General features: G+C 36.7%; 2 protein-coding genes across 2 annotated transcripts; one reads left to right on the top strand and one right to left on the bottom strand.

Annotated features, from left to right (window-relative positions):
• Positions 1-33,585: 33,585 nt before the first annotated feature.
• Positions 33,586-37,235, top strand: LOC123909977 (proline-, glutamic acid- and leucine-rich protein 1-like). The gene is made up of 4 exons (XM_045960952.1): positions 33,586-33,667; positions 35,523-36,185; positions 36,582-37,045; positions 37,152-37,235. The coding sequence occupies exons 3-4, from the start codon at positions 36,584-36,586 to the stop codon at positions 37,209-37,211; spliced, it is 522 nt and encodes a 173-aa protein (XP_045816908.1). The 5' UTR covers positions 33,586-33,667; positions 35,523-36,185; positions 36,582-36,583; the 3' UTR covers positions 37,212-37,235.
• Positions 37,236-45,466: 8,231 nt separating this feature from the next.
• LOC123890567 lies at positions 45,467-57,447 on the bottom strand. Its single transcript, XM_045940205.1, has 3 exons — positions 57,118-57,447; positions 56,432-57,019; positions 45,467-45,790 (listed from the first exon to the last, which is right to left on the bottom strand). Exons 1-3 carry the CDS (start codon positions 57,445-57,447, stop codon positions 45,467-45,469), a joined length of 1,242 nt encoding a protein of 413 aa, XP_045796161.1.
• Between the last annotated feature and the right edge of the window lie 14,642 nt (positions 57,448-72,089).

Genomic DNA, 72,089 nt, shown 5'->3' with positions numbered 1-72,089 from the left:
TTAAAAAAAAATAGTTCCACATTTTCTAACTAAATAATATTTTTAAGAAATATCTTGGATAAAAATCCGGGATGTTACAGTTGGTATCAGAGCAATAATCCTCGGACAAATATTTTTGGGTGGGAGCGATGTTTTATTTTTATGACGCATGCTTTGATTGTTGTGTGGTCTATGTTTGACTTTGTTAATATTGATGTTTTATCTCATTCTTAAACTCTATTATCTTATTGAATTTTTTTAAAGAAGTCCGAGTTTTTGAAAATTTTACCTCAAATTTTTTCTATTGTCTAGTTTCGGGGACGAAACTAAATTTTGGTGGATAGAATGTAAGACCCGGAAAATTTATTTTAATATATAGGCAATTATTTTATTTACGAGTCAAAATACTTTAACTTCATCTTTTACAACAAACTGTTTTATACTTTGATTTTATTTGATGAAAGGACCTTATGCAAATATTTCAATTTTATAGTTTCGAGGACGAAACTCTTTTAAGGGGGTAATAATGTAACGCCCCAATATTTTATATATGCGTTTTATTGATTTATTATTTGATAAATAAATTCTATAGTAATAGTAATTATTTTACACATTCTATTTATTTTATTATTTGGCGAGATAATGATTGTTTTAAGGTGAGACAATGATTGTCTTAATTATTATATTATTATTTAACTAATTGCTGAATTTTAAAATCAATTATATATTAGTCTTAATTTCAACTTAGCCAAAATTGAATTTATTTTTGGTGTTGCAAGTGTATCACACGTTGATTGTCATGAGTAAACATGAAATACCCTTTTAATATTCTTGAAAACCATTATTTCTATTTAGTAGCATTATTCGGCTAATCTTTCCCATTTACTCACATAGTCAAAATTATTGACCATTTCATTTCTCTCACATGTTCTCCATGATCAACATCATTATAGCTAAAACCGTTAACTCTTTTATGTAATTGTCCACCGTGACATCTGTAATATTTTCCTAATATAAAGTTTTATATTTGAATTACTTACTCACAATTACTACAAGAAAGTCTATTTCATTTAATCCTTTGATTTCCTCCTGATTTATACCCATGATTCCTTTCTTGTACCACTTGTGACTCACGCCCAACTATGAGTCTAGATTCTTAGTCAAACTTGCTTCTCATATTAATTCCTCTTAATTTGAAATTGATGAGCAGTTATCACTCTTAATATACCTTGAATGAGATTATAGCAATATTAGTATCTCTCCCTCTTGCTTGCTTTCACGTACATCTCTTCCTTTTCTTCACAATTCATTCTTTGTTTGCTTCGTATCACACTTTCAATTCCAAAAATTACCTCATGTCACTTTGTGGCATCACCTTCTAAATTATCCCAACTCCACCGATCAATCTTAAGCATCCACATCTATATTTTGTAATTGTGATTGCGCCTTTGTTCACCGTTGGATCACTCTCGTTTCGTACGGTCAATTCATGACATGTGGTTCTTCATATTTAGCAGTGGATTGTACATAAAAACGGTCTCTAGGACGAGAGATATGGTGTGTGCACTGTAGCTGTGAATTTAGGATAATACTTTGCTTGGAATGAAAGCGCCTAAGGTAAGGGCTTTTTCCCCATACATTCATGCTACATAGGAACTGTGTTGTGAGATGATAGTAGAACCTTTGTCTATCGAAAGAAACTAATAAAAAGTATTTTTGATTAATTAAAAGGAAAATGTTACTTATATGTATGTAATTATACGGTGTTATACTTTCATGAATTTGTTTATATATGCTGTTATGGTTGTGAAATATATTATTAGCTTTGCTTGCAATTTGTTTGGTATATGTATTGATAAATTTATTTGCTCGTCCTCACTTTGCCTCGGATATTAAAAGAAAATATACAAATAAAAAGACGGTATGGTCAGTTACTTGTTTCGGTCGGTAACACGTCAGGTTGGTTTTGAAGAAAAATGATCTATTATAGAGACATGCATCATATAGAATGTGTATATAAGAGAGTTCATTTAGAGCCTGTGTGGCATGTTTTAGGGCCTGTGTGGCAGAACTTACTTTTAGCCTGTGTGGCAGAACTTATTTTTAGCCTGTGTGGCAGAACTTTTTTTTTAGCCTGTGTGGCAGAACTTTTTTTTTAGCCTGTGTGGCAGAACTTATATTTTTAGCCTGTGTGGCAGGAGCCTGTGTGGCAGATTTTCCCCATTGGTATGGGATGTATTATCCGGATCATGTGTCTCGCATAGCATGTAGTATTTGGGGTCACATTGCATTGCATCGCGAATCATTTGACCAAGAAGTTTTGAATAATAAAATAATTATATTTTTTTGAAAATCTTTTGATTGGTGAAGAGTTTTGTTATTGTTTTATGGCATTTTTCTTGTGGTGAGTATGATTCAATATGGATAAGGAAATTGACCCTTTACACCCAACATTTTAGGTACTCAAGGAGAAAGCTTTGATTGAATGTGATGTGATGCTTGAAGAGCGTACGAACGGGAAAGATTGGGTTTTGTAAATTGAGAATTTTATGTAATAAATAGTTCTTTGTTGTATTTTCTTCCGCTGAAATTTTCAAACTATTGTTCAAATTAATTAAGTTTATATTTCTATGAATTCTATTTCAATTATCTCCGTAACCATTTTATTTAAAAAAAAATAGTTCCACATTTTCTAACTAAATAATATTTTTAAGAAATATCTTGGATAAAAATCCGGGATGTTACACTGTCAGATAGAGTAAAGAACCAATCATACCTCTGTAGACCTTTTGATCTACTTTTCCTTCATCATCTGACTTGCTCATGTTGGTAGTTGAGTGCATAGGAGTGTTCATTATTTTGCAGTCATCTAGATTGAATTTCTTCAGAAGTTCTTTAGTGTATTTTGATTGATGAACATAAGTTCCTTCCTTCTTCTGATTGATTTGAATTCCAAGAAAGAACTTCAACTCTCCCATCATGCTCATTTCAAATTCATCTTGCATTATCTTAGAAAAATTCTTGCACAAAGCAGCATTAGTTGAACCAAAAATAATATCATCAACATAGATTTGAATGATTAAAATGTCTTCTTTGGTTGTTTTTCTAAAGAGTGTGCAGTCAACTTTCCCTTTCTCAAAACCCTTTTCAAGAAGGAAATTACTGAGTCTATCATACCAAGCTCTTGGAGCTTGTTTCAGACCATACAGTGATTTCTTTAGTTTAAAAACATGTTCTGGGTTTGAGACATCTTCAAAACCAGGAGGTTGCTTAACATACACTTCTTCAGAAATGAAACCATTTAAGAAGGCACTCTTCACATCCATCTGATATAAGGTTATTCCATGATTAACAGCATAAGATAGAAGTAACCTGATTGCTTCAAGCCTAGCAACTGGTGCAAAGGTTTCAGTATAGTCAATCCCCTCTTGTTGACTATAACCTTGTGCAACCAATCTAGCCTTGTTTCTTACCACTTCACCTTGTTCATTCAGCTTGTTTCTGAAAACCCATTTTGTTCCAATAATTTTCTTGTGTGAAGGTTTAGGCACTAGAGTCCATACATCATTCCTTTGAAATTGATTCAGCTCTTCTTGCATTGCTACAATCCAAGCATCATCTTTCAGAGCTTCATCAATCTTTGAGGGTTCCATCATTGAGATAAGACCAACTAATGATTCCTCATTTCTCAGTTGAGATCTTGTCTTCCTTGGACTATCCTTGTTGCCTAATATCAGTTCCTCTGGATGTGATGATTTGTATTTGAAGGTATTTCTTGGGGGCTCATCATCTTCAGACTCATCAACATCAGGTTCAGCAGTTGCTTCAGTTCTTTGTTGTTCAGAGTCAGTAGGAACTGATACATTCACAGGTTCTTCAGAGAATGGATGTTCTGGATAGATTGGAATATCTCTATACTGATCCTCTGATACCTGAAATCTAGACAAACCTTCCACAAGCTCTGACACTTGATCAGGCTCTTTGTCATCAAATTTGACATGCATACTTTCTTCCACAGTGTGTGTTTCAGAAATATACAGTCTGTATGCTTTTGAGCGTTCAGAGTATCCTATAAAGATACCCTTATAACCTCTAGCATCAAATTTCTTTAGATGGACTTTGTTGTTTAAGATATAACATGTACATCCAAACTGATGAAAATAAGAAATATCAGGCTTTCTTCCTTTGAACAATTCATAAGCAGTTTTGTTCAGCTTAGATCTGATATAGATTCTATTCTGAACATAACATGCTGTGTTTACAGCTTCTGCCCATAAAAACTTTGCTACATTAGTTTCATGCATCATGGTTCTGGCCATTTCTTGCAGAGTTCTATTCTTCCTTTCAACAACCCCATTTTGTTGAGGTGTTCTGGGAGAAGAGAATTCATGCAGAATACCATATTTTTCACAAAAGTTTTCAAAAGGTTCATTTTCAAATTCTCCACCATGATCACTTCTAACTTTTAAAATAGTGTAGCCTTTTTCATTTTGAATTTGTTTGCAGAAGATGCTAAACTCATCATAAGCTTCATCTTTTGTTCTAAGGAATTTTACCCAAGTCCATCTACTGTAATCATCAACAATCACTAATCCATACTTCTTCCCATTGATTGAAGCAGTGTTAACTGGTCCAAAAAGATCAATGTGAAGTAGTTCCAATGGTCTTGAGGTAGAGACAATGCTTTTAGGTTTAAAAGAAGATTTTGTAATCTTTCCTTTTTGACAAGAACCACAAAGTGTGTTTGAGTGATATTTAAATTTAGGTAAACCTCTGACAAGGTCAAGCTTGCTAAGCTTAGAGATTAACCTCCAGTTAGCATGGCCTAACCTTTTATGCCATATCCATTTTTCTTCACTCAAGGTCAAAAGACACATCACTTTTTGTTCATTCAAATCAGAAAGATTAATTTTATAAACATTGTTCTTTCTCAGACCTTTGAATATAATGGAGTTATCAGATTGTTTAGATACAGTACATGATTCCTTATTAAAGACAACTATATAACCATTGTCGCAAAATTGACTTATGCTCAATAGGTTATGTTTGAGTCCATCTACTAACCAAACATCATTAATAGATAGGGAAGAATTACCTACTGTACCTGTACCTATTATCTTTCCTTTTTGATTGCCTCCAAAGCCAACAGATCCTCCTTCTTTCATAGTCAGCTTAGAAAATAGTTGTTTGTCACCAGTCATATGCCTTGAACATCCACTATCCAGATACCATGAGTGTTTCATGATATTTCTTTGAGTGGCAGGCTGTATGAGAAACAACTTTAATCATTGCGATAGAACTCTTCATCAAGGTTAATGATAAAGTCATCCCAATATTCTTCCTCTTCATTTATCAAGTTCTGATTGTTAACTTGAGAACTTGTCAGCCATTGGTCTAGGACATAAGCCCTTCTTCCTTTGCATAGGACTTGTTTCCATACTTTAGGTAGGACATATCCTTTCCTAGTTGGTAAATCTGAATGATACATTATTTCAGCTTTTGGTACCCATCTTCTGGGTCCACGCTTGTTAGTCCATACATGCTTATTATGTTGTCCAGTGTTAGAAAAAGATCTTGGTTTGGAATAATGACCTTTTTGAAACCTTTTCTTTTGAAATCTGTTATTATTCCAGGATTTGGATTGTTTATGATTCCAGGGTTTGTATTTATCACCAATCCCATGTTCTGATTGATTATATCTACTGACTCTAGAATCATAAATAATCTTAGTCCTGTACTCCATCTGAGATTTAGAATTTTTTCTTTTAAAAACTTCTGATCTTTTAGATTGACTAGCTTCAGGTACTGAAGTTCCTTTGGATCCAGAATTTGAAGTTTCAGATGTTGAAGCTTTCAGAACTTCTGAACTGATGTTCTCAGGTTCTGAACAACTTCTATCTTCTGAACATCTTTCTCCAGATCCTGAGGAACTGGGTTCCTCTGAGCTGTCAGCTTCTAAATCACTCAGATCATCTTTGTCATTTTCAACACTACCAGGATTCTTTCCCTCTTCACTTTGTGGAACAACATAATAAACCCAAGATTTTCCAACCTTTTTGGCAGAGGTCTTCAGCTTTGAATATGTTCTACCATATTCATAGCCAAGTCCCTCTCCTCTATGTCTCATGACATTATAAACAAGATTAGCAGCTTTGCTCTTACCAAGGTTGAGATGCACAAACTGTTGAAGAGCTATTTCCTGCTCATCAATAGGTTTGTGACAAACAGCACAACCCTTTTCAAAGTCATTTACTCTATTCAGAGTTTCTTGATATAGACCTTGAAAATGTTCTGCTTGTTCAGTCAGAGTGTTAAGCTTTTCTTGAAAAACTTTTTGTTTACTTAACACTCTGAGATGTTTCTCAATGACCTTGTTAAGTGCAGTTATAAGTTGAGATTTAGAGCAGTCAGAAAATACCTCATCAGTTACTTCTGAATCTGATTCTGATTCATCGTCTGAGTCTGCATCTGAGTCAGTTGAAGCCATCAAGGCTAGATTTGCCTCTTCTTCTTCCTCAACTTCTTCCTCAGATGATAGCTCTTCAAAGGTAGCCATCAGACTCTTTCTCAATTTACTCTTGAATTGTTGCTTCTTTGAGCTGTATCTTTTGCTTTTGTCTTTAGCAGACATTTCTGGACAATCAGCAATAAAGTGTCCTGGCTTCTTACAGTTGAAGCAGTTCTTCTGATCATCCTTTTTGCTGACAAAATTTCTGGAGCTGTTACCTCTGAAATTTCTTTTGTTAAATCTGTTCCATTGCTGAAACTTGGTGAATAAAGCAAACTCATCCTCATTCATCTCATCCTCTTGACCATCAGCAGAAGATTCTTCTTCAATATCAAGAAGCTGAGTCTTAAGAGCCTTAGAAGTAGTCCTAGTTGACTGTAAAGCCACTGACTTGGACTTCTTCTTAGTTTCTGAGTCAGCATCCAGAACCATCTCATGGCTTCTGAGATTGCTTATCAGAGCTTCAAGACTAAGAGTCTTGAGATTTTGAGCTTCCTCTATTGCAATGACCTTGGGTCTCCAAGCAATAGGAAGACTTCTCAGAATCTTCTGAACATGGTCATAGGTGGAATAACTTCTCTTAAGAGCTTTAAGACCAGATACAAGGATTTGAAACCTTGTAAACATAGTCTCAATGTTTTCATCTTGTTGCATAGTGAATAGTTCATATTGCCTTATCAAAAGACTAGCTTTAGCCTCTTGAACCTTTTCATTACCATCATAGGTAGCACACATAGAATCAAAGATAGATTTAGCAGTAGACTTGTTCTCTATTCTGACATAATCCTCATGTCTAATAGCACCAACAACAATGTCCTTTACTCTGTGATGCTTAGTGTAGGTTTTTAAGTTAGCTGGTGTGAGTAACTTTCTATGCTCAATGGACAATCTTCCATGTTCATTTAAGTTTTCAAAAGTTACTCCCAGCTCAACCAAATCCCACAACTCATGATCAATAGCAGTAATATTGCTATACAACCTTTCCTTCCACCACTCAAATAATGATGCATCACCATTGAATATAGGGGTTTTTCTATTGCCACTATGTTCATGTGATTCATTACTCAAGTAGTCAAAACCAAAAGCATTTCTAGGACCACCACCAGCACCACTGGCTTCACCGGCTTCACCGGTTGTTCTAGTACTACTATCGTCTCCTCCAGACATAGTGTTCTCACAAGATCTTTACTGTCTCACTGTTAAGTGAAAGTAACAAACCAGGCTCTAGATACCAATTGAAGGTGTGAAAACACAAGAAGGGGGGGGTTGAATTGTGTTTTAGCTAAGTTAAAACTTTTTCAAGTTCTTAACTCAACTACGTTAGCAGCGGATAAATAACACAAATAATAACAAGAGAGAGAGAGAGAGAGAGATTACACAAGCAATTTATACTGGTTCCTCTCACAAAACGAGAGTAGTCCAGTCCCCTTGCACTTCCAAGGGATTTCACTATAATCACACAAGATTACACCTGCTCAAGCACACAAGCAAGAGACTTCTCAACAATGCTCAAGCACACAAGCTTAAGACTTCACACTTAAGCACACAAGCTTAAGTTTCCTCAAGTAATAGTAAAGTATATGAAAATATACAAATGCTCTTAGATGAGCCTAAAGAGAGCAAATACAAATAGTACAGAGTATTTGACTAAAGTGCAAAAACACTTGACAAAGGTTCAGAGCTTGTATATCACAAAGTTCAGAGGTTGTTCAGCGCACGTTCAATCCTTAATAATTGTATATATGTTGTAGCTGATTCTTCTAGTATATATATCACTAGAAAAGAGTCGTTGCAAAAAGAACCGTTGGAGTTGATAAACTTTTGTCTTCAAGCAGTCTGTCTTGATGCAGATTGGTTGTATCCAAAACTAAGAAAGAGTTTCAGGTACTTTGACTACTGCAGAGAAGACTTTCCTTATTCAGCTAACAAGTCTGAAGACCCACGTTCTCAAAAGAGAACAGACAAAACAAGAGTAGCTGAACTGAGCAGGCTTGAAAGGTCCTTTTCTTCATTGGTAGAAGAGTTGACTTGCAAAGGGAATCTTTACAGCTTTCAAAAAGATCTTCAGAGGTTGATGAAGCTTTAGTCACTTAAGAAGTTCTGAAGACTTCATCATCTGAAGGTTGTAACTTCTGAAGTCCAACATCTTCTGAGCGCTTATGAACTTCTGAATTCACATCCTCTGAGCTTCACTCAGAGCTTATCTGATGCTTATATCTGCGCACTTAAAATAAATTTTTAGTCCTTCCAATTGTTTATTAATACTTTGTTATCATCAAAACCTTTATAGATTTAGGGGCAAACATTTTTAAATCAATTTTGTTCCAACAGTATTTTGGACGAGAATTTTGGAAATTTTCTAGATGTCATATTGAGATTAGACAAGGAGTCATGAGTAAGAATACTAAGACAAAGGTTGATTAGAATTTAATGGATAGAATTAGGTCGTATGGCGAATATTTGGAGCTTTGTAGATTTAATTCAAGAGTTTGATTTTGGTATCGAATGTACTAAGGAGGAGTTTAAAGATAGCTATCCAAAGAGAGATGATGATTGGTAGAGGTCGGAGGTGAATAAGAATTCGATGAGTGAATAAACGGAGAAGAGTATGCTTGTTGCAATGCAAGATGATGAGGAACATCGATAGATGGATTATGGGCGAATTGAAGATGACGTTTGGAGTCAATGAGATAGACGTTATGGTTGTTTGGAGAACCAATTTTAGGCGGTAGTCTAATTTTGAAGTAGCGAATTACTAAGGGATTAAAGAGAAGTGGTATTGGAAGATGTTGCGTTAAGGAATGCAAATGTTGGTTGAGAGATTACTTGGGAACTGAATAGTCGTGTTAGGATTCGACTCAATGATTGGAGATATGTGAGAAAAGGAATTTGACGGTTAGAAACGATAATTTCTAGGATGTGTCGAGGAAGATTTGAGAATGTTGAATTACCGACTGATATGTTGGAATAAGATTCGAATATGAATAAGTGGTGTAGCACAGTTAAGTGATTCATGAGGGAATCAAAGATTTATGAGAATTATGGAGTTGTGGAAGTATTCCACGGAAGTACCTTTCGGAGAGTTCGATTGTTTGTACCTGTTTTGGGGTAGAGTTGTGAGTACCATAGAATGTGAGTCTGTAGATGTTTCGTGCGAAGTTGACGTTTTAGCGGTTTGATAAGAATGGTTTATGCCGATATCATGATTGTTGACTATCTATCGACAAATTGAGGAACTGGCCGTCCTTGATCTCTTGTTGATAAATGGACAAAAATTGTGTTGGATGGGATAAACTAATTTTGTCAAACTTAGTATGTGTAGCGTTTTGAGCGTTTCGTTGGAGGGTCGGATACAGGAGTTATCCGGAGTTGTTTTAGTCGCGTAATTTTCGAGGGCGAAAATCATCTAAGTGGGGGAGAGTTGTAACGACCCAATTTTCATATTATTATTTTTATGTGTTAAAATATTTTATTTAACGTGGCATTTTAATTAAGTTAATAACTTGAGTTATTTATCGAGTACTTTAGTTATTAGGCGAGTAGAGTGAGTTAATGTGTAATTGGGCCAAGCCAATTGGGCTTGAGGCCCAATGGGCCTTGTGTGGGTGTGGAGCGCCCATATGGGCATAGTGAGGGAAGAGAGAATTCATTTTCTCATGTTCTTGTGAGAGGAAGAGAGAAGGGAGAGCAAGAGGAGAGCTAGGGCAAGCTTGAGCTAGAGGAATCAAGAGCAAATCTCCGAGTTTTCTTCGAATCCAGGTAAGAGAGTAGATTTCATATTCGTGGGTGACTCGAGGAAGGGGAGAATGTCGATTTCTCCTCACCCGAACTTCCTCCACCCCATTTTCGTTTTAGTTTGGATGGATTTTCTTAATGGAAATCGATTCTAAGGTTCATAATATGTTTAACATGCTCTTATCATGATGTATGAACGAATCTAATGGTTAAAAACGAGATTTATAAAGGATTAAACTCAAGAACTTTGTGTTCTTGAGAGTTTTGAGTAAAAGTGTTAAATCTCTACTTTTTCGTAGTAAAAATGGTAGATCGGTGAAATGAACCGTCCTTTTGTGTTTAGATATGTTTGTTGCACTTGAATACAAACTCATTTGGGGTTTATAACATGAAAAATGGGATTTTTGGGTGATTTGGTGTAGAAATCGCAAGTTTTGAACTGTCCTGACAGGAGGTGTTCGCTCAGCGAACGTGTGGCGAACAGCTCGCCACAGCTCGCTGCAGCTCGCCACGAGCAGGTGAGCCACTGGTGTGGTTCGCTGAAGCTCGCTGAGCCTTCGCTTAGCGAACAGCTCGCTATAGCTCGCTAAGGCTCGCTTAGCCACCGTGACAGCACAGCACTTTGCTGTTTTGGAATTTGAATGGCTTTGAGGGTTCTAACATGTTATATTATGTATGTTAATTGTTGTAATAGACATGTATGATTATAATATGGATAATGAACATATTGTATGAGATTAATTGAGTAATCTTAGAGAATAAATATGATTGTGATGATCATGAATATGTGTTAGGAGTATGACTTAATCTTATACTTTTGTGATGATGTATGCAATTGGATTATGTGTGTGTATCTTGTTTTGGAAGATGATTATTGATGATGTTTGTTTAAATGTCAAAGAAGTATATTAAGGTGTTAATCAACTTAACAAAGAAGGATATTAGAGTATGTTATTCTAATAAAGAAGGATATTAAGGTATAGTGTTATCTTATTAAAGAAGTAATGTTGGATAGTGTTCCACATTAGTAAATGAAGAGCTTAATGCTATAGATTGTGAGTGAATTCATGAAATACATACATGCATTCATGAATATATGTGATATTGGATATTCCAATAAAGAAGGATATCGGATTATATTTATCCGATAAAGAAGGATATTAGAGGTGAGATACTCTAATAAAGAAGATGGTACCACATGCATTAGATATGTCTAGGGGACATAGCATGAAGATTGTGGCATTAGATTGCATTAGGATATGTGTACATTATTTGATATTTGATATGTGACACATATGTTTGGAATTTGTGATAATTGTCTATGTGTGTTAGACTTGTTGTATGTGTTGATTGTCCGATGATTTTAAATGTAATTGGCTTCAATATCTTGTGAATTATGATTGATATTTGATTATAACTTGTGTAGCTTATAATTAAATGAAGTTAATGATGTATGCTTATAAATGAAGTATGAGTACAATTAGGTTATAACTCCTAATTTGATGTGATTAATGAAGTATATGCATGAGTTAGACTATGTATGATTTGTGATGAAGTGTTTAAGTATCATTTACTTACACTTGTATATTTTTGAGTATGTTATCTAACTCTCTTTTATGTGTTATGTGCTGGACCGTTGGGGGTCCAGATCTTACAGGTTATGTGTGTTTCGATGTCGAGTCGTCGGTGAAGCTCCGCTCTGATTGTGACACGGGAAAGGGTTTTATATTGTATATAAAGTCTATTGTCTAGGTTGTTTTGTATAATCAATAAATACATTATTTGATTCAAAGATTTGTATAAACACTGTTTTTACTAATTAATTACATTAGTATTATTTTGATAGAGGAGTGTAATACTCGAACCGATATTCTATAACTTAAATTGCAATTTTCCGTTGCGTATTTTGTAAAAGATTTAATAAAGGTAGAATTACATTAAAATAATGGGTTTGGGTGTTATAGAATTGATTTTGGCAGAATTGATTCTGTAAAATTGATTCTGGCCAAAATTGATTTTAAGCTGAAGTGGTTTATGTTTGGATATATTCATGAAAAAGTGAGTTGAACAAAAAATTTGAGTGTAAAAATCAATTCTAGAATCAGAAGCTACGATTTCTAGCTTCAAGTAGAATCAATTCTGGAGGCAGAATCAATTCTACTTTTGAGAAACCAAACAAGTCAGAATCAATTCTACTTTTAAGAAACCAAACAAGTCAGAATCAATTCTACACGTCCAGAATCAATTCTGGATGCTCCAGAATTGAAACCAAACATACACTAAAACATTTGATTTAAAGTGATATTGTGACATGACAACCACGTTAGTATATGATACACAACTGAATTGCCATGTCACCTTAAAATTAAGTGTTGGATTCAATTTTAAAATTAGAGACCAAAAATGAGAAATTTAAAATAGGGTTTCTCCATTGTTTTTTAAATTATAGAAATTAAAATCCAAAAATTGTTAAAATAAAATCATAACTATAATTAAACATTGTTCTAGATTGGGTTAAGGTTCTTGCACCAAAAAAATAATTGGGTTAAGGTCCGTCAGCGAACTAAATCGGATAACCAGGTCCGCACTTAGTAAACGAATATCATACAATAGACACGCCATGAAAATAGACAATTATCACTCGACATTAGTGACGGAGCCAGGATTTTTGAATATTAGGAACACCAAATATATAAATTTGTAACATTAAATATATAATTAAAAAAGTCTTTCTTTTATAGATAGATCCAATTTTATACTTTCACATTCCCCAAGTGCTTAAGGTTAAAATTGAAATAAAAGATAAAAAATTATAAACTATAAGCTCAAATGCTACTTGAAATAACATAGAAAAAATTATAAGAATGAAATAAAAAGATTTTTTGCAAAACACAATTTTATTTTATCAAATAAGTTTATGGGTCCGTTTGGAATAATTTTTTTTTCTGAACTTATACAAAACAACTTATTCAAATAAATAAATTTTTATGTTTTACATAAGCTCAAAAATAACTATTCCAAACAAACTCAAAATTATAAATTAGTTTATTTGTATTACTAAACAAACACTAATATTGTCTTTTATATGTAATGTGTGTTGTGTGTGATGAGTTGAATTGAGCCTAATTACTTTTCAATTGATGAATGGGTGAATGTGGGGGAGTATATATATATTATAGTACATAAAAGAATTCTCAAAAAGTTTGTGCTGCCTGCCTCCGTCCTTGCTCAACATGGACACGTGGACTACCTGAATGCGCTGCCTTGCAAGCATACAATATTTTGTCACAAACACATGATAATGATCTAATTAGTTTCTAGGATCTCTAATTATTTTCTTGTATAAAGTGGTCTTAAATTATGCTTCATCCGTTTCGTAATATAAACAAAAAAAACTATTTTTGATGTTCCAAAATATAAGCAAAAAACAAATTTTTTAATCATAAAGATACAACATTACCCTTAGTGATAATTCATTAGGACTATTTAGTTTTCCAATAAACTCTTAGGTTCTCAATTTTAAAGTTGTGTGCGGTGATAAAATGAAAGTGTTCCTCTTTTCATATAATTAAAGTTTTGTGTCTGACACTATTTTCAATGGTACCGGTAGTTAGCTTCTTTCAATATGGTTTTTTAGCTTCAATCATTAAGCAAGCTGTTTTTTTTTCATTAAGGAGGAGTAACATTTACTAGGACAGTTTGGTTCGATTTTTATTATGACAAGGATAATTTAGGAAACTCAATTGTTTGTTTTGGTAAAATTTAGAGTTTTTTGTGAATTTTTTGTTTGTTTATATTCCGGGACGGAGGAAATATGTCACATCTAACCCTAAATATCAATATCAGTTTCACCACCTACTTAAATGATCCTTGGAGTATGTGGAGATATCACCCCCTCCTTCATAACGTGGTACCACCGTTAACAATCATCTATATTCTTTATTCAACAACTCACTATCAGCCTATCATCTAGATTTGAGGTCTAAATATAACATTTTTTTTTTCACATTTTAAATGTTTCATGGTAATTTATAGAATTGTTAAAAAAATCAATTAGAAAGAAATAATCAATTGATTAAAGGGTCTAATTATCTGACCACTTGTGCCGAATATTTATTACCGGTTATTATCACTTTTTCATCAACTCAACCATGTAGCATTTCAAAACCATTTTTCAAACAAACAATACAAAATAAGGCATTGACCTCAGCCTTTGCATCAGCAACCTCATGGAGCTCATAGGGCACCAGTGAATTTGACCTCTGTTGGATGGTCTTAAATCTTAATAGCATGATTTGCTGCATCTTGACCCTGACTTGTGGCCATCTAATAATAAAAGCAGAACATGCTATTAGCAAACACCTGAGGTTCAAATGTTCAACAAGAAATACAAGAGAAATGAAGCAATCATAAGCTATGTCAAGGAACTTTATACATCAATTATCAGCTAATGACTATGATTATAACGGCTAAATTGTCCTTTGTACTTACAAAATAACTGAAACTTTAAGGGAAATCCCTAATAAAAATCAGGCCTCACTCCTTACATTTTTAGTGGAAATTGCCCATGGATAAATATCAGTGCATAAAAATCCAAAATAATGAAAACTCTAAATTATTCTGATGTAGTACTAAATAATGAGATGATACATCCCCATAAGACATGAAACCGTTTAATTTGTAATCTTTCCCAACTTTATGAACTAGCATTTTGAGGGAACAATATTGGACTCTGACAACGGGTTGGTCTTGTGGTATATATTGGTTTGGGACCTGCTCTTTCTTAAAGTTTCAAGTTCGATTATCTCTGGTTCTAAATTGGGTGGAGAAATTTTGCTTGTTCAAAAAAAAAAAATATTGAACTCCAACAGCCCGAGAATAAAACCAGATACCACTTGATTTAGCTTACATGAACAAATATTTTTATAAAAACTACACAAAGATGTATAATTTTATTTTACTTTTTTATAAGAGAAGAAATTAAATTACAAAATTAAACGAGAAAAATTAACCATTCGTTTTCTAGTAAAAGTTTCAACACATGAGGAAAAACATCAAAGAAAATATAATTAAATTATATTTGCTAACATGCTAGCACACCGGTTAGTCTTGCAATATACATGATTGACTGAAGTTTTTCATTCAGGGGCGCTAAAGATGGAAGATCACCGCTTGAAGCAGAGGTTGGAGGAAAATATTTGGAGTAATCTCAAATTAACCTTATTAACCACGACTAGAGAATCCATTTCAAATGTGACATTTATGATATTCAACTAACTCACCATATGCCAATGTGAAAAGGCGTTGGCTTCTCATTAGGCCCCCATGTTTTTTTTTCACCCCTCTAGTGTTTTGTCTTTTAGAAAAGACACACAGTATAGTATATGGGTTGTACTACCAGTGCAACCTATGAAACCCCGATACGTGACACGATACTGATAGGATACGACATCGATACGATTTTTTTTTCAAAACTCTCGATACGATACGGCCGTGATATGTTATTTAAAATTAAAATTTAAAATTAAGTATATATAAATGCACGATATACAAACATAATTAAAATCGATAATGATAAAAAATTAACATTCAAATTACTCAAATTGAGCAAATAAGTAATAATTACATCTCTTAAGTTAAGTACTATCCAAAAAAGGGAGTGAGATGAATAACTTAACCGTTTAATTAGTTGAGCTAAGAGTTAAGGAGTGGGATGATAGATCATCAAAGAGCATAAATTGTCCGATACTTTTTCGGTACATGTATCGGAGAAGTATCCGACACGTATCGTTTATATATTTTTTAAAAAAATAATATTAATTTCCGATACTTTTTCGATACGTGTATCGGAGAGTATAAGACGAATATCAGTATCGAATATATATCGGACACGATATTTCGTTATTTTTGGAGTATTAGGACTTCACATATTGCAACGAATCAGACGAAGTGGCCACAATCAAGGAAGATTTTTTAGCAAAAACTGATCATGTAACTCACCAGTCACCCAACAACTTCAGCTTTTGAGTTGGCTCAAAACATGGTTGAAATTCTGGCACACTAGTAACACGATGTTGAACACGATGCTTCACCACTGTAATACACTTTTAATGCGTGAATGATCCAACATCCAACAGCGCATACAACATGAATAATAAACTTAACAAACTGAAAAATAAATTAACACAGTAATTTGTTAACCCAGTTCAGCATAAGCCTACTCTGGGGGATACCAATCCAGGAGTGAATTCACTATGACAGTATTAGTTTGAAGCCCTCACTAAACTTCCAGTTTATGACTTCTCACCTAATCACCACCCGTGCTATATTCTACCTAAGACACACCTAGGTATGAGAACCCCCGCTCACCTCCTCTTGACCACAGACTCTGTGATCGTTACACAACACAGATAATTGATATGAAGTCACACTTCCTAAACATAGCTATTCCGTGCTTAAAAGCTTGGGAATACTTGACACACTATCTCCTTGCTTAGAAGCTCCAGAGATATTACAACACAATAACACAATTCTCAGACTTGCATCAGGGTGATACAAGCACAAGAAAAACAGTACACACTAAAACCTAAACACACGCTTTGTGAAATTCAATGACGGCTTCAGTGATTTGCACAAGGGTTCAGTCACCCTATAAATAACCTGAGCAACTAGCATGGGCTAGGTCTTGAATTGGGCTTCAAACTTGTATCAGGTCTGAAAGTTCCTTCAAGGAATATTCTTCGAGCAAATGTTTTGTTTCCATAAATAAGAGATTGTTTCTGAAACAAAACTAGGTCATGGCCGCCTTCTGGAGCATTAGGAACGGCGCTGCTTGCCATATAAGTAAAATCACGTGGATTCCTTTTATAGAATAAGGCGCGAGATTTAATGATAACAGGCCCGGCCCACTGAATGTGGTATCCAATGTTGAAGCATTCTGCGCAACATCTTGCTTGAACTTGATGGTGAAGCATTCTGCTCCACATCTGGCTTGATCATTTGTTTTAGCAAAATGAGGCCAAACATTAAAACACCAACAATCTCCCCCTTTGGCAATTTTTGGCTAAAACAATTTGTGATTATTTCAACCAATCTAGAGAAATACAATAACTACCTTTCTTCAACTCAACATAGGCACACAGTCATGAAGTAAAGTAGAAAAATCTTCAAGTGCATTTTCAAACGCTCCTCATATGAAAAACGCAATCAAATATAGAAGTATCGCACTAGAGTATCAGAGACATACACAGCGGAATAATGAGCACAACTAGCCTCACAAGATATACGCCAATAGAGAGTATATAGATTCTCATGAAAGAAACACTGGGGAAAAATAAATTCCCTCAACGCTGAGAAAAAATAAATAAATTCTCAGGAATATTGATGCTTCAACATTCATTAGCACCTTGCATGGTGTGAGTAAAGCACTTGCTGCTCCCCCTTAATATCAGAGACGAGTAAATATTTTAAACAAGTAATTTTTACTCCCCCTAAAAACATGCATACCAGATAAACACATATGCATAGTATATCAGAACTTTTACTCCCCCTCAACTCCTGCATAACTACCTGTAGCTTGATGATGCAACATCAGGTAGCACATCCTCATACAAATCAGATGCTTCAGCATCGCATGGCACATCACATCTACCACTCCCCCTTTTTAGCCAGAAATTAGACAAACATGGTCTTCATAGAACATAAATCAAAATATCCAGAGTACCAGAATATAAAGTGCAGAGAGTACCAGAAATTATTACAGACCATGCACACTTGGTGACAAATTCAAAAGATCAATGCAAAAGTGAAATAAAGAAAGTTACACAGAGGCACTAGCACTAGAGTCACTTTCTTCTTCCTTATCTGAACCAGCTTCCTCTTCCTCACTAACAGCATCAGCCATTTGCTCATCCATATCAGCAGCTGCAGCTTCTTCAAGCTTTAGAGCATGAATCATCCTTTCAAATTGCAGCTTCTTTTCATCCAGCTCCTTGCAATTTGCTTCCAGCATAGCAATTATCTCCTTCCTTGTCATGGGAGCATCTGTAGCAGCAGTTGATGAGCCAACAATGTCTGGAGCATGCTGTTGGCTATACAATTTCTGATGAATAGAGAGAGGTTCTGCTCTTGTCTTGGCAGACTCACCCTCATGTCTAATGCTAGGGTGCTGAGAAAATATGATATCACAGAGCAGAGTAGGGAAAGCAATGGGTTGCTTTGTAACAGAGGTCTTGGCATGTTGTACAATTTGATTAAAGATATAAAGACCAGCATTAAATTTTGTACCTGTGCCAATCATGTAGATTAATTTACCTAGCCTAGTAGCAACATCAGAGGAGTGGGTTGTGGGAACCCAGTTGACTGAAGCAATGCGATTCAGGATAGCATACTTCAAGGTCAGCTTTACAGCAGGCACCTTTGCCTTCCTTGGCCAAATCTTCACCTGGTTAACAGTAATGGTTTTGCAGATCACATTATTAGATACCTCAAAGTCAGGACGAGTCACATCAGGGTTATTAAGAGCCTTGTTGATAACAGCAGGGGAGAATTCCACACACTTTCGACGCACATAAACCTTCTGGTATTCTCTATCCAGAGGATTGTCACATCCTGCAGGGATGTTGACCACAAACTCCCTTACCAGCTTCTCATAACAGGAGCCTAAACCCCTCACAGTCTTGATCATCCCAGCATCCTTGATCAAGTTCACTACTTGTTCACACTCCAGGATATCTTTGCCTAATTCTCTTTCCAAGGCAAGTCTCCTTTTGCAGATAAGACCCCATCTTTGGGCATATGATGGAAGATGGAATGACACATTATCACAAGGAAAATCTTCAATCTCAGCAGGAACAGAGGCAGCTTTTCTTGCAGACATGGCCTTCTTCACAGGAGGCTTGATGCTTGAAACATCCTTTTCAGCATCAAAATCAGAGTCACTGGATGGTGCACTCTTCCTTTTCAGCACATTCTTCTTCTTCTCAGAGGGAGGTACAGACTTGCTCCAAGATTTCTTAGGACCATATTTGACAGGTTTCAGGGTAGAACCCCTAGTCTTCTTGGTCACAACAGGGGTGGTTTCAATAACAGGTGCAGGTTTTGTTGTCCTGCTTCTCAGTCTTCTTCCAACACCTTTCTGAACAGGTTTGGCCTGTTGGTCTTCATCAGTTTCAATGTCATCCAAATCCACCATATTCTTGCCTTCAGTACCTGTTTTCTCAGAACCAGTAGCATCATTGTTCCCAGTAGCTTCTTTCTCTTTTTCTTTCTCAGGCTCAGAGTCAGCCACAATCTCAGGAGTACCTCCATCTTTAGTTATCTCTTCTTCAGTAGAGGCTTCTGTATCAGAACTACTACCAAATGAATCAGTGAAGGCAGTATCACTGGAGTTTTGACGAGTTTTGGATGGTTCAACATCCTTTGCAGCATCAATCAGTTTCGCGGATGCTCCAGCTTCCAACACATCATCAGGAATAGAATCCTTTTCTTTCACAGTTTTGTCACCAACCGCAGGGGTGACATTATCAGAAACAATTACTTCCTCTTTCTCAGCCAAAGAGGTTTGACCAACAACAAGTTCAACAGTAACAGACCTAGATGTTTCTAGGGTTTCAGCAGATTTGGGGTTAATCGACAGAGTAGGTTTTTCTCCAACAACCTTTTCAACTTCAGATTTCTCAGTTTCACTATGAACCTTACTAGATGATTCAACATTTGATTCAGTTGCTAATTTGACAGAGGCGTCAACATGTGATTCAACATTGGCAGTTTCAAAGGGATTTTTGTTCAAGTACAAATCAAACATGTTCAAACCCTTTTTAACAGACAATTCACCCTTTTTCTTCTCAGATTTACTAGAAATAGACTTGTTCGAGAGAGACGGAGAGGATTCACTTACTTTAGTAGGTTTCTCCTTCTTTTCGCTAGCCTTCGATTTTGACGATTTCTTCTTCGATTTTGTTGAAAGCACAATCGTGATGGGTTCAACATCAATGACAATAGTAGAACCTTTTGCTTTGGAGCGAGTTTTCACAGTATCATCAGTGGTGTTCTTGATTTGGGAAGGATCAGATTGTTGAGACATGGTGATGAGATTTTTGTGAATTTTGGTGATTGAGGGTGATGAACGAGATGATTCTAGTTTGCAAGAATGTGATAGAGTTGATAGGGAAGTTGAGAGTTTGAGAGAGAAAACACAATTGATGGAGAGATGAATGTGTGTAATGAGGTGGTTATGGAAAGTGTTTGATGTCTTTCCTAGATTTGCGTGCTCCACTAGTTGAAGAGAAGAGAGAAGAGCGGTTGCACGCATATAGTGCTTTAACTGCTATAACTCCTCATGCAGGCAAATTCTTAATTTGCCCCTGAGCCTTTCAAATTGTGTTGCATCCAATGCTTTAGTGAAAATGTCAGCCACCTGTTCCTCTGTAGCAACATGCTTCAACTTCACAATATTTTCTTCTACTAAATCCCTGATGAAGTGATGACGAATGTCAATATGCTTTGTTCTACTGTGCTGTATTGGATTTTTCGAAATATTTATGGCGCTCATGTTGTCACAGTACAGTGTTAGAGCATCCTGTTCAACATTGTATTCCTTAAGCATCTGCTTCATCCACAATAGTTGAGAGCAACTACTCCCAGCTGCAATGTACTCAGCCTCTGCAGTGGATAGAGAAACACAGTTTTGTTTCTTGCTAAACCATGAGATAAGATTCTCTCCTAGGTAAAAACATCCACCAGAGGTGCTTTTTCTGTCATCAGCACATCCAGCCCAGTCTGCATCACAATATCCCATCAACCTAGCATTGTTGGTGTGGGAATACATTATTCCATAATCAGAGGTTCCATTGACATACTTCAAAATTCTTTTTACTTGTGTAAGATGGCTCATTTTTGGCTCAGCTTGGTACCTTGCACATACACCAACAGCAAAGGTGATGTTAGGTCTGCTTGCTGTGAGGTATAGTAGGCTTCCTATCATGCTTCTGTACAGGCTTTGGTCTACATCTATACCTTTCTCATCCTTGGTTAATTTCAGATGTGTGGCAGCAGGTGTTCTTTTGTGAACAGCATTTTCCATGCCAAATTTCTTTATGATATTTTTAGCATACTTGCTTTGAGACACAAATATTGTGTCTTCCATCTGTTTTACCTGTAATCCAAGAAAATAGGTTAGTTCACCTACCAAGCTCATCTCAAATTCAGACTGCATTTGTCTCACAAAGTGTTGGACCATCGGTTCCGCCATCCCTCCAAAGACTATGTCATCAACATATATCTGTGCTATCAACAAGTTTCCATTCATTTCTTTGACAAACAAGGTCTTGTCATTTCCACCTTTCTTGTATCCTTGGTTGATCAGGAATTCAGTTAGCCTCTCATACCAAGCCCTTGGTGCTTGTTTCAAGCCATACAAAGCCTTTTTCAGTTTGTAGACATGATCCGGATGATTTGGATCTATGAAACCTTTGGGCTGTTCAACAAACACTTCTTCACAAAGATACCCATTTAGAAAAGCGCTCTTGACATCCATTTGGTAGAGTTTGAGTTTGAGAATGCAAGCTACACCAAGAAGTAGCCTTATGGATTCTAGTCTTGCTACGGGGGCAAAGGTCTCATCAAAGTCGATTCCCTCTACCTGAGTGTAGCCTTGAGCTACCAGTCTTGCTTTATTCCTTGTTACTGTGCCCTTCTCATCAGATTTATTCTTGTATATCCATTTAGTACCTATGACATTTACTCCATGTGGTCTTGGAACAAGATCCCAGACTTCATTTCTCTTGAATTGATTCAATTCTTCCTGCATTGCTCCAATCCAGAACTCATCAGTAAGAGCCTCTTTTATGTTCTTAGGCTCAAATTTTGATACAAAGCAAGTGTTTGAGATAGCATCAAATTTTCTTCTGGTAGCAAAGCCCTGGTCAGGATCACCTATGATCAGATCTTTAGGATGATTCTTCTGTGTCCTAATAGATGGTGCTTTTACTGGGACAGGTACAGAGTTTTGATCAGATTCCTCACCTTTTAATTCAGACTTTTCACTTTGTGTCATCTCATCAGAATTGTCAAGGGATGGTTCAACATCTGTTTCCACATCCTGTGTTTGAGTGGATGGTGCATCATCAATTACAACATTGATCGTTTCCATAATGACTTTGGTTTTTGAGTTATAGACCCTGTAGGCTCTGCTATTTAAAGAGTATCCCAGAAATATACCTTCTTCACTTTTAGGATCAAGTTTTCGTCTTGGTTCTCTGTCAGCAAGAATGTAGCATTTACTCCCAAAAATGTGAAAGCGTTTCACAGTTGGCTTTCTTCCCTTCCATAATTCATATAAGGTTGCAGATGTTCCCTTTTTAAGTGTTACACGGTTGTGTATGTAGCATGCTGTACTCATAGCCTCTGCCCAGAATTGATATGGAAGACCCTTGGCATGAAGCATAACCCTAGCAGACTCTTGAATGGTTCTATTCTTTCTCTCTACTACACCATTTTGTTGTGGTGTTATGGAGGCAGAGAATTCATGTTGGATACCTTCTGATGCACAGAAATCATAGAATTTGCTGTTTTCAAATTCCTTCCCATGATCGCTTCTGACCCTTATGATAACAGACTCCTTTTCTCTTTGAAGTTGTACACATAAGTTTCTAAATGTTTCAAAACTATCTGATTTTTCTTTAAGGAAATCTATCCATGTAAATCTAGAGAAATCATCCACCATAACAAAAGCATACCTTTTTCCTCCAAGACTTTCAGTCTGCATAGGTCCCATCAAATCCATATGTAATAATTCAAGTGTTCTGGTAGTAGTTTGATGTTGAAGCCTTGGATGCGCCACCTTGGTTTGTTTGCCTATCTGACATTCTCCACATATTGTTCCTTCGTCTATCTTTAGCTTGGGTAATCCTCTGATTGCTTCTTCAGCTATGGCCTTTTACATTCCTCTTAGATGTAGATGGCCTAACTTTTGATGCCAGAGTTTGACTTCATCATTTTTGCTTATGAGGCAAGTAGACATATAATTTCCTTCTTCAGATACCCATAAGTAACAATTGTCTTTGGACCTTGCTCCCTTCATTATCAGTCTTCCTTCTCCATCTGTAACAAGACATTCTGATTGTGTGAAGTTCACCTTCATGCCTTGGTCACACAATTGACTGATGCTAATCAAATTGGCTGTAAGACCTTTTACTAACAGAACATTGTCTAAGTTTGGTAACCCATTGTCAATTAGATTCCCAATTCCTTTTATTTCTCCCTTAGCTCCATCTCCAAAAGTTACAAAACTTGTGGCATAGGATCTTAGATTGGCTAGATACCCTTCCACTCCAGTCATGTGTCTAGAGCATCCACTGTCAAAATACCAATCTTGTCTAGATGATGCCCGCAGTGATGTATGGGCTATCAGGCTTACACCATCTTCCTTCTTCTTCCACTCTTTCTTGACATTCACGTTCTCAGATTTGGGTTCAAGTGATCGTGAATTCTGTGGATAGCCATACAGCTTGTAGTAGTAAGGTCTGATGTGCCCTTTCCTACCACAGTAATGACACCTCCAATTCCTTCTTTTAGTCCTAGATCTTGACCTGTTGTATCGATGGTGAGGCGGATGTTGAGGCATCGAGTTAGTCTGGACATGCTGCTTGGGTTTCAACCATGTGTCAGTTCCCTGATGTGTGGGAGGATGAGGAGGTAGTAACCCACCACTAACAGGAAAAGTTTTATTAATGGGGGTAGTGATAGTAGCTTTGTTGTAACCCATTTCTTGATCCACTATCTCATAGTCAAAGCCAATAGGTTTCTTACCTGCACTTTGTTTTAACAGCATGGCTTGAAACTTTTCTTCTCCTGATGGAAAGACTCTAACTTGTTTTCTAGCATGCTCCAAGTCTTCATTCAGCTTCTCATTCTCTTTGTTGAGAGTCTTAATTATATCTAGACATTCATTCTTCTCAGCCTGTAGTTGGCAATTCGCCTTCTTTTGTTTTTCCAAGGCTTTGCAGAATTCATTGCTCCTGATGAATAGGTCTTTATAGGTAGCCAGTAGTTCTTCATAGGATGTTTCATCACATGATTCAGCATCAGATTCATAAACACCTGTCAATGCATTGACAAGTTTAGCAGATTCACCTTCATCTTCTTCTTCTGAATCCTCATCTGACCAAGTAACAGCAAGACTCTTCTTCTTCTTCAGAAAAGTAGGGCATTCAGATTTGATATGACCAAATCCTTCGCACTCATGACACTGAACTCCTCTAGATGAAGTACTTTTGTCATCACTTCTGGTCCTCCTTTGACTAGATGCAGGTTTGTTGAAGTCAGTTTTGGTGCTTGGACCATTGAACTTATTGTTGAAGTCAGATTTGGTGCTTGGACCATTGAATTTATTTCTTTTGTCCATCCTCTTCATGATACGATTGAACTGTCTCCCAAGTAATACCATGGCTTCAGATAAACTTTCATCACTCTCCATATCTATCTCTTCATCTTCTGCCGTATTAGAAGTAAAAGCCAAACTTTTGTTTTTCTTCTCTTTTCTTTGGTTTATGCTCATCTCATAGGTTTGAAGTGAGCCTATTAGTTCATCCACTTGAATGTTGGCCAGATCCTGAGATTCTTCTATTGCTGTTACTTTCATGTCAAACCTCTTAGGTAGAGATTTGAGGATTTTGCTCACCAGCTTTTCATCTGATATGGGTTCTCCCAAAGCATCAAATGAATTTGCAAATTCTAAAATATTCATGTGAAAGTCATGAATAGTCTCTTCTTCCTTCATACTCAGATTTTCAAAGTTTAAGCGAAGCATCTGAAGTTTGGACAGCTTTACCTTGTTGGTTCCTTCATGTGCTTTCCTGAGTATTTCCCACGCCTGTTTGGCCACAGTGCATCGTTTGACAAGTCTGAACATGTTGATGTCCACCCCATTGAATATGGCATTTAAGGCTTTTGAGTTTCCCAGAGCTAAGTCATCCTCGTCTTTAGAATAGTCTTTTGCAGGCTTGATTTCACTGGTTACCTTTCCATCCTTATCAATGACCACTGGGGGTTCCCATCCATTTTCTACAGCTTTCCATGTTCTGCTATCAATGGATTTAAGAAAAACCATCATCTTAGCTTTCCAGTAGTCATAGTTCTCAGGCCCAATTAATAGTGGTGGTTTAGACACCGTTCCTCCTTCCTTGTCCATCTTACCAGAAATTTCCGTCCCTGAAGCTCACCCTGAGTTTCGAGCAGGGTGCCTGCTCTGATGCCAATTGAAATTCTGGCACACTAGTAACACGATGTTGAACACGATGCTTCACCATTGTAATACACTTTTAATGCGTGAATGATCCAACATCCAACAGCGCATACAACATGAATAATAAACTTAACAAACTGAAAAATAAATTAACACAGTAATTTGTTAACCCAGTTCAGCATAAGCCTACTCTGGGGGATACCAATCCAGGAGTGAATCCACTATGACAGTATTAGTTTGAAGCCCTCACTAAACTTCCAGTTTATGACTTCTCACCTAATCACCACCCGTGCTATATTCTACTTAAGACACACCTAGGTATGAGAACCCCCGCTCACCTCCTCTTGACCACAGACTCTGTGATCGTTACACAACACAGATAATTGATATGAAGTCACACTTCCTAAACATAGCTATTCCGTGCTTAAAAGCTTGGGAATACTTGACACACTATCTCCTTGCTTAGAAGCTCCAGAGATATTACAACACAATAACACAATTCTCAGACTTGCATCAGGGTGATACAAGCACAAGAAAAACAGTACACACTTAAACCTAAACACACGCTTTGTGAAATTCAATGACGGCTTCAGTGATTTGCACAAGGGTTCAGTCACCCTATAAATAACCTGAGCAACTAGCATGGGCTAGGTCTTGAATTGGGCTTCAAACTTGTATCAGGTCCGAAAGTTCCTTCAAGGAATATTCTTCGAGCAAATGTTTTGTTTCCATAAATAAGAGATTGTTTCTGAAACAAAACTAGGTCATGGCCGCCTTCTGGAGCATTAGGAACGGCGCTGCTTGCCATATAAGTAAAATCACGTGGATTCCTTTTATAGAATAAGGCGCGAGATTTAATGATAACAGGCCCGGCCCACTGAATGTGGTATCCAATGTTGAAGCATTCTGCGCAACATCTTGCTTGAACTTGATGGTGAAGCATTCTGCTCCACATCTGGCTTGATCATTTGTTTTAGCAAAATGAGGCCAAACATTAAAACACCAACAATGGTAATGGTATTAAAGCCTCTGTTACCAAGCAGTTGGCTCTCAAATTTATGACACTCATGCTTTTTACATACTAGTACTAGAAACTAGACGCCAATCCTGTGCTACAGGTATTGGGACTATAAAAAAATATAGGGTTACCCAAAAAAATATTATTAGGATTGACTTTTCATTTTAAGGTTCAAAATCATTATTTTAACACATGGTTTTCTAAAAATCCATAACAAATTCTATTAAAATGATAAAAGTGATTTATTTATTTATTTTAAATAAAAAATCTTAAACAAAAACACCAATATTATTCCTTAATCATTTGATCTAGGGTTCAATCTCTAAGTAGTACATATTAAAATCTTTTTGGCTTTTACTTTCACTAATGCATTAAAATCTTTTTTTGACACAAGCATTAATGTCTTGAGTTTTTTTTTTTTTTCTTCTATTATTATTAAGATTTTATAAAATTTCTCCTAACGGCTAAGATCAGGCTAAAACTAATGGATCCAACACATCTTACAAAAGTTTTTGAACAATGATTTACTATTGATTCAATTTCACGGATGTATAAATAAATGAAATAATATCCAAATAAATAATATCCAATATTTCACGGATCTATATCATTTTTTTTATAGAGATTTTTTCTACTTTTCGGATAATTATAGTTTTTTCAATTAATATTGTCTATTTTTTTTTTTTTTTGTGTACAAACATTGTCTAAATGTTTGCTTTAAAGTACTTAAAATCCTTCAAATTAAAGTACTTACTCTACTAACTACGTTTTTTTATAAAAAAAATGGGTATTAAAATCACTACATTCTTTACATGCATTTCATTCACATAACACTAACAATGATGTTTTACTTCACTAACCACGAATCAATTCAACATACGAACTTACCGTTGACAATTTGAAGGAAAAGAAGAGAAATTGGTATTTTCCTAACTCATTTAGGTACTAATTGGTTCAAAAATTCTAGGATGCAACATTCTACTTTGAGGGTTGTTATTGGAATATTTTGATCTGACCATATTACACAACTTATATTGTTTACAGAAGAAACACCCCATTTCATGGGATTGGAACACAACACTTAAGCTTAATCCCATCAGAAATCAAAAAACAAGCAGTAAGTTGGCTTTTATTTATATAATTATTTAATTTTAGTTTTTATCTGTTTGAAACAAATACATAAGTTGGATCTTTAAATGAAATACATAAATTGTTTTTATATTTTATTTATTTTAGTTTTTATATTGTTTCCTCATACAGTTGTCTTAAATTTGCCATTTGTGGTGCGCTTGATATTGTTTATCGCATTGAATTTTCCAACTCAGACCCTATAGAATTATCCCCTCAGGATATATATATATATATATATATAAAATAAAGAAGAAGAGGAAAATGGACGAACTGTTCCTTATGCAATTGAAAATTGGGTAAGACCTAATGGATGTGTTCTAGAGAGCTCGTGTCCTTATACAAGAAGATTTGACCAAGTCATAAACAATCGCGGGGTATTTAATATCACTCATATCTAATCTTGCGCTAATTATATTTAATTTTATTCTTTGTTTATTATTATTATTCGTACATTTAATATTATCTATTAATCTATATTATTTTAATCTATTTAGATATATTTGAAGATCGATCGGCTATACATGCGAGATAAACCTTAACAAAGATCTCAACATCAAAAAAGAAAATGACAAAATCAACGGAACGCAATTGGAACGTCAGATAGTAATTGTTAATAGGTTAATAGTTGTTGGACTTTGTATATAATGGGCTTAAGTGTATAGGTTTGGCCCAATATCAATAGTTGTATAAAATCCAGTTTGTGTGTTAATGAGAAGCAGTTGTTTTTCATTGGAATTTCTGATTCCTAACACTTGGTATCAGAGCTCCTCACGGGGCCTGAACCGAAACCGCAGTTTCTTGATCTTAAAAGTGTAGAAGACGATCAATTCTTGTCAATGGCAGAAAGTACCAGCAACACGTTCGTTCAACCTTCAATTCCCAAATTTGAAGGTCACTATGATCATTGGTCGATGCTTATGGAGAACTTTTTGCGTTCAAAAGAATATTGGAACTTGATTGAAGATGGGGTTTTCGTTCCTCCACCAGCAGCGAACGCTGAGCAATTGAAGAAAGGTGAAGAAAGCAAACTGAAGGATTTCAAAGTGAAGAACTATCTCTTTCAGGCGATCGATCGAACAATTATGGAGACGATCTTGCTCAAAGATTCAGCAAAAGGAATTTGGGATTCCATGAAGCAAAAGTATCGGGGCTCAAACAAGGTAAAGAGGGCTCATCTTCAAGCACTTTGCAAAGAGCTTGAATTGTTAGAGATGAAGGATGGTGAAACGGTTAACGAGTATTTCGCAAGAACGTTATCAATCATCAACAAAATGAAGATTCACGGAGAAAGAGTTGAACCAGTAACAATAGTTAAAAAGATTCTTAGATCTATGACTCCTAAATTCAATTATGTGGTGTGCGCCATCGAAGAGTCAAACGATGTTACCGCTTTGTCTGTTGATGAACTACAAAGTAGCCTCATTGTTCATGAACAAAGAATGAAGGGGCAGAGAGAAGAAGATCAAATTCTCAAGGTAATAAATGCTGGAAGAACAAATAATAGAGGAAGAGGACGTGGGGGATTCAGAGGGGGTCGCGGTAGAGGAAGGCAATCCTTCAACAAAGATAACATTGAATGTTACCACTATCATAAACTGGGCCATTTCCAATCTGATTGTCCTGCGTGGGATGAGAAAGCAAATTACGCTGAGTTTGATGAAGGAGAGGAGATGTTGTTGATGGCTCATAGTGAAAAGGGTTCTTATGATAAAAAGGTATGGTTTCTTGACTCTGGCTGTAGAAACCATATGTGTGGAACTAAAGATTGGTTCTTTAATCTTGATGAACAATTCAGAATTAGTGTAAAACTTGGTGATAATTCAAGAATGATGGTAGTAGGAAAAGGGAATGTAAAATTGAGGATTGGAGGCATTACTCAAGTAATAACTAATGTCTATTACATACCTGAATTAAAAAATAATCTGCTAAGTATTGGGCAATTGCAGGAGAAAGGGCTGACAGTAGTGTTTAAAGAAGACATGTGTAGAGTTTATCATCAAGAGAGAGGTGTGATCATGCAGTGTAAAATGACTGCAAATCGAATGTATGTTATCATGGTAGATGTAGTTATTCCAACATGCTTTAAAGTAACCAATGAAGATGTTACTTATCTATGGCACTGTAGATACGGCTATCTTAGTCAGAAGGGTCTTAAAATCCTAGAGCAAAAAAACATGGTGAGAGGTCTACCAAAGCTGCAAGACTCTTCTAATGTCTGTAGTGACTGTATGATTGGAAAGCAACATAGGGAACCATTCCTTAAGGTATCAACTAGAAGAGCTACCAAAAGATTACAATTGATACACGCCGATGTGTTTGGGCCCATCAAACCAGAATCAAACAGTAATAAAAGGTACTTTCTCACCTTTATTGATGACTTTAGTAGGAAGACTTGGGTGTATTTTCTGTCAGAAAAATCTAGTGTCCTAGAGATGTTTAAGAAATTTAAGGCAATGGTAGAAAAGGAAACAAGTGATGCAATATGTTGTCTTCGTACTGATAGAGGTGGAGAATTTACCTCAACCGATTTTAACACCTTTTGTAGCTTACATGGCATCAAAAGACAGCTCACAGTTGCATATACTCCACATCAAAATGGAGTAGTTGAGAGGAAAAACAGGACTATTATGAACATGGTCAGAAGCATGTTATCAGGAAAGGGGATACATAAGGAATTTTGGGCTGAGGCTGTAAATTGGTCAGTATTTGTACAAAATAGGAGTCCAACTGTGGCTGTTAAAGACATGACTCCTGAAGAGGCTTGGAGTGGTCTTAAGCCAGCAGTCCATTTCTTTAAGGTATTTGGCTGCATAGGCTATGTACATGTGTCTGATGCTCAAAGAAAGAAGTTAGATAATAAAAGTGTGAAATGTATTCTATTGGGCATAAGTGAAGAATCAAAGGCATACAAGCTCTATGATCCCATCTCATGAAAGGTTATTGTCAGTAGAGATGTTGTGTTTGCTGAAAATGAAAAATGGAATTGGAAGACAAATGAAAATGACAATATAGATTTAGAAGATTTGTGTGAAAAAGAAGAAGCTAAGAGCCATAATGAACCTGCTGAAGATAACAACACTCCAAATTCTCATAATGAACAAGGCTCGAGTAGTGAAGAAGATGGTAACCAGTCCAACACAAGCAGTGAGAATGAGGACTTGGGGACAAGAGCAAGAAGACCTCCAGGATGGTTAAATGACTTTGAAGTTGTGCAGAATGCTAAGGGCATTTCCATTAGTCAGGCAAAATATGTTAGAGACATTTTAGAAAGGTTTGATATGTTGAACTGTAATGCAGTACAGTGTCCTACGGTCTCAGGTTGTAAATTGACTAAAGAAGGAGGGGGTGAAAATGTGGATGTGACGCGATTGAAACAGATAATTGGAAGATTAATGCATTTGACTACTACCAGGCCAAACATTATGTTTGCAGTTTGTCTTATAAGCAGGTATATGGAAAAACCAACTGATGTGCACCTACTAGCAGCAAAAAAGGTTTTGAGATATGTAAAGGGGACTATGGAATTTGGTGTACAATACTTGAAAAGTGAAGAACATGAGTTACTAGCATACACAGACAGTGATAATGCTGGTGACATTGATGATAGGAAGAGCACCTTCGGTGATGTGTTTATGCTTGAAGCTAGAGTCATTTCTTGGTCATCTAAGAAACAACCAGTTGTCACCTTATCCACCACTGAAGCTGAGTTCATAGCGGCAACTTCATGTGCTTGTCAAGTTGTGCTAAAAGTAGGGGAGGGTATGCTAGGTGTGTGTTTTTATTTGTTGTCAAAGTGTATTGTGCCTGTGTATGTTGTCAAGCAAAGGCGCGCGCTGCCTTGGCCTGCCTTGCCAGACTTGGCCTGTATTTGTTGTATTCTTTGTGATAATAGCTCCACCATAAAGCTCTCAAAGAATCATGTGATGCACGGAAGAGGCAATTACATAGATATCAGATTTCACTTTCTTCGTGATTTGGCTAAAGAAGAAATAGTTGAGCTGCTATCTGATATCATGACAAAGGCACTAAAGAGGGAAGCATTCAAAGAACTGAGGAATAAAATGGGTGTCTGCAAGAGAATGGACTAATGAATCTGAAGGGTAATGCCTAGTAGTTTTGTGGTAGAGTTGCTGGTTTTTTGTGTCTGCACTGATGTACCTGTAAACATGTTGCAGAGTTGTAGTTTTCTTGTGTCTGCACTTTTGTACTTTGTGTTTGTTCTCTTGTGTTTGTTTTAGCTTGTTTTTTTTTGGTTAGTAAACTGACTACAATATGTAGTTCAGTTTAAGGGGGAATGTTAATAGGTTAATAGTTGTTGGACTTTGTATATAATGGGCTTAAGTGTATAGGTTTGGCCTAATATCAATAGTTGTATAAAATCCAGTTTGTGTGTTAATGAGAAGCAGTTGTTTTCCATTGCAATTTCTGATTCCTAACAGTAATAGCACCGGTGGTAGCACAAATGGTGTTGATTGAAGAAATGAATAAGTTGAATTAATTATTTACTAGAATCTTAATTAAATTATGGTTTAATTTTATTTTTATTTGTAATAATTGTAGAATGACATATATTCTGGTCCTAAAGATGCTGAAGTTTTTACACCAAGAGATCCAAAGAAGAAAGTAGAGTATCATGCAATCATCATCGTTGGATATGAGGAAGAAATGATCGGGAAGAGAATGACAAAATATTGGATTATAAGAAAGAAACAGTCACCTAGAAAAAAAACTTATTCTCACCTAAAAATAAATGGGAGTAATAGTATGGATTCAGATTCTCTCCTTCTAGATCTGTCTCCATCTCTCTCCTTCTCAGAAATCTTGACTGTTAGATTAATCCTATGATTCAATATTTTAAAAATAAAATAAATCCCTGATTCTAAATCTGAAAAATTACCTTTCTTCAACCCATGCTTATCAGGATTTTGCAGTCCACGACACCACCGCCACCAACAACTTGACGGATCTTATTCACGACAACCAGCGACGCAGCGGCAGGATACACAGTACAACGGCAACTGTCGGCAACACGGAAAAAACACGCAAGGCAAGTCGGCGACGGTAGTCTGCGAGTGGTTGAAGATGGGTGCGGTCTCCAACTATCGATGTTGGACAGTTGGTCGACGATATTGTTGCTTTACAGAACAATCATGGTGGAAGCTTGCATTTATATATGTTGATTTTAATTATTAATTTTAATTTAAAATAAATAACATGTGGCCGCAAGATCCAATTCAATAAAATACAGTGTAACGAATAGAGAAAGTGAAAGTAAAGAGTTATGAATCAGGTGCAACTGTGCAAGCCATTTGAAACTTAAGAAATTTACAGGGTTGTTGTGTTGTGGAAGATGAAGAGGAAAAACTTTACTGTGAAAAGATACATAGCATTTTTTTGTGAAAGGACAATCTTTCATCCATTGGATTTGATCTAACGGTCCAGATTGAGAGAAGGAGAGAGAAGGAGACATTAGAGAAGGAGAGGATCCGTTTCCGTAATATAATAGCAATGCATCCTTAGAATTGGATTATTAAAAAGTTTTCAAGTTAAAAAAAAAAGGTTATTATAGTATAAAACAATTATTGTTTAACGTAATCACGCACAATTATTTATTGGCTTTAGTTAATTATGTGAAAGTTGCTAAGTTGTTTTAGACAATACCAACTTTGAGTGATCTTTGAAGAAATTAAGAAACGGTTTAACAATTTTTTGTTTAAAACATAAAATTAAATGAAATTTACGAGTCTATCGTTTGTTTTCAATTAATATTTTGCTACAAAATAAATGAAAGTAGGCTTGCTAACTTACTTTCACATATTTTTGAATTGATTGAGACATTCGAAAACATAAAACATCCTACGGAACCTCATCTATTTTTGTCACCACAAGATATCTATAGCAATTTAATCAACGATAAAGAGCAAGATAAATGTGGATGTCCTCTTAAGCGCAGTAGCGCACAATTGATTGAGTTGGGGAAAATTAGTGTATTTTGAAAGAGTCGTGTCCCTAAGAGGGAAGGTTTGACCACCCAGTTGTAAAAGACCGCAAGGTACACTCATATCCTCAATTTATATATATATATATATATATATATATATATATATATATATATATGTATGGGGTTTTCTAACTTAGACCCTAGTTAGGTCTAAGTTAGCAAGGTGCACCTTTTGAGTTGGACAAAAATACCCATTTTTCTTTTTTTTGAAACAATAGAGCAACTGGGGCATGTATGTAATTTGCATCATAAAAATACCCTTTTTTTTTTTTTGAAACAATAGAACAACTATTACATTTTTTAAATTTCTTCCCAATTTCGACCTCATTATACGTGCGAATCGAACGCCAATTTCAAAAACTAATACCGGAAACCTTTGTAAAATTGAAAAACGATCAAAATCCATATAAGGAACGTCGAGTTTCGTTGAGTATTGAGGGAGATCGAACCGGGTCAAAAACCGGGTCGCACGACCCGTTTCTGCATAAAACGGGTGGGAGGGACGATGAACAGTGCGCGTCGCTCACGCCCACTCTCACCGGCGGCGCGTGGGGGCGCGTGCGGCCTCAGGGAGGCTCTATTTTTTTTTTTATTTTTTCATAATAAAATAGTAGATAATATTCTGGAAATTTTGGTATATTGTATGAAATTTTTGGAGACCCGAAACTATTTCTAGTTAATTAAATGAGTAAAAAGGTAATTAAAAATATTATAATTCCATAAAAAATTTCCAAAATTTTATGTAAAGTACTATGAATTATTTAGAACCCTCTTGTGTACCTCACTCTCCCTAGTTCAAGTCATGAAATTATTTTCACAAATTCCGCTGATTATTTAAAACCATTTAACAAATAATAATAATAATTTCATAGATTTGTAATCTGAAACCAATTGTTTTTTTATTTGTTTCTAATAAAATATTAGATAATATTCTGGAACTTTTAGTATATTTTATGAAATTTTTTGAGACCTGAAACTATTTTTCGTTAATTAAATGAGATAAAACGGTAATTAAAAACTATTGTTTGCTTCTGAAACCATTTAGCTGGAAGAATGGTTTCAGAGAGTTATACTGTGAAACCATTCTAGCAGTAAAATGGTTTCAGAAGCAAACAATTAAAAATCAATTCCCCTGAAACCATTCTATCAGTGAAATGGTTTCAAAGTACAACGCTCTGAAACCATTGTACCAGCTAAATGGTTTCAGAATGGTTTCAGAAGCAAACAATTAAGAAATTACTCACTGAAACCATTCTACCAGTAAAATGGTTTCAGAGAGTTATACTGTGAAACCATTCTACCAGCTAAATGGTTTCACAGTATTATATAAAGATAATTAAAGGTAGTGAAAAATTGAGTTTTTTTTTTGTGTCCAAATCAAACGAACCAAGTCTCTATTTGTAGACAAAAAAAAATTATGAATTTTGGTATAAAAATAAAAAAATAAAAAATTAATTTACAACGAAATAATTGAGTTTAAAGTATTAAATGAAAAAAAAAAACACGCCAACCACCCAGCAGTTGACACGTGTCCTGCTTTTTTAAAATGAAATTTTCTCTCTCCAGGCGCAGATCTAGTGTGGTGCACGCGCTGGCTTATCATGGAGATGGATGATCTGGACTGTCTGATTGATCCGACAGCCATGATGAGATCATCTCTTGGCCGTCTGATGGAAATCAACGGTCTGTAACGGTGGTTCTGCGGTAGGCGCGCGACACTGGATCAGCGCCAATATGTTTTTTTTTTTTTTAAAAAAGAAAGGGTATTTTTGTACAACTCAAAAGGTGCACCTTGCTAATTTAGACCCAACTGGGTCTAAATTAGCAGCCCCTATAATTACCTACAAAATTTTAATTTATTTTTTACGCTAATCTACTTTAGTTTTTTGAACACCTCTACATCTAGATGCATCTAAGGATTGTAGCTTCAATTGGGATAGACTTTACAGATGATCTGAAATTCAAAAAAGAGAAAGATAAAAGTAAGGAAATAGAGTTACTAAAAGAGATTACAGAAGCACATGTAGCGGCACAAATATTGTGGATTAAAAGAGTTGGAAATTTGAAAGGTGTGAGTAAAATTACAATCAAAATATTTACTAGAATAATCTCAATTAAACATGTGGTTTCATTTTTATTTCACTTGTAATTGTAGGATGACATCTATGAAAATTGCTTTTTAAGCCCTATGGATTGCTCTCAAACCCCCCTAAAATCCCAAAATACCCTCGCAATTGAAACCAGTATCGTTTGGTAAATACAACCCGAAATAAATTGCGTTCGGTAAATACGTGACGAACACGCTTGGGTTCGGTAAATACGTGACGAACACGCTGTGGTTCGGTAAATACGTGCCTAAAGGACGTGAGATACAGTTTTAAACACAAAACATCTCATTAGTTACGAAAATCACAAGTGTTGAGGGTGGAAGGGCGATTCTCTAGGGTTTAGGGTCGCAAATTCGAAGGCCTAAAAGAAGAACAAGGTGAAATTCGTTGACAACAAATCATTCATCACCAACGGACTACAACGGTTTGGATTGCGTTTTTGGATTCTTTCACTTCAACAAGTAAGTTTTCAAACTAATCTCTCTTGTATTGTTGGTTTTCTTAGGTTTCCACGAATTGCTTTTGTTTTGGATTATATTTAGATTCTATTCTTGATTGTGTTGTTGATTCCACGATTTGGGATGTTAATTTAATTTATGGCATACAATTTTGAATCATAGTTTGGATTATGTGCACCACGTGTTTGATAAAATGCTTGAATGAGATTGATTGTGTAGATTTGTTGATATGAGTAACTGTGAATTGGTTGTTTGATATATGTGCACCAAGTGTTTGATAAAATGTCTGAATGAGTAAGTGTGCAATTGAATTTAGTAACTGTTATAAGAATGGTTGTATTTTTCAACTGTTTACTGTTATAGGAATGTTCTTGATTATTGTTGTGTATTTTGTTATAGGAATGACAGATGATGTTGGGCGAACAAGAGGTGGAAGGGAAAGTAGAGCACATGGCTCTGCACGAAGAGAGGCTGTGAAGGTACATAGAAACACAAGACAAACTAAGGGGAAAAGTGTTATTGTAGAGCCTGAATCTGAAGATGAGAATGTGGAGGAACAAGAGTTTGAGGATGAGCATGAAGTGGACATAGGGCAACAGGCGTCTGAACACGAAGATGAGCTGGAAGTCGAAGATGAGATGGAAGTTGCTGATGATGTGGAAGATGAGATGGAAGTTGCTGAAGAACAAACACCACCACCACCAGAAAAAAAATCATGTAAAAAGAATCCGAGAACAACACAGGGAAGAAACCCACCACCTGTATCAGAACCACCAGTTACATCTTATGATGGTGGTCCAAAGGACTTGTCGTTGTTGCCCGGATTTGGGAAACATGTTGCTGTCGCGATTTGGAGAGGAGACGTAAGTTTAAAAGTTTTGTAGTTTTAATGTTTTTAGCTATTGATATCCATATCCACTGAACATATCCATATCCACTGAAAATGTGTGTTTGATTTGAAATTTGTAGTGTAAAAATCGGTACTTGAGGTGCATGAACAACGGGAAAAAAATAAACGACTTCGATTGACCAAGAAGAGGACTTCAGTGGTTTTGGAACGTTGTTGATGCTTGATGGATAATTTTCGCAAGTGAACGAATTACCACGTAGTAATAAAAATATCGATCCACAGGGATTGTGTGATTAAACGAGTCTAATAGTGTTCATAAACATTATGCAAGAAATACACATAAATTTGGGGTAGGTTGAGTGATGAATTGTTAGAAAACGTGCTTTGATATAATGGAAAAGCGAGGTAGAATCATCGGAATCACCTAGTCTATAGCTAAACCACATGCAATCTACTATATCATAGGAATCTACTCAAGTGTTCACAACTAGATCGACAAATTAGTGAATCGCAATCTCTTGTCAAAATCCACTCTATTCGTTGTCGATACTCCCTCGATCTCTCGGGCGGAAGCTACCTACAACGAATGATATGAAAGCACGTCGATCGTTCGCTACACTCTATGTCTCAATCTCTCGACCGGAAACACTCGAGTGCTCAATGCAATTCAGTTCAGAAATTAAATCAATACTCTCGCACGTGACTTAACTCGAAATCATTACAACACTAATGAAGGATTATAAAGCATTAAGAATAGATTTGCATTGAGTAAACACATGAACAGAGTACATTCTTACATATAGCAGATTACAATTGATTCATCTACATCCTAGACTATCCTAGATCCTACCTCCAAAAGAAGCTTAGCTCCTCATGTTGCTTCATTCGCGTCCTCGCTTCAACTTCATGGCTTGAGAATCCATGCTATTGAGGTGCTTGGAGCTATCCTTTGAAGTCCTTGATCTGGATCTTGATGCTTCCAAAATCAGAGAATAGATGAATATTGCAGAATTTTCCAACCCTTTAACAGAATTATGCAGAAACCTTATATAATGAATGCAACCACGCCGCGCGCCAGATCTATCACGCCGCGCGTGGTTGCAAATCCATCAACTACGCCGCGCGTGTAACGGTATCACGCGGCGCGTGATCAAGTCAGAGAGCAATCCAATTCCTGAACAAGGCTTCACGCCGCGCGTGGTCAGGTATCACGCCGCGCGTGATCAGAGTGAAAACTTGGCTCCCTGTGATCTCCATCACGCGGCGCGTGATGGGCTACGCCCCCAGCGTAGTGAAAATCAGCAATTTCCTGCAATTTTTCCTGTTTTCTTGCAAAACAAGTAATCAAGCTTATGATTAGATTTCTCTTATATTTATTGCTAAAAACCTACTAAAATGCATCTAATGTTGCTAAAATAGGCATGGATTAGAGAGTGTGACGATCCGTCATCAATGCTACTGGACTTCGACCGCTGTTGAAGACAAATTACAATCATCTTGACTGGGGTCTATTGACAGCATTTACAGAGCGGTGGCATCCGGAGACCGGTACTTTCCATCTGCCCATTGGTGAGATGACCATAACCCTGGATGATGTGTCTTGCTTGCTTCACATTCCGATTACCGGTAAAATGCTCAACCACCTTGGAACGTCATGCACAGTTGAAGAAGGTGAAGATATGTGTTACGAGTACCTAAACTTCTCAAGAACTGTGAAATTTTGGTATAGCAGAACCAGATGTTGTACAAAATGTCGAGACATCTGGTCTGACATGAACAATACGGCAAGGCATATAAAATTAAAAACGGGTACTGAGAAATAATGTTTGATCAGATGTTACAACATTCAAATTAAAGAGAATGTCGTACTTAATGTTGGAACATCTTACGAAACATAATAAAATCAACAAGTAAATAAACTGCACAGGAAATTGTTAACCTAGTTCAGCCAATCTGCCTACTCTAGGGGATACCAATCCAGGAAGGAAATCCACTAATAGCTCTAGTCACTAAGACCTCCAGCAAACCCTTTGAATTTACGTCTTACACTAAGACCTCCAGCAAACCCTCGGTTTACGTCTTACACTAAGACCTCCAGCAAATCCTAGGTTTACGCCTTATGACCTCGACACTACTCATGTAACTTCTGCCTAGGAACTCCTAGACATGAGATCCCATCTCACTTCCACACAGCCAACACAACCTGTGTTGTTCATATAATGTTGAATAAAATGTGGTGACAATCACCGTGACAAACTTTACTCTTGCTTAAAAGGTTCGAGTAAATCACACACAGTTAACTCCGTACTTCAAAGCTTAGGAGTAACCTTAAAACATTACAACTCAATAAAACACCGTCCTACTCAAGTATTAAACCAATACGTGAGAGGCTCACGAACACTATCTCCTTGCTTAAAAGCTTTAGAGATATTACAAAACTCTACTCATTACCTAAAGGTTTCTGAGTGAGGACATAGTGACCATCTCACAACCCGAGTGGTTCACTTACACCAACTCTCCTAGAGAGTGGCTTAAAGACACGAAACCCTAAAGACTACATCTTTGATGAACAATGGTTTCGGTTCATAAAATCTTGGTCTTGAGTCTTCTTTATATAGACAGAGCTAGCACACTCCTGATCATCCAAGATAAGCTTCAGAACACAGCTGGTCTTTGAGTCACGTCCAGCTAAGCAAATCAGATCTTAATAAAAACTTTCCTAAAATGGTGGATCCTCTTTAGGAAATAAACAATGTGTTGAATCATTCCATTAAGTCTTGATAAGAACATATCTTCACTGATAACGTCTTGATCAGATCAAATCTTGATATACACGTTTGTAGAGTGGATTTCCATATATAGCAGATATGAGTAATAAATGCGCGAGATTTGGGCAATCTGACTGTCGTACCTAAACATGTTACAACATTTGGTCCAACATCTTTTGTACCTAACATGTTGAAACATTTGGTCCAACATCTTGCTTGTATATTTGTTTTAGCAAAATGAGGCCAACACACAAATATCCAACAATCTCCCCCTTTGGCAATTTTTGGCTAAAACAACTTCAGCCCATTAATTAGCATAGAGAGATTTAAAAACCATACAACCCTTCAAGTCACCGTGAGCACACAAATATGAAGGAAGGTAGAACATCTTCTATGTTACTTCCAAAAGAATTCCTCAAATGAAAATAACGCACAGGGTAAAGAAATAATCTTTACCATAAACCATCAGAGGCATACACAGCAGCTGAATCATAACCATCTTAGCTTCATCCTTCAGTAGAGAGAAATAAACTCTCACAAGCACACTTGGGAAAAATAAATTCCCACATCAGCATCAAGATGTTTCAACATTTTGTAGCGCATCATAACATCCATACATTAAGCACACATAGACAGAAAAATTGATATTGCATTACTCTCCCCCTTAATATCAGATCAGAGAAACTTTACTTTTGCTCCCCCTGAATACATCAGCTCATGCATCTCATAGGCCATCAGAAAAAAAAGGTTCTTTCTCCCCCTGAATTCATGCTTGTCACAACACACACTACTACTTCTTCATAGACAGGCTAGACTAGCATGTCACAACATCAGATACAACATTGTAAAGTAGCAGACAAACACCAAACATACTACTCCCCCTTTTTAGCCACAAAATATGCCAAACAAAAACTTCGTGCATTAAGAGCAATAGTAATGAACATCACATAAATCCATAGTGCAGAGTATCAGAGCATAACCGATCCATATATTAGTATCTAGCAATCCATAGTCTTGAAATAGCAGAAGCATTACATCACGTACCAACAGAAAAGGCAAATGTCCTCAACATTTATGCTCCACATCATATAATCATCAGATACCATACATCACATACTGCTACCGCACACAAAACACATCACAGATCACAACTCCTTAAACAAACCACAAAATAGCAGTTGGGAAGAGTAGATTCCCACATGGCAGGACATCATCCAGGATGTTCCAGCATATGGCAAGACATCATCCAGAGCAAACAAATAGATCATTGCACAACAGAATAGTAACTACTTACTGCATTATGCTACTTCCCCTCAAAATCAGAATCAGAGCAAAAATTAATTTTACTCCCTCCAAATACTTTGGCACATGCTTATCAGAATGATCATTAGAAAACAATTCTTACTCCCCCTCAATTTTATCTTCCATATAAGCACATAAGCATACATCAGCACATATTCAATACTACACCACTCAAGATTAGCAGATGTCTAAGCATCAGACACCACATTATATAGTAGAACACATCCAACCACTAGAAGAGCATGCATATGTTTCAACATCAGGTAGCACAACAGACATTAGCAGCAAAACATATCATGCCTACCAACTACTAAACTACTTCCCTTTTTAGTCAGAAGTTTAGACAAAATAGGGTCTTCATGCATTAATCAAAGAGTACAATAGTATAGATATCCAGGAACATAGTGCTCAGAGCTACTACAAACGAAGACAACACCATGAGATACATACCTCATCAGATATAAATCAGCAGTGGAGTCATCATCAAATAGCCTAAAACAGATCACACTTCATTAGCACAAAATTCTCAACATGATGACCAAGATGTTTCACCATTTAGTAGCACATCAGATAGCACAGGTTCCTTCGGTATGGTATCAGAGCATTGACAACAAAGATGTTTCAACATGTTTATCTAGCGTGGTATCAGAGAGAATAGGAGCAATCACAAAATACGTAACATGTTAGCAAAGATGTTGCAACATATGGTAGCACAACTTCTAGTACAGGTTCTTCCAGCATGGTATCAAAGCACGTGGTCTTCCAATCAGGGCATGAAGCATTCATCTAGCAAACACTCCACTTGTACACATGATCCCATCTTTGTGCAAAGGAAGCACGATGAAAGGAAACATTGTCACAAGGAGCAACAGGCACATTCTGAGGGATCTTTTTCCCACCAGACTTTTTCTTTGAGCCAGGGGTGTGATGTCTGGTACATCCTCCTCAACATCATACTTTGAGTCACTTGAAGGTGCTTCCTTTCTTTTCAGACTCTGTCTCTTCTTACTAGCAGGCACAGTAACCTCATACATATTCTTTTCAAAATCAACCACTTTTTCATTAAGTGGCATAGTTTAATGACTTTCTTTAGACTGAGAGACCCTTCTTCAACCTCAGTAGAATTCTCTTCATCAGACCCTATTTCTTCATCAGATGAGTCAGATGGGTCAACAGATGTCCCAACATCTTTCACCACAACAGGTTCTTGAACAGGTTTCTGGACAATAGTAACATCAGCATTAGGTTGGTCCACAGATGTGTCAACGTCTGTCACAACATCCTTTTCAGGAACAGTTTGTTTTGATTTATCAACAACAAAACCAATAACATCTTTTATCTGAGATACATCAGCAACAAGAACATCTATAATTGTGTTTGTGGAATCAACAACATTCACACCAGTAGAGATAATAATGTCAGGAGCTAGTAATACTTCTCATAGCTTCTTTCTCCTTTAAAGTACAAAGGGAGAAATAAACTCCCATATACTGAGGAAAATGAATTCTCACACATCAGAGAAAAATAAATTCTCAAAAAATCAGATTAGGATGTGTAGACATCATGGATGACATCATAGCATAACATATTTCATGAGAACATAAAGCTAGAGGTTTCAGAAGCAGATCTGAAACTGTCACACATAGTTGTAGTAATCACATCTAAGTATCACATCTGATCACAACACATTTGAACACATACAGTACTTCTCATCAGAATGCACATCCACACAAACAGTCATAGCATGACCAGTTCTCTTTCAGTCATACTTTGAGCAATAGCTTGGTCACGTGGAAGATCATCAAGATCAGTTTCTTCCACGACAGTCTAAACTTCAATACTCCAAACCACCATCAGGTTTAAGACTCTCAGAACCATATTAGCATCAGTTTGGGGAATTATAGAACAGGTTTCAACAACACGAACAGGTTGGTCCAATATGTTTCGACATCTGATGTGACATCAGACTCAGGTGAGGTTTCTTTGGGGGACACAACCACAACTTTAGTGGGGGATAACAAAGTGACAGAATCAACAACTTTGAAAGATGACACATGAAATTTTTTTAAAGAAAATGTCATCAATAACCACAACATTCATACTAGACTAACCTATGGTTTTAAGAGATCTTGGTTTATCTAGAATTACAATTTCAGAGACAGATCTCACAGATGTTTCAACACTACCCACAACATTTGAACTGACAAAAACCTTTAACAGAGGTAACAACATTTAATTCAACATTAGGGGTGACAACTAAATCAATGAGATTATCAAAACGAGTTTGGTAGGTTTATTAACATCATCAACAAACATAGATAGACTTTTCTAGGACCTTTTAAGAGATAAGATTAACCTGGATAATGGATTTAGAAATAGGTTTCCTAGATGATGCACATTTTGTTCACCAAGCAATATAGAAGTAGTTTCAGATGGATTCAAAGTATTCACAGACCTTTTATGCATTCCCTTTTGACGCGTGGTTGATCACACTGTCCATTTCACTTCCTTGTTGATCTTACAGGAAACATGTCTCGAATAATGTTCTAACATTCAGTCAGACATTGTCTTCTTTTACTTGCATTGATCAACACATCTTCAAACATACTGTCTTCCACTTGATTCTAAGTGTTCTTCTTTCACTTAGACTTAGTGACACATACCAAGACATCTGAATATCACATTTGTGACATCTCTCAATAATGAAGACTCCTGGAAAGTCCTTCCAAAAAAAACTGTAGAGAAAAATAAATTCTCCCAGACTCAACCATTTAACCACTCGAGAGATATGTGAATAACTGATATAATTATTCAGCTTTACATGACTAGAATCAACCATGCCTTGTTAATAATTTCATAATGTCACAACATGTTGTCTGACATCATATTCTCATATGAGGCAAAGATCTCCAGAAGCTTGTACAACACTCTAGACAATATATATGTACCAATGCAATCCACAGAAAAACACATGACTCTACCTGTTATAGATAATCAGGGCTCCAGCTGAAGATGAAAACTCGAGCACTAAATGAAAACATGTGAAAGACTTCATGCTTTCATGTTGAAGGGCAACACCAACTCCTTCAGTAGAGTCGATTCTGAGTCAGGTACTCTCACTTCTTGAGAATACATCCAAGCATTCTGACCTCTTCACTTAACAAGGACAAATCTGATCAATGTCCTAGCAGAACCACACTATGTATCATGACCTTTTGAATAAGCAGGATGTCATGCATACAAGGTTTAAAGTCACTCACAAACTCCAAAACATCTCAGTTTGCTTAAAAGCTTGACTAAGATCCTGATTATCAACTCTTTTCTAGAGTGATTTGTAATAGAAGAAAACCAACGACAATTATCAAACCTCAGTATTTGACAATATTCTTCTACCCTTACATTCACTAGTAGTTGTTGATACTAGTGGAATAAATAGTCATGCATTGCCAGAGCATACTATTTAAACAAGATCAGAACCTCCACATTTTGATTCACATAGTCAGAAACGCGTCTTCTAACCATACAGCTTGAGCACTCCCATGCACAATCTCAAGCACCTTCCATATAACAGCCATCAGTAAATATGATGTCACAACATTATTTGGGACATCATCTTCTGATTTTGGAACCCAATTACATTGGTTCATAAATCATCATTCAAAAGGACTCATTGTGCATAGACATCCTTCAAGAATCTTCCAATAGAGTACCATCAATGCAGATCATCCAGGTTTTTCAAAACACCTGAATACCATGAAGAGAAATATACTCTCCGAACAATAAAGTTCAGACTACATAATTGCACAGCTCTTCAGACAAATATATTAGTTTTATACATAACTTCAACAAAGGATATACAGATACTTAGCTCCCATTAAAGTATTCATCATTTGTCAGATAGGATTACCTTCTCACACAAGGTAGGACATTAGATCTGACATCATTCTTCTGCACATATATGGCACCAACAGATAACATCCACTCATGACAGTTATTCTTACAAAAAAGTCATTTCAGATTAGGTCAGTTGCTTGACCTTGTACTCCACCCTGAGTAGAACCAGCATCCTTGGCTGAAGGAGCAGATGTTGGAGAAGATGTTTCAACATTAATTCTGACATCAATCTCAATCTCATCGGTTTCATCCTGAACTATGGTCTGAAGATACCATAGTAGTCCATAACTCTTGCAAGGGGACACAGGAGAATCAACCATCAGTAGTTGATCAACCTTCAATATCAAATCATCCACACATGCAGGGACGTGCATATTTTACATCTCAAAAACTTCTTCTAATGTTCCAACCCCTTGTCTTACTTTGAGATGTTTGATGCCATTCTTCTGAACCTATAGAGGAGATTCCCTCTAACAGGTATCTGGAACACTTTGATCCAACATAATATCAGGTACCACAGATGTGATAGTACTTAGCACAACATCAGTCTTAGGTGCCAAAGATGTACCGACATTCGACACAACATCATTTTCAGAGACAGATCCTATGAGAGACTCATCAACAAACTCACTTGTAACCTTAGTGGAAGCAATAAATACATCAGATGGATTTTCCTTGATTAGTGTGCACCAGACAATGGAGAGAGGGATGCAACATATACTTCCTTTCACTTCAACACAAGCATACATCTTGAAGGGATGTAAAAACTTCGTCAATCTTAATTCAAAAGATATCTTTAATGCACAAAGTAAAGAATTAACTTCACCAAAAATACCAGAGAACCATAATCCTCTGGTCCCAAAAAAATAAATCCTCCTTGTTTAATCATGCATTCATGCAACTAGATATTATCACAAGAATATAACATGCATGGTTAAAACATCATATAACACATCAACACTAAACACAACTTCAACTACCACTTACTTGGATCAGACATGAACTAACCCAAGAGGTCAAGGATATTCTCTTATCATTGCAAATTAATGATAAAACATCACATTGCTCACTTTAAGCTACAACTTATTGCATACACGTTTATCAATCATATAACGATCAACAATAAGCATTAATAGTATCAACATGTATCAACAATCATGTAAGGATACCCTTAAACCATGTTACAAGTGCCTAGTTACACTTATAAACATCAACAACAATTGCTGTCACAGAGGCCTTCGCTAAGCGAGGGCTTAGCGAGACATGGCGAACCTCACCAGGGGATCACCTGCTCATAGCGAGCTTCGGCGAGCTTCAGCGAACCTGTTCGCTACAGCGAACTCCTGGTCGCTTAGCGAACTATACCAGAAAAATATCTGTTCTTGAGTTTCAATAAGGCGGTTTAACCTCAAATCAACTCAAAAATCCATCTAGACATGTTATAAATTCTTATAAACAGCTAATTCAAGCATATATGGTATCAAGGAACATTAATCATCCCTTCCAAACATCCAAATACATCAAACAATCAAAATCATGTCAATTTCTTGCAAAATAAGCAAGTTTAACAAAACATGCAAATCATTGATCAAACATCTACATATTCCCATTTTCAACTCCCCAAAGTTGTTTACCTCATCTACCATGAGTTCACTACACATGTTAGGATCAAAAGAATCCATTTTCCATTAAGAAAATCACCCACAAAACCCACAAGAAAATAGAGTGGAAAGAGTTTGGGAATGGAGGAATCGACATCCTCCCCTCTTTCGAATCACTCACGAATATGTAATCTAACTCTCGTACCTTAGCTCGACGAATCCACAAGCTTGCTCTTCTCTTTCTCTCCCACGAGCTCTACCTCTCCCTCATGAGCTCCTTGCCCTAGCTAAGCTCTCAATCTTCCTTTCTCATGAAACATAATTATGAGACTATTCATGGTTGACTTGCTACTTATAGCTCTCTCTATTCTCATGGATCAAAGCCCACCTGGCTTAGGCCCAATGCCTATTCCACGCCCAAAGGCCCAAACAACATAACTTCTCGCTCATTAACTTACGTTCTCGCTAAATGATTATTCGCCGCTTAATAATTTAATTATAAATCACGCCCTCGCGTAATAAAATAATTAAATAACGAATACTAAATTTTGGGTCGTTACAACTCTACCCCCCTTAAAAGATTTTCGCCCTCGAAAATTACCCGACTAAAACACAACTCCGGATAAACTCCCTCATCCGACTTTCTAATTTCCAACTTGCATTCTAACCAACGGGTTTTCTAGTCATAATACCTTAACCGATACGGTCTCTTACACAAACTCCGATTCAAAATCACGCTTCTTCTGAATTCGTACCAACAACACACACAAACTCCAAACCAAACCAAGTTTGACAAAATCAGTCAATCCCAATCGACACAATCTCGTCTACTCATCAACAATAGATCAAGGACAGCTAATCCCTTGATTTGTCGATAGATAGTCAACAATCGTGATGATGGCATAAACCATTCTCATCAAACTACTTAAAACTTTCTCTTAACATCTTACGGTACTCGCAGCACCACTCCAAAACAAAACCACTTAACCCAAAATACTCCGAAAGACCCTTCCGTTGCATACTTCACAACCTTTCAAATTCCATAAGTTCTTAACTGCGTCGAATCTCACTCCAACCATTCATTCGGTAGCACAACTTCTACACTCATTTGTTGTCCAACTTCTCAAAGTTCTTAACACATTCCAAAAATATATTATCTCCAACCGTCAAATTCTTTTCCTTCGCAATTCCCAAATCGTTGCGTCAAACCCCATCATAACTGTTTTATTTTCCAAACAATCTCTTATCCAAATTCCTAGTTTCCTTAACACGGCATTTCCAATGTCACTTCTCCGTCGAGGTACTTTTATCCAAAATATTACCTTGAGTCACTCGTTGACTAACTATCATTTCCTCGTCCATGATGAAAATATCCAAAATATTTTATTTCCTTACCACATAGCATTACTATACTACTCCTACATATACGATGTTCCCAACATCACTTAGTCTCCACCGACTTTTTCCATTCCATAAATAATTTTCCAATTGCTACAAAACATCTCTGATACTTACTTCAAGCATCACTTCCAAATTCTCAACACACATTTTCCAAACACAACAATTACTTATGTGTGAGATAGTCCTTTCCGCAAATTCTTACTTGACATAAGTCACTTTCTTACGTCTCTCTAATACTCGTGCTTGACACGTTTCCAAAGGCTAACTTTCTTATCCCCAAACATCCAAAGATAACACTTCGCACTTAGCTTCTCATCAACCTCTAAGGTTTCATCCAATCTTAGACACTAGTTGTCTGATTATCGTCCAAATGGATTCATTTCCTTCCTCTATAAACTTCTTATGAAATCCTTCGATTTGTTATCCCACTTCCATCTTGGAATAACTCTACTACTTGTACAATCATATGCCACTTGATAACTAAAAAAAAAATTGCTAATCTTATTATGATATCTTCATAACTTCATTCTCATTCCGTGGTTAACTAACACTAACGGTTTACAAGGCTCCACCTCTATTTCTAAGTTCCTCAAATCCTTCCAAGAAATGACTACTCGGTTCAAACATACTCAACCTTTATAAATCCTTCCTAGGCTCTTCTTGATCACCTAGTAATTCTGTATTTAAATCTCAACTACTATCAAAAGTTGATTTCCAAACAACCATGATCTCCGTCTTGTTGATTCCAACACAACTCTCATCAGATTCCTCTGAAAACTTTTCATCAACAAAGCTTCCATCTTTATCACTCTTCCTCCTCTTTGAGGATGAACCATCAAGTGAAAGACAACCAATCAAGGGAACATTCTTGCTATGAGTTCCGCTAGAAACACCACCAGTCCCACTTATTGTAATCGGGTTTTCAGTTCCCTAACCACACCTTCCATCCTTGACATCAATCTCCCACTTAACTTAACCCTCAAGGTATCCACCATTCGCATACTCGTCGTATGATCATCACTAGGTTTTCTTACCCTCGACGCACACGTCTTCTTCGTTTCCCAGCAACGGTGTTCACTTAACATTCAATCTGCTCCATCGTTCCCCAATGGCCACATTCTCCCTACGGCTAAACAACTTCATTCCGACTCACTCCGAAATGATCATCCGATACTTCCTCCAAGATATTCTCCAAATAAGAACTCCACTTCGAACAATGCTACTCAATCTTAAACAATCCACTTCAAGAACATCTCTATTCGTCCTTACTTCTCGCGTTCAAAACATCTTGGAGAGACAAAATCTTCTCCCCCACTTATCTCAAACCCACCTTTACACTTCCACTAGAACATCCGGTGTAAGCACCTAACCGTCCTATCGATTCCAATTTTATTCCTCCCAAGAGAAATCTAATACCGACAGCATTCACATGCATGTCGTATGTAAAGGGTAAACATAAGGTAAGATATCTAAGCATCTACTCAAAACCCCGGTGCAGTCCTCTTGACATACGCACCTCTACAAAATACATAAACACACTATTCCCATCTATGCTAATGTAACGACCTACGTAACAACTAGCATACATAATTACTACCACATGTCTATACATATATTTATAACTAAATTATATGTAAGACAATGAAACATCCATGTACACAAGACATCGAGTCAAGTACATGCATTACATTTCATATCACTCACAGATATGAATCCCACAAAATCAATTCAAACATGTATATATATATACATATAGAATATAGCATGCTTTCAACAACTTCTCAACACGAGAATACATTCACACTTAAGTAAACACTCAAGCTATAAACATAATAATACACAACAAAAACAGACAGACACAACTGGCACACATGCTCACTCGATCTGAATGCACAGACCGGCTCTGATTGACACCTAACCTCACAGTCCGAAGACGACCTGCTCTGATACCACTTTGTAACACCCAAACCCGTTATTTAATTAACTCTGCCTTTATAAAATCTTTTTCGAAAATACGCAGCGGAAAAATTGAAAATCTGATTTATAAAGCGCTGGTTCGAATATCACAAACTTCATTCAAAGATAATACTAATACATTTATCTAGTAAAATATTCGAATGAACTAAAAACAAAACCTCGCATCGAACGATGCGTTATTAGTTATACAAAACGGATACTTTTCAAATGAAAGCTTAAGACCAACAGAGTATACTAAGAGGACTACATGCATATACATATAAAAACCCCTTTTTCCCGTGTCTCAATCAGAGCAGAGCTTCACCATTGCACTCGGACGAGGCTAACACATAACCTGTCAACCTGGACCCCCAAAGGTCCAGCAATTAACACAAAGCAGAGAGTTAGAAAACATAAACATAAATATAAGTGTGAGTAGTATACTACACACTTCACACGCTATCATACATTTCTAACTCACGCACATACATCGTCAAATGCGACTACCAATTAATCATTCATTTACAAACACACCAATCATATAGTTTCACGTCTTCTCGGACACTACCAAAGTGTTCATTTTATAGTCATGACGGACTCTACACTTGTTCATTTTATAGTCATGACGGACTCTACACTTGTTCATTTTATAGTCATGACGGACTCTACTCACATACCAAGTCATGGCAACAATCACAGTATTAAACAATTAGTAAATACCAAAGCTTAACACATACGGAAAACACATTACAATCCAATCGGATATTGTCACATAACAATTATCAAATACATGTGCATTTACCCTAATGCATCTAATGCCAATTATCCAATGTCATGTCATCCCTAGACACGACTAATGCATGTGGTACCAATTTACATTGTTCAGATTTCAGTCATGACGGACTGTTCAGATTATAGTCATGTACGGACTGTTCAGATTATAGTCATGCATGGACTGTTCAGATTATAGTCATGCACGGACTCTACATCAGTTTTACATCATGCAGGATGCTGGCCAACTTAGACCATCTCATTCAGTTTTACATCGTTGCTGGATGGTGTCAGTTTTAGATCATGCAGGATCATCATCAATACAGTTTAAAATCATGTCGGATCTCGGTTATCATCAACCATCTCACTCATAAAGAGGAGTCACACAGTTTTATATCATGTTTGGATATGGGCTCTAGATTTCGGATAACATAATCCCATCTTCGGCCACTTTTGGAAAACATAGTCCATTTACTCTATTGGAATACACATGATTCCAATATCACAATTTATTCATGAATGCATGATTACTTTTAAACACATCAAATACTTGACGCTATCTAGCTCGAAGCTATTCATTCACTGATGCGGAAACACAATTCCAACATCTAACACATTAGGATAACACAATATCCTATCACTCCAATCATAATTATTCACATGATAATTATCTGCATAACCATTTTTATACACATAAGGTTTCATTTACACTTATGTCATAAAACACACATCATTCTCTTATCATTGCAAATTAATGATAAAACATCACATTGCTCACTTTAAGCTACAACTTATTGCATACACGTTTATCAATCATATAACGATCAACAATAAGCATTAATAGTATCAACATGTATCAACAATCATGTAAGGATACCCTTAAACCATGTTACAAGTGCCTAGTTACACTTATAAACATCAACAACAATTGCTGTCACAGAGGCCTTCGCTAAGCGAGGGCTTAGCGAGACATGGCGAACCTCACCAGGGGATCACCTGCTCATAGCGAGCTTCGGCGAGCTTCAGCGAACCTGTTCGCTACAGCGAACTCCTGGTCGCTTAGCGAACTATACCAGAAAAATATCTGTTCTTGAGTTTCAATAAGGCGGTTTAACCTCAAATCAACTCAAAAATCCATCTAGACATGTTATAAATTCTTATAAACAGCTAATTCAAGCATATATGGTATCAAGGAACATTAATCATCCCTTCCAAACATCCAAATACATCAAACAATCAAAATCATGTCAATTTCTTGCAAAATAAGCAAGTTTAACAAAACATGCAAATCATTGATCAAACATCTACATATTCCCATTTTCAACTCCCCAAAGTTGTTTACCTCATCTACCATGAGTTCACTACACATGTTAGGATCAAAAGAATCCATTTTCCATTAAGAAAATCACCCACAAAACCCACAAGAAAATAGAGTGGAAAGAGTTTGGGAATGGAGGAATCGACATCCTCCCCTCTTTCGAATCACTCACGAATATGTAATCTAACTCTCGTACCTTAGCTCGACGAATCCACAAGCTTGCTCTTCTCTTTCTCTCCCACGAGCTCTACCTCTCCCTCATGAGCTCCTTGCCCTAGCTAAGCTCTCAATCTTCCTTTCTCATGAAACATAATTATGAGACTATTCATGGTTGACTTGCTACTTATAGCTCTCTCTATTCTCATGGATCAAAGCCCACCTGGCTTAGGCCCAATGCCTATTCCACGCCCAAAGGCCCAAACAACATAACTTCTCGCTCATTAACTTACGTTCTCGCTAAATGATTATTCGCCGCTTAATAATTTAATTATAAATCACGCCCTCGCGTAATAAAATAATTAAATAACGAATACTAAATTTTGGGTCGTTACAACATATTCTGTGCGACGAAAGAAAAAGGCAGACTCGGGTGAAGGAAAAAAGCGAAAGAGGAAGACGAAACGTTCAGGAGAGGAGGCTGGAGAGGAGGCTGGTCCAAGTAGTAATTAGGAAGTGTAGTACTGTTTTTTAATTATGTATTTTGATTTTATGTTTTAAGACTGTTTAACGAATGGAATTTGATTTGGAATGTTTTGTACGACTAAATGTATGTCTGGGTTGTATTTTGAACAATGGACTTTGTATTTTGTATTTTGAACAATTGGACTTTGTTTTTTGAACAATGGAATGTATTGATGTGAATCTGTCTGTTTTGATATATTGAATTCGACAAAAATGCAAAGGAAAATGAACAACTATTTGAAAGAAATTTGGACAGGTCTGAACATCCGAACAATGGTTTCGGCGTGGATGTAATTCCATGGGATGATTGAAGCAAACAATATTTCCTGGCCAGGAGAACATTGGTTCGGTACATACGTGCCGAAATGGATCAACACAGAAACTTAGTAACTGTATTTCGGTAGATGCGACCTGAAATATGTGCATGTTAGGCCAGGAGAACATTGGTTCGGTAAATACGTGCCGAAATGGATCAAAACAGAAACTTAGTAACTGTATTTCGGCAGATGCGACCCGAAATATGTGCATGTTAGGCCAGGAGAACATTGGTTCGGTAAATACGTGCCGAAATGGATCAAAACAGAAACTTTCACAGTATTTCGGCAGATGCGACCCGAAATATGTGCATGTTAGGCCAGGAGAACATTGGTTCGGTAAATACGTGCCGAAATGGATCAAAACAGAAACTTAGTAACTGTATTTCGGCAGATGCGACCCGAAATATGTGCATGTTAGGCCAGGAGAACATTGGTTCGGTAAATACGTGCCGAAATGGATCAAAACAGAAACTTTCACAGTATTTCGGCAGATGCGACCCGAAATATGTGCATGTTAGGCCAGGAGAACATTGGTTCGGTAAATACGTGCCGAAATGGATCAAAACAGAAACTTAGTAACTGTATTTCGGCAGATGCGACCTGAAATATGTGCATGTTAGGCCAGGAGAACATTTGTTCGGTAAATACGTGCCGAAATGGATCAAAACAGAAACTTTCACAGTATTTCGGCAGATGCGACCCGAAATCTGTGCATATTTGGCCAGGAAAACATTGGTTCGGTAGATACGTGCCGAAATAACACAGAAACAGAATTTTATGTCATTAAGCAGAGAAAGTGAACAGAGAAGAAAATTACAACTTGAAACAATACATAATTGAAGAGAAAACTACTAATTTCAAAACAACAAATAAGAACCTAAACGATTAAGGTAGCATACAGATGATATGGAGCTGGATCTGCTTCTATAGTGACAAACATTAATTGAACAGAATAATCAGAATCTAACGCTTTCCAATGGTATTTTTTTGGCGCATCATCAAACCCACCAACACTATCATCTGCTAAATCTATATAAGATTCGTAAAATGCAATATTGTGAATTTTTATCTCCTTTCCATATTTGAAGGCATACATGTCTTCAATCTTAAATTTCAACTCACCAACAGTTGTTATAGTGTTCCTAAAATGTAGTGTGAACGGATCTTTCCTACCACGTAATTTGATAGAAAACTCAAACGGAGTTGCTAAATGATTCGCTACATAACGATCTGCAGCATTCATTTTTTTTTGAATTGCAGAAAAATTTCAACTAGAAAAGAAAATAAAGAGAATGTTTGTGATATCTGAATAAACATTCATATATTTATACAAAAGTGCTGAGAATTTTAACCACATAATGTGTCGGTTACATTTCAACCACAAAAAGTGTCGGTTACATTTGAACCACAAAACCGTCTGTTACATTTTAACCACATAAAGTGTTGGTTATATTTCAACCACAAAAAGCTTTGTTCCTATTTGAACCACAAAAAAAGTCTTCGTTACATTAAAACAACTAGTCATCTGAAAATGTTATAGGATCATCTTTATTGATCTCCTTCTTCAAATCACCTTTTTCATTCTTCATGAGTTCGTCAAACTCACTCATCCGGTCCAAAAATGTATCTTCCCAAGTCTCAGCCTCCGGTGCCCGATGAATTTTCCAGCTCTTATTAGTAGGAGGAAGTGGACATCCAAGACTTCAGTTTTACATTGACACAGTGATATGGAACCATACCAATACAAATAATGTGTGCAGATGGATCAAACGGTGGCTTGGTACGTAGTGGAAAAAATGTTTCAGAATAACCTATATGATGCGATGTCAAACATACTACAACACGGTTGTAGGCCGTTGCAAGGATATTCCCCATATCTAGAAATGTGAACCATTTTTCTGAAGGGATTTAAGAGGGGTTTTTCAAAATAATTAATCCTCTTAGCGGAACAATCCCGATGAACGGATCTTGATTAAACCATTAATCACAAATCAAAGAACACAAAACCACAAGTTTATGTGTTTACCTCTTGAAGTGCAGAACCTTTGAAGTAGAAACTGTTTCTGATCACGAGCAAAGCAAAGAAGCGATGCATCTACTCAGTCCACCCGAACAGAACTTCTCCGATGACCGGTGCTAGCCAATTCCACCAGAGATTCAGAGAGAATAGGGTTTAGAGAGCGGCGGCTAGGTTTCACTTTGTGAATTAGGTTAAGCTCTTAAAACTTCATCACAAGGGTTCTATTTATAGAACCATTTGTGTGGTCATCAAGCCAAGCACTGCACCGTACCTTACGGTTGACCGCATTTCTCTATTTTTCATAAATTAAATAATAAGCCATACTTAATTATTTAATTACTAATAAGTCCTACTTATTATTTTATAAATAAGTCTTACTTATTTATTTCTCTCATCTATCTGTCCTTTGTGTGTGACCCTATAGGTTCTCGTAACGTTGGCAATAATATTAAATCACATATTTAATATTATAAACAATGAGCGGTATATAGCAACACATCACTGCTACCCAAGTGACGAGAATGTCATGTGATCTGACGAAACCTTTCCGTGATAACGATCGTGTGTATAATTACCCCTTTGCCCTTATATCTATATTGAACACAAGGCATAGATCGTGTCACCCTTGTATGGTTCAATATCTTATTTCTTGATCCCAGAATATACTGAACAACGAATAAGCTCAATATCTCATATTGACTTAGTTCGGCGTGGCCACGCATTTTATCAGTCATATTCCATCAAGAGGCCTACAGATATTGCTCCTGTTATGTAGGAGGGGCAAATTCCATCTAGGTCACTCATGTCCCTCAGCATGATTTGTAGAGTACCCATCAACCGACTTTATGGTCATCCTGTTACGGACAATGTTTGAACGGCAACTAAGTACTCTACTCCACATCTAGGGTCCATAGTGGTTTCAGGTCGAAGGGTGGTATACACCATTATCACTATGAGAATAACTTATGACACTTTTCATAACATACTATGCAGTATTCTCATGGCGGGTCAATCCAATATAAATATTACTCCTAATATTTATATCTATGTGAAGACTTGATATCTCATATCCATGACTCGTGAGATGAAGTCATCAGTCTACTCACATAATAGTCTCTATGTTTTACTGTTATCCCACATCACAGTAAAACTTGACTATGGATACTTTAAGAATAATGTCTTTATGTTTAATGGAGTCTCACTATTAAGTCACACTTAATGTTCCATTTATTAGACTAGTTATTCTAGGGACTTTATTAGTTTGAAACAAACATAATAAAGAAATGCCTTATTATATATATTAAATATATAAATCAAAGTCATCATACAAAAGACGATTCTATCAAAATATATTGGCTTTTAGGGCTTACTCCAACATTTTCTTCCGGTGCAATGCCATTCTTAGGCATTACCTTGGGAGGGAACAAACCATCAAGAATGTATTGTAGACGTGCCTCAGTACCGAAAATAGGCAGGTACTCTTTCCTAAACATGGTTAACTCTCTGATAAGTTTTGAACGAACTAATCCTTGACTATCTTCGCCCTTATTAAGACACTCTGCTGCAACACGGAATCCACAATGCCCATCCCCTTTAACATCAATAATGTCCTCAATATATGAATGCATGAACAGTGGCATATGCTCCATAAACGGAATTGAACGGCGAGGTATAGCATTAGGAGACAAAGTGCCTATGTGAGCAGTCTTCCTTTTGGGTTTGGCTGGTTTTGATTGTGATGCCTGACTGTCAGGATATCGGGCATCAATGTGCTCCCAATTAGATGGAGATCTAGTGGTAGAACTGTTACATTTACTTGACTTTGCCCGTTTTTTTGCACCCTTTGTATCTACCTGTTTGACCGGTGCAGTTAGCGATGTAATTTCTGAAAAAGCTATCTGTCGCAGTTGATCCCTAATTTGTAGCTGCATACTCTGATTTGATAATCTCAACCGTTCCTAAAACAAAGGAAACACAAATTTCATTTAAATAATTGAAACACAAGCACAAATATTATTCGTTAATATAATTCGGTAAATTTAAAGTATTACATTACCTGAATGACCCTAAACTCCTTCGAGCAGTCAACCTGTCCATCATCTGCTTCGTCAATTTGTAACCTCTTCCAATGAGTGTTAATCTCGTCCAGTCTAATAGGTAGCTTTTTGTCGATCTTCAATGCTATTAGACAAGCACATGGCAACCCGTATGTTATCTTCATCACACAACCACACTTTTTCCGATTCTTACCACATTCGCGGGAACGAATTTCTTCATCCCTAATAAAGTGTAAGGCTTGTCTAGATATGTTATACACCAACTTAGGGTACAAAAAGTGCTTTTTAAAATAGTGTTCAACGGCACTAGTACTCTGTCCAAATGACATCTTTATTTTTATCAACTGGTTTGAAACCATTTCAGTTTGAAACCATTTCATTCGTCGCTTCCCAACCCTTGACCAAATCACCCTTACAATCTAGCAAGTATTGTTTCAACACACCATGTTGAGACTCAACTCTGTTGGTTGTAGTGTTTCCAATGTGCATAACACGATTTGTCCATACACTCTCAATTTTTTCCTTCACCTGATCTAAAACCATTGTTTCAACATATTTGACAAAATTTGGATAATGGTCAAACACTTTCCTGAAATCAACGACAGCATCAATATACGACTCTTCTGTTGTCGATTCTACAACTGATTTCCATTGACATGCGAGTGTTTTCTTTAACTTGACCATGTTTTCTTCTTTTGCGTTGCAAAGAGTCGTGAACTTAGCTTTTACGTTCTTATAAATATGAAACCGACACAGTAAAGCTGTTGATTTTGGAAATACTTTCGCAACTGCATTCATCAGTGCCTGATCCCTATCAGTGACAATGACCTTCGGCACTGTGTCTTTACTCTTCAGTAGACTCCGACACGTCTCAAGGGCCCATATGAAGTCTTCTTCTTTTTCATTCGCAATATATGCAAAACCAACGTTGTACGATTTTTCGGTAGAAGTTACACCAACTATCTCAAATAACGGCATTTTATACTTGTTGGTTTTGTACGTTGAATCCAACATCAAAACAGTAGGGAAAGTGTTAAACAAAATCACACTTTCTGTAACGACCCAATTTTCATGTTATTATTTTTATGTGTTAAAATATTTTATTTAACGTGGCATTTTGATTAAGTTAATAACTAGAGTTATTTATCGAGTACTGTAGTTATTAAGCGAGTAGTGAGAGTTAACGTGTTATTGGACCAAGCCAATTGGGCTTGAGGCCCATTGGGCCTTGTGAACTTGTGAGGGGGGGGGGGGGGGGGGGCGCTATTTAGCCCTTGAAGTGAGAGAAAGTCTCACTTTTTGGTTGTTCTTGGAGAGAGCTAGAGAGAAGGAAGAGAAGAGGAGAGCTAGGGCAAGCTTGGAGGAGAGATTCGAGGAGCAATCTTCGTGAGTTCGTCGATCTAAGGTAAGAGAGTAGATTTCATATTCGTGGGTGACCCGAGGAAGGGGAGAATGTCGATTTCTCCTCACCCGAACTTCCTCCACCCCATTTTCGTTTTAGCTTGGAATGGATTTTCTTGATGGAAATCGTTCCTAAGGTTCTTAATATGTTTAACATGCTTTTAACATGATTAATGAACGGATTTAATGATTAAAAATCGAGTTTATGAAAGATTAAACTCAAGAACTTTGTGTTCTTGAGAGTTTTGATGAAAAAGTGTTCAATCTTTACTTTTTCGATGTTTATAATGTAGATCTGAGAAATGGACTGTCCTTTTGTGTTCATCCATGTTTGTTATGCTTGAATACAAACTCTTTTGGGATTTATAACATGAAAAATGGGATTTTTGGGCGTTTTTGTGTAGAAAACGCAAGTATTCCGCCCCAGGCGCAAGAATTTTCGCCTGAAACGGCAGAACAGAGAGTAACCAGTCTTTCAGCAGTTTTTCCGCCCCAGGCGTAAATATTTCCGCCTCAGGCGTAATATTTCGCCCCAGTCGTAAATATTTCCGCCCCAGGCGAAAATACTGCAGATTTCACAAATTTTCATATGCTGTCTTCCTTTGCATGTATTTTCGAATCAGTGTCTTATTCTTACATGATTGTTGATGCATGTTGATGCTTATAATGCTCATTGCTCATTGCTAATCGTTAATTGATTGTTAATCATGTATGAAGTATAAATGAAGTATATTAAGGTGTTAATCAACTTAATAAAGAAGAATATTAGAATTATGTTATTCTAATAAAGACGTATATTAAGGTATAGTGTTATCTTAATAAAGAAGTAATGTTGGATAGTGTTCCACATTAGTAAAGGAAGAGCTTAATGCTAATTAAAATGATTGTGAGTGAATTCATGAAAAACATATACATGCATTCATGAATATATGTGATATTGGATATTCCAATAAAGAAGGATATCAGATTATATTTATCCGATAAAGAAGGATATTAGAGGTGAGATACTCTAATAAAGAAGATGGTACCACATGCATTAGAGGTGTCTAGAGGACATAGCATGAATGTGAAGCATTAGATTGCATTAGGGATTATGTGTGCATTTTATGATAAATGATGTTTGACACATACTTGGTAAATGTTGATTGTTAATCCGTATGTGAGGAGCAAAGTCCGTCATGACCATAAGTACCGAAATCATGTCATACTGTGATGAATCTGCTTATAATGCTGGCCTTAGCTTAATGTCACATACCTTCAGTATACAAGTACCGAAGTTATGTTGTTTTGGTTTGTACCTACCGAAATATTTCAAGGGTAAACCGGTCAATTTGGGGGGCCTGGGAGGAATATGGCAGGGCTTAAAAAGCAATCTTCGACATCTATTCTGTAACGACCCAAATTTACTATGCACTATTTAAGTGTTTAATTATTTGGTGATGTGGTTTTTAAGTAAGATAATAACTTTAAGTTATTTATCGAGAGTTTTAGTTAACGCGCGAGTTAGTGAGAGTTAACGTGAGTTGGGCCAAGCTATTGGGCTTGAGGCCCATTGGGCCTTGTGAGCTAGAGGGGGGCGCTATTTAGCCCTTGTAGTAAGAGAAAGAGTTCATTTTTCTTGTTTTTGGGAGAATGAAGAGAGAAGGGAGAGCATGGAGCTAGAGCAAGAGCTTGGAGAAGGGATTCGAGGAGCAATCTTCGTGAGTTCGTCGATCCAAGGTAAGAGAGTAGATTTCATATTCGTGGGTGACTCGAGGAAGGGGAGAATGTCGATTTCTCCTCACCCGAACTTCCTCCACCCCATTTTCGTTTTAGCTTAGAACGGATTTTCTTGATGGAAATCGTTCCTAAGGTTCTTAATATGTTTAACATGCTTTTAACATGATTAATGAACGGATTTAATGGTTAAAAAACGAGTTTATGAAAGATTAAACTCAAGAACTTTGTGTTCTTGAGAGTTTTGATGAAAAAGTGTTCAATCTTTACTTTTTCGATGTTTATGATGTAGATCGGTGAAATGAACCGTCCTTTTGTGTTTAGATATGTTTGTTGCACTTGAATATAAACTTATTTGGGGTTTATAACATGAAAAATGGGATTTTTGGGCGTTTTTGTGTAGAAAACGCCAGAATTTCGCCCCAGGCGAAATATGTTTCGCCCCAGGCGAAAATGTGTCAGTGAGCAACCAGTTCATTCTGCAGTTATTTCGCCCCAGGCGAAAATGTTTCGCCTCAGGCGAAAATGTTGCAGATTTCACAAATTTTCATCTGCTGTCTTCCTTTGCATGTATTTTCAAATCAGTGTCTTATTCTTACATGATTGTTGATGCATGTTGATGCTTATAATGCTCATTGCTAATCGTTAATTGATTGTTAATCATGTATGAAGTATAAATGAAGTATATTAAGGTGTTAATCAACTTAATAAAGAAGGATATTAGAATTATGTTATTCTAATAAAGACGGATATTAAGGTATTGATTATCTTAATAAAGACGAACGTTGGATAGTGTTCCACGTTATTGTTGATGGGCTATATGCCATAATTGTTGATGAATATTGAAATTCTGGTACACAGTAGACAAGTGTTGTCCACGATGTGCCGACACTTGTCGCAACACTTGTCTTAGCAGTAAGAACAATAAAACAGAGCATTAAAAACATATACTGAAAAGCATAAATGACACACATAATTGTTAACCCAGTTCAGCCTAACAGCCTAATCTGGGGGATACCAATCCAGGAGGAAATTCACTATCAGCAGTATTAATTCGGAGCTAAACTCCCCCGTTTACAACTCCTCACTTAATCCCTACCCAATGCAACTTCTACCTAGGAACTCCTAGATATGAGACCCCGTCTCACTCCCCTCAACCTTACAACCAGTAAGGATTTCAATAACAGCATAATGGAGACACTCTCCTTGACAAAGATGAAGACACGCTTCAATAACATCACCACCTAGCCAACGACTAAGTGCACAATTTGGAGTTGCTTAAAAGCTTCCTCCAATTACAATACTCAACTCATTACCTATAGGTTTCTGAGTGAGGACATAGTGACCATCTCACAACCCGAGTGGTTCACTTTACACCAACAATCCTAGAGAGTGGCTTAAAGACACGAAACCCTTAAAAGACTACATCTTTGATATTCTATTTTAGCTTCAAGTTTCGGTGAATAATAAGGGTTAGCAGCACCCTTTATATAGCACAGCCTCGTGGGCTTTTCACAATGCTTCAGCTCCAAGAAATCTTCTAGATGCAAAATATATATTTTTACCAAATCTTTCTTTGCATCAAATATTCCTCCCATAAATATATTTGTTGTAAATATATTTTAAAATTAAATCTTCTAATCTTCTTGAAGCACAAAGATTTATTTGAAATAAATCTTTTATATTTTCTGCAGCAATCTTCACAAGATATATTTTTGAAAATAATAGTTCTATTTTTGAAACACAAAAATATATTTTCCAAAAATATAATTCCTTTGGAAAATAGAACTAGGGTTCAGCTGCCTTCTGAAACACATTGATCACGTGCGCCTTGTTGTATAAGAAACCACGAAATAATTCTTCAAACAGATCTTCAAAAGATTGAGTAGAAAATAATAACATCTAGCTGGCGCGCGCAGAACAGAGTCAGGTGTTGTTCCAAAGTGTAACAACATTTGTCACAACACTTGGGGTCAGCACATTTGTCTCAACACTTGGCTAAAATATGTTTTCGCAAAATGTAGCCAATATACAAAAACCCAACAATCTCCCCCTTTGGCAAATTTTGGCTAAAACAATATTAGACCAGTATATAGAGAGATACAGTATTACCTTTCCTTCAAGTCAACATGATCACACAACTAGGAAAGAAAGTAACACATAGTAAGACTACTTCCAAGAGAGGTAAGTAGCATCAGAGGCATGCAATAGCAGGAATAAACACATATAGCCTCACAGAGCAGATAGAGAGAAATAAACTCTCATAGTGGATTCAAATATAGGAGAAATAAACTCCTATAATCAGAGTACATCCATTCAACAAAAGATCACCAGGGAAAAATAAATTCCCACACACATAGAACTAGGAAAAATAAATTCCCAGCCACCAGAGAATAAAGCCAAGATGTCGCAGCATCTGGCATCACACTTGTCACTTATTCATACTACCACTCCCCCTGAATTTGTGCATGGCAGAGCACAAGCATACAATGTAATCAACCATAGGAACTACAACATCCTTGTAATAGCAGAAGCATTCAATCAGAGTGATCAACGCTTAATGGTTGTTGTAGACACACATGTGTGCATTCATAAATAATCATGTACAAGTTACCCATATTTCTATGAATGTAACTAACTAAGTCACCCATATTGCTATGAATGTGACCTAAATCACCCATATTTCTATGACTGTGATCCTAAGCATAAAAGTCATCCATATTTCTATGATTATGACTAAGCACGATGAATCATCCATATTTCTATGAATATGATTATGATCATGCCCTATGCTACAAATTTAAATGCTTTTTGGAATTCTTGCAACACATCACACAGAGCTGAAGGTAACATTTACTCCACTCAGACATAGGCCTAGAAGATTAACACATCGCAGAAAGAACCGCAACAACATACACACCAGATGTCAGCACATCTGTCCACACATCACGCAGATACCAGATGTCAGCACATCTGTCCACACAGATAGATCTTACATATCACAGATCACTACTCCCCCTTTTTAGCCACAAATTCTGACAAATAAAGTCAGTGTGCATTAAACAAAAGAATAGAGGCAAAGAGGTACCATAGTAGTATCAGAAGTGCAAGTTACATAACAGAGAGAACTAAACTCTCACAAAAGAACCACATAGGGAGAAATAAACTCCCACATACTGAGAAAAATAAATTCTCACACATCAGATCAGGATGTCTAGACATCAGACATGACATCACACATCAGGAACATAACACTCCCACAACCATTAAACACACTATCAGAGCATAAGCTAGCAGAACACATTATCAAGCTAGCTACACACTACTACTCCTCCTGAATAGCATTTCTCCCCCTCAACACATGCATATATATATATATATATATATATATATATATATATATATATATATATATATATATATATATATATATATATATATTACTCATACTCCCCCTCAATACGAGCATAGAAGCATAAGAACATCAATACGAGCATAGAAGCATAAGAACAGCAACTTCACCAAATGTAAGAACATCGGTCCACACATTTGTCCACACACACACTACTCCTCCTTTTTAGTCATAATTTTGACAAACATCATACATATCAGAACACAGAGTAGCAAAAACAGAAATATCCAGAGTGCAGATATTCCAGACCATAGGCACATACAGGTGCTAGAAATCCATGGCCTAGCCCACAAATGATACGGAGAACAAAAGTAGTGGAAAGAGAACATGCGCGCTTTCATCCACAATACCATGACCAAACTCCAACAGTATAGCATGAAGATCATAAGTAACAAGGCATAAACCTATACTATCTTCATCACATCAACCACATAGTGCACAGAGCTACTACAACCAAATATAACCCCATGGGATACATAGTTCATCAGATATAAATCAGTAGTGGAGGAACCATATCATATCCACCACATCAGACATTTTCCCCTTGTTTCCACAACATGACAAGAGCATGAGAAAACATTGTTCTTGGAACCAACATGTACCAACCGGCAGAGAAAACAATGTTAGGAACATGTGGTCCGACAAAAGAAATCTATAGTCAGAAGTCAAAGACACTCCTTTTTTTTTTGGCTTTGGAGTGCTTCTGATCTTTCAATCTCAAAGAGTTGTCTCATAATACTCTTAGAGATTACACCCATAAAGGTTATTGGTAGCTTCACCATAAACGTTGTAGCTTGCTTCATAGTTAAAAACATACTCACAAAAAATCCAGCTTCTCATAACATTATCTCCTTCAAAACACAAATTTCTATTTCTAGACATTTTCTTCAAAATGAATGAAACATTCTCTAAGATGACAGAAGAGATGTCAACTCTCTTCCTGTCAAGTGACAATGATGCCCAGAACATCATCCTCAATATTTGGTTCATAGTCAACCACATTTTAGTATTTTGGTGACAGATGTTGTACACAATGTTGGAACACTTGAGATAACACGATGTTGAGACAGATGTTACAACATCTCGTACCAGAACAGACAAGTTATTCAACACAGATGAGTATTATTCAGTGTCAATCTCAAGAGACATATACCAAAAGCATCTTCAACAATAGATATATTGTCATCACATAAGAACATCAAACTAGAGGTTTCAGAAACAGGTCTGAAACAATCACTTACCATAGTAGTAATCACCTTTGATCATCACATATCTGAGCATTATCGCATCTGATCATAACACATTTGAACACATATAATACTTCTCAGCAGAATGCACATCCAAACAATCGTACCATGCTAGTTCTCTTTTAGTCACACTTTGAGCAACAACTTTGGTCAAGTGGAAGATCATCAAGATTAGTTTCTTCTACCACATTCAAAACCTTAATACTCGAAACCACCATTAGTTGATCTTCAACCTTATTAGATTGAGGACTCTCAGAACCATATCAGCATAAGTTTGGGGGATTGCAGAACAGGTTTCAACAACACTAACTGGTTGGTCCAGGATGTTTCAACATCCGATATGACATTAGACTTATGTTAGGTTCCTTTGGGGGACTCAACCACAACTTTAGTGAGGGATGACAAAGTGTCAGAACCAACAACCTTGGAAGATGACACATGCACGATTTCAACAATAGTGTCATCAACAACAGCAATATTCATACCAGATTGAAAATTTCAGAGGTACATCTGACAGATGTTCCAACACTACCCACAACATTTGAACTGACAGAACCTTTAACATGAGTAACAACATTTGATTCGATATTAATAAAATTTACCCAAGTAAATCTGGAGGAATCATCAACAACTAAAAAGACATACTTCTTTCGAACAAGGTTTTCAACTTGCATAGGTCTCATCAAATCAGCAATCATCTCTTTTTCTGGTCATGAACCTAGAAGTTTTCGTGCCAGATGTTGCAACATTATGTGAGACATTTGTCCCTTCAACTAGTCTATAGTGCAATGTCAGAGGAGATTCACTCTTACAGATAACATCAGAGCTGATCAAAATACTAGGATGCTGATCAAGAATAGTACTACAAAGCACATTGGAAATGTTGTTGGCATCTTCACTTAGCATGCTTAGTAGTTTGAAAAATATAAGAGTCAAAATCCCATTTGGTCTTGGTACCAACAGTGTAGATAAAGTTACTCAAGCCTATAGCACTGTCAGAAAACTCTACCTCAGCTTCAGGTTCTTCACTCCTGCCCAAAAACTTATTAATCACATCAGGTGAAAATTCAACACATCTACCCATGTCAAAAACCTTCATGAATTCTTTGCTCAAAGGATCATCACAGTCTTCAGTTTCCTGAGAGCTCTACTAGACTCAATCAAGTCAGTTATCATTTGCTGCCTAGTGAGAGCACCAGCTTTTGCTGGACAGATGTACCAACACCTGCTGCAACATTTGTCCCTGCAAGCAGCCTTTGCTCAATATTCAGCTTTCCTTTTCTTTTACAAGGGACATCAGTGTCCACAAGAATATTTGGATGTTGGTCAAGAACAATACCACACAGTAAAGTAGGAAATGCTATGGGTAGAGCAAAAGATTTAGCATGTTCCAAAGTGGCATAAAAGACATAAGCACCATAATCAAACCTGGCCTTAGTTCCAACAACATAAATGAACCTAGCCAATTCTTTGGCTACATTACTGGAATGAGTGATAGGAACCCGATTAACAACAACAATCTTATTCAGAACTGCATATAAAGGAGATAGTTGAGATGCAGAAAGTTTCATTTGACAAGGCCATTGCTTCAGCCTATTCCCAGTGATTGTTCTACAAATATTATCTGTGACTTCCAGCTCAGCTACTTCCTCATTACTTCTTCCCAAAAATTTGTTGATTATAGAGGGTGAGAAGTGAACACACCTTCCTCTCACAAAAACCTGCCTATACTCAGGGTTTTTTAGGATCATCACAATTGTCACCAACATTCACTACAAATCCCCTTACCAGCTTATCAAAACAGTCACCTAGATCAGCCACTGTTCTCATCAGACCTTCATTCCTTTCACACTTCTTCTGAATGTGTCACCAAATGTAGCTACACTTGTCTCCCTTTCAAAGTCTGATTTACTAGAAGGGGGTTCTTTCTTTTCAGACTCTTTTTCTTCTCCCAGTAACAGATACATTATTACTCTTTGTCCTTGGTGGACCGTAAGAAGGTTTCTTCCCAACAAATCTTGTCACCTTTCATGATTTAGATTTCAGGACAAGTGTATTGACAGTTGTCACATTTTTACCAGCCCTACTTCTGATTCTTCCTACAACGTTAGCACTAGGTGTCTTATCTAGTGACTTGTTACCAGCCACTATATCATTCACAATGACAACATCAGGATCATCACCCACACTTTTGTCAACAGAAGGTTCTTTATCAGCAAACAAAGACTTAATACTCTCATCAGATTTATAGTTCACAACACAGTGATCAGCAGAATTATTACCAGTCATAATTACTTTTGTAGTATTCTCTTTCTCAGTAGTATTCATCTGGTAAGAAATATCTGAAACATTATGATCTATTATAGTTTCAGGTGCTGCAGATGTATCAAGATATGTGGCAGTTGCAGGTGCCACAAATGTACCTACACTTGGTACAACATTTGTCTCAGGGATAGTTTCCTTGAGAGTTTCACCAACACAATCACTTGTGGCCTTAGTGGAAGCACCAAAGTCACAATTAACAACAGCAGGGGGACACAAGAGGATCAACCATCAGTAGTTGATTAACCTTCAATACCAGATCATCCACACATGTTTGAACAACACTCTAACCCTTTTACTTAACAAGGACACATCTTGATCACTGTCCTTGCAGAACCACACTCTGTATCATGACCTTTTGAATAGGCAAGATGTCATGCTTAATAAGTGTGAAGTCACTCACAAACTCCAAAACTTCTTAGTTTGCTTAAAACCTTGACTAAGATTCTGATTATCAACCCTTTTCTCGAGTGACTTGCAGTAGATAACCAAAGACAATTATCAGACCTCAGTATCTGACAGTATTTTGCTGCCCTTACATCCACTACTAGTGGAATCAATAGTCATGCATTGCTAGAGCATACTATTAAAGAAAGATCAGAACCTCCACATTCTGATTCACATAGGCAGATAAGCTTCTTCTGACCATACAACTTGAGCACTCCTATGCATAATTCCAAGCACCTTACATGCCCAACTGTCATCCAACACGATTCTGCATAATCTGCAGGTCAGATGTACCAACATCTGGGAGCACATCAGTCCCCTTCTCAGGTACCATAATAATAGATCCTTTATCAAGCTTACACAGGAAAAGCAAAACACACATCTGCACTACCACTTACTTGGATCAGAAATAAACTCACCCAAGAAGTCAACCATAAGTTTCTAGTGTCAAAATAAATCCAACAAGATTCTGCATACTGCTGGTCAGATGTAGCAACATCTGGGACGACATCAGTCCCCTTCTCAAGGAACACACCAAGAGATCCTTTATCAAAGCCACTGGAAGTTGGCTTTTAGGGTTAGAAGCAAAAATAAATTGCTCACAACTTCGTTCAGATCTCTCTTCAACAAACTCATATATGAGTGCCTTTATGAGTGGACTTGAGATCACCCTCAAGTATCGTTGGCATCTCCAACAAGTTAGTTGAACCTCACCAGAGGAGAACAGAGTGTAGCACACTCAAAACCACCAGGAGTTTTCCCATCATATATGTATGCAGCGGACTTCAAACCAGAAAACTCCTCAACAAACTTCAGGCACACCATAATGACCTTTGCACAAACTCCACACTTCAGGTGCAACAGGTTAACATAGGTTTGAAAATAAATCAAACCATACAGAAGCTCAAACATCAAAGCTATACATCGTGCCATGAATAGTCCATCCTCCACTTCTAGGGACCATTCAAACAAATATGAACTTCTTCAAGTCCAAACAACTTTTCAGTATTCCTTACTTGTTCATAACCAGAAAGTATCTTCCCTAGGATCTCACCCAGATACAGAACAGGATGCCTGCTCTGATACCAATTGAAATTCTGGTACACAGTAGACAAGTGTTGTCCACGATGTGCCGACACTTGTCGCAACACTTGTCTTAGCAGTAAGAACAATAAAACAGAGCATTAAAAACATATACTGAAAAGCATAAATGACACACATAATTGTTAACCCAGTTCAGCCTAACAGCCTAATCTGGGGGATACCAATCCAGGAGGAAATTCACTATCAGCAGTATTAATTCGGAGCTAAACTCCCCCGTTTACAACTCCTCACTTAATCCCTACCCAATGCAACTTCTACCTAGGAACTCCTAGATATGAGACCCCGTCTCACTCCCCTCAACCTTACAACCAGTAAGGATTTCAATAACAGCATAATGGAGACACTCTCCTTGACAAAGATGAAGACACGCTTCAATAACATCACCACCTAGCCAACGACTAAGTGCACAATTTGGAGTTGCTTAAAAGCTTCCTCCAATTACAATACTCAACTCATTACCTATAGGTTTCTGAGTGAGGACATAGTGACCATCTCACAACCCGAGTGGTTCACTTTACACCAACTCTCCTAGAGAGTGGCTTAAAGACACGAAACCCTTAAAAGACTACATCTTTGATATTCTATTTTAGCTTCAAGTTTCGGTGAATAATAAGGGTTAGCAGCACCCTTTATATAGCACAGCCTCGTGGGCTTTTCACAATGCTTCAGCTCCAAGAAATCTTCTAGATGCAAAATATATATTTTTACCAAATCTTTCTTTGCATCAAATATTCCTCCCATAAATATATTTGTTGTAAATATATTTTAAAATTAAATCTTCTAATCTTCTTGAAGCACAAAGATTTATTTGAAATAAATCTTTTATATTTTCTGCAGCAATCTTCACAAGATATATTTTTGAAAATAATAGTTCTATTTTTGAAACACAAAAATATATTTTCCAAAAATATAATTCCTTTGGAAAATAGAACTAGGGTTCAGCTGCCTTCTGAAACACATTGATCACGTGCGCCTTGTTGTATAAGAAACCACGAAATAATTCTTCAAACAGATCTTCAAAAGATTGAGTAGAAAATAATAACATCTAGCTGGCGCGCGCAGAACAGAGTCAGGTGTTGTTCCAAAGTGTAACAACATTTGTCACAACACTTGGGGTCAGCACATTTGTCTCAACACTTGGCTAAAATATGTTTTCGCAAAATGTAGCCAATATACAAAAACCCAACAAATATATTCATGAGTTTTGAGTACATGCATCATGAATATTTAGGGATATTGGCTTGTCCAATAAAGAAGGATATCGAACTATATTTGTTTGATAAAGAAGGATATCGGAGGTGAGATACTCTGATAAAGACGATGGTACCACATGCATTAGAGGTGTCTAGAGGACATAACATGAATGTGAAGCATTACATTGCATTAGGGATTATGTGTGCATTTTATAATAAATGATGTTTGACACATACTTGGTAAATGTTGATTGTTAATCCGTATGTGAGGAGCAGAGTCCGTCATGACTATAAAATGAACAACGCAGGGTCCGTCATGACCATAATCTGAACAATGTATTTGTTGATGTTTTGGTATTGTCCGAGACGACGTGAAACTATATATTTAGTATATTTTGTGGATGATTGATTAGGTGATAAATGAAGTATATGCATGATATATGAATATGCATGAATGATGGTGATGTATATGTATAATGTATGATTATGCATGTTTTTATGAAGAAGTGTTTAAGTACCATTTACTTACACTTGTATATTTTGAGTATGTTATCTAACTCTCTTTTATGTGTTATGTGCTGGACCGTTGGGGGTCCAGATTTACAGGTTTTGTGGTATTCGATGTCGAGTCGTCGGTGAAGCTCTGCTCTGATTGTGACACGGGAAAAGGGGTTTTATATGTATATAGAGTCTCCTTATCTAGGTTGTTTTGTATAGCTAATAAATACATTAGTTGATTTAACATTTGTATAAACAAGTATTTTTACTAATTAACTACATTAGTATTATTTTGGTAGAGGAGTGTAATACTCGAACCGACATTCAATAAATTAAATGTGATTTTCCGTTGCGTATTTTGAAAAAGATTTTACTAAGGTAGAAATATATAAATAATGGGTTTGGGTGTTACAATTGGTATCAGAGCCCCGTTGTCTTCGGACTGTGTGGGTTATGTGTCGATCAGAGCAGGTCTGTGCAGTCAGACCAAGTGAGTATTGTGTGTCAGTTGCGTTTGTCTAACAATTTTGTTGTGTTTGTTTTGTAAAATCACTTATGTTGTTCATTTAGGAACTATGAGTGGTGTGAATTGGATTAATCGATCCATTCTTTTGTTGAGTAGTGGTGTGAGTGCTATACTTCTATGTTTATAATAGTTGTATATGCTTAGTGTTTAACCTTTGTGTAGTTTAAACTTGATGGATTGATGCTTATTTGCTAATTGTTGATGATCCGGCATGATATAAAACTGCATGTGGTAATGATTTGAAATAATTTTAAAAACTAATATTATTTCTTGAAGATTTTGATGAAAATAGAGTTATTTTCTTTTGGGTGAGTGAAAATTAATTTTCAAAATGGTGAGAAGAGTAGGATATTAATGTGTCCTGGTATGTGTTTGTTATATGTTTGGATTTTGTGGATTAGTGAGTCGAGAAAACGAGAGTTTAGTGAGCGTAAGTTCAAAACTGTAGCAGAGCACCCAGATTTTTGGATGTGCTCGCTAGGCGAAGAATGAACCTCGCTGAGTCTCGCTAAGTCTTGCTAAATCCTGTGAATGTTTTTGACTTGTCTCGCCGGGAGCTCGCTAGCTTTTGCTAAGCGAGGGAGCCAGACAAGAAATTTATTTTGTTGACGTCTTGTTCTGAGTTGATTGAATGTGAGTATGAATTATTGCTATGCAATGTTCATTTTTCTTGTGTTGTTTTGATTTCCTAACTTTGAGAAGTGAGGGAAGTATAGGTTACTTGAATGCTTGCATGAATTTGTGTTAGTGTTTAGGTATCGTGGGTTAGGTTTTGTCCCCTGTATGCGACATGCGTATAAACGATGTCGATACTAGTTTCTTCTTAGGAAGAATATGTTTAGAGACGATAGAACCGTTAGGTGTGAGCACCAGAAGTTCTAGTGGAAGAGTGTAGGTGGGTTTGAGATAAGTGGGGGAGAAGGTTATATCCCTCCGAGATGTTTCGATCGTGAGAAGATGAGATGAGTAGAGATGTTCTTGAAGCGGAATATTCGGGAATTGGCGACGTTGTTCGAAGTGGAATGAATGGGCGTAACAAGTTGTGAGAAACTATTAGAAGAGGAGTTGTCGGACCAAGTGTTTCGCCGAGAGGCGTTAGTGAGAT

Source organism: Trifolium pratense, linkage group LG1, assembly GCF_020283565.1.
Source record: "Trifolium pratense cultivar HEN17-A07 linkage group LG1, ARS_RC_1.1, whole genome shotgun sequence".
NCBI classification, from domain to species: Eukaryota; Viridiplantae; Streptophyta; class Magnoliopsida; order Fabales; family Fabaceae; genus Trifolium; species Trifolium pratense.
Note: the sequence above shows the minus strand (reverse complement) of the source record. Positions and strands in the feature narration are given on the sequence as shown.

Excerpts from the sequence above, each read along its gene's own strand:
- LOC123909977 (XM_045960952.1), top strand. The coding sequence starts at position 36,584 with ATGACAGATGATGTTGGGCGAACAAGAGGTGGAAGGGAAAGTAGAGCA. Across the intron at positions 37,046-37,151 it reads TCGCGATTTGGAGAGGAGAC|TGTAAAAATCGGTACTTGAG; the intron begins GTAAGTTTAAAA and ends TGAAATTTGTAG.
- LOC123890567 (XM_045940205.1), bottom strand. The coding sequence starts at position 57,447 with ATGTCATTTGGACAGAGTACTAGTGCCGTTGAACACTATTTTAAAAAG. Across the intron at positions 57,020-57,117 it reads AGGAGTTTAGGGTCATTCAG|GAACGGTTGAGATTATCAAA; the intron begins GTAATGTAATAC and ends CCTTTGTTTTAG. Across the intron at positions 45,791-56,431 it reads CACCGGAAGAAAATGTTGGA|ATATCTTTTGAATTAAGATT; the intron begins GTAAGCCCTAAA and ends TGTGCATTAAAG.